Source organism: Cibotium barometz, chromosome 23 (genome assembly GCF_041138505.1).
Source record: "Cibotium barometz isolate CiBa-2024 chromosome 23, ASM4113850v1, whole genome shotgun sequence".
NCBI lineage: Eukaryota > Viridiplantae > Streptophyta > Polypodiopsida > Cyatheales > Cibotiaceae > Cibotium > Cibotium barometz.
The window spans coordinates 17,511,130-17,573,043 of NC_141068.1; the positions used below are offsets into that span (position 1 = coordinate 17,511,130).

At 41.7% G+C, this 61,914-nt stretch overlaps 2 protein-coding genes across 4 annotated transcripts; both read right to left on the reverse strand.

Annotated features, from left to right (window-relative positions):
* Positions 1–7,149: 7,149 nt before the first annotated feature.
* On the reverse strand, positions 7,150–27,475 carry LOC147625683 (small COPII coat GTPase SAR1A-like). Its single transcript, XM_086817718.1, has 5 exons — positions 27,316–27,475; positions 27,140–27,197; positions 8,226–8,271; positions 7,564–7,678; positions 7,150–7,469 (listed from the first exon to the last, which is right to left on the reverse strand). The coding sequence occupies exons 1-5, from the start codon at positions 27,473–27,475 to the stop codon at positions 7,150–7,152; spliced, it is 699 nt and encodes a 232-aa protein (XP_086673844.1).
* Positions 26,015–32,887, reverse strand: LOC147625684 (pentatricopeptide repeat-containing protein At3g03580-like). 3 transcript variants are annotated; one of them, XM_086817192.1, is made up of 3 exons: positions 32,674–32,887; positions 31,708–31,767; positions 26,015–31,600 (listed from the first exon to the last, which is right to left on the reverse strand). In XM_086817192.1, exons 1-3 carry the CDS (start codon positions 32,831–32,833, stop codon positions 27,720–27,722), a joined length of 4,101 nt encoding a protein of 1,366 aa, XP_086673318.1. In that variant the 5' UTR covers positions 32,834–32,887; the 3' UTR covers positions 26,015–27,719. The 3 variants fall into 3 exon arrangements, with proteins under 3 accessions (XP_086673318.1, XP_086673319.1, XP_086673320.1); XM_086817193.1 differs by having other exon boundaries at positions 31,721–31,767; positions 32,674–32,765; XM_086817194.1 differs by lacking the exons at positions 31,708–31,767; positions 32,674–32,887 and having other exon boundaries at positions 26,015–31,330; positions 31,423–31,545.
* Positions 32,888–61,914: the final 29,027 nt, after the last annotated feature.

Below are 61,914 nucleotides of genomic sequence, written 5' to 3' on the forward strand. Positions count from 1 at the left end.
TAGTATGTACCAGCCTTCTTGTGCTTCCTACATCAGAGCACTACCAATGGCAAAATTAGAGGCATCAACAAATACATGAAATACTAGGTCATAGTTTGGCTGTTAGAGAATGGGTGCTGCCGACAGTATTTGCTTGAGATTCTGGAATTCCTCCTGACAGGATCTGAACCACTCATATTCTACATCTTTCATCATCAAACTGTACAAGGGCACTGCCACATTCACCAGGAACCTCATAAATTTGCTATGCCACTTGATTAGCCCTAGGAATCTTGTAAGTTCTTTGGCATTCTTGGGCTTGCCACTTTACAATGATTTCAACCTTGGCATGTCACCTTGTAGTTCATGTATGGAAGAGAGAGAGAGAGATGTCACGAGAGTTATTTCATGAAAAAGTATTACAAAAGTAAGGTGTGTGAGTGTAGTAAATGAAGGTTTATTTTCTATAACAAAAGAAGGGTGTGTGGGTGAAATAATGTTAGTAACTAACCTAGATTAAAGGTGTATATATGTCAAAGAAGGGTGTGTGAGTGTAGAAAATGAAGCTTTATTTTCTACATCGAAAGAAGGTTTTGTGGGTAAAACTAACCTAGATTAAAGGTGTATATTATTGAAATCCCATTTGGTTATCAATTAAATCCCAAATGATATCAAGAATTGAAGTACACACAATTGAACTAAGGTCCGATGCCCAATGGAATGAATAAGGAAGATTTGGTTGAAGAAATCAACGAGTTTGGTGAGGTTGTCCCCACTTGTCAAGTTAAGAGATTAGAGTCTAGGGTATGACCCACTTTGGATTTTAGATCCTCTGGTTGGGCATAGGCGAGGTTGGAGGCTTAATCGGTGCTAAGTCTTGTTGGTGAGAGGCCCTTAGGCGAATTGGCCACTAGGTGCGAGGCTTGTTGGTTGGGTTGACCCTGACTCTCAAGTGTTATGGTGTAAGAATTGAGAGAAAGTGTGGTGGTGAGAGGCCCTTAGGTGAATTGGCCACTAGGTGCGAGGCTTGTTGGTTGGGTTGACCCTGACTCTCAAGTGTTATGGTGTAAGAATTGAGAGAAAGTGTGGTGGCCCAAAGAACAGGTGGGTAGTTGACTTAAACAATAACTATAGAAATATTCTACATCCTCTAAAAAGTGAATAGGGTCTTATTTAATCCAAATGTCACAATATTAGAGAAAATACCCCCCATTCTATGTGACAAAAACCTTTTTCTCTTTATCTTCTGTAGTCATCCAAACCTGATTGTAAATCACTGGAGCCATCCAGGAATGAATACATCTCATGTCCAGCACCAACTAAATCTAGAAGGAATTTGTAAAGGGTAGTGAGAAGGGATCTGTAACTGTTGCTGCTATCACCACAAGGTGGAAATCACCAAAGAAGATTGGGTTTAATTTTTTTACGAGCTTTTTTGGCATCTGTGAGGATTTTGTGAGCTTTTTCATGACCATAAGCTTATAAGCTTATGAATTATAAAACCTCAAAGCTACCAACCTCCATATTCATGTACATACAACCCACAATGTCCTTATATATTCATGTAATATAGCAGCCCACCAAAATGACTAATAAAAAATTAAGCTATGCATATATACATGAAGCACCAAATCGAAAAAATGAAATATCCATGTATCCCCAAAAAAAAAAGGAAAACCATAAGCACATCACACCAAATCCAAACCATAAGAAAGCTTGTGCATACTACCAAAATGAGAACCATAAGCTCATAGGAAGCTTATGCATATCACACCAAATCTAAACCATAAGCTTATAAGCTTATGAATCACAAAACTAAAGCTACTAACCATGTACATACAACCCACAATATCCTTATATATTCATGAAATATCCAAATATACATGATGCACATAACACCAAAATGAGGTCCACAAGCTCATAGGATGCTTATGCATATCTCACCAAATCGAAACAATGAGCTATCTATATATACACACATAACACCAAAATGAAAACCACAAGCACATCACACCAAATCTGAACCATAAGCAAGCTTGTGCATACTACAAAAATGAGAACCATAAGCTCGTAGGAAGCTTATGCATATCACACCAAATCCAAACCATAAGCTTATAAGCTTATGAATCACAAAACTAAAGCTACTAACCATGTACATACAACCCATAATATCCTTATATATTCATGTAATATCCAAATATACATGATGCACATAACACTAAAATGAGGTCCACAAGCTTATAGGATGCTTATGCATATCTCACCAAATCGAAATAATAAGCTATCCATATATACACACATAACTCCAAAATGAAAACCATAAGCACATAGAAATCTTTTGCATATCACACCAAATCCAAACCATAAGCAACCTTGTGCTTAATTCCAAATGAGAATCACAAGCTCAGCTCATAGGAAGCCACCAAATCCAAACCATAAGCTTATAAGCTTATGAATTATGTAAGATTCCTCCTCAACCTGAATAATGAATAAGCTTTTACCTCAATCCCCTGTAATCATTCCCTATTTGAGAATACAAGAAAATATTATTTTTTCTTGTTTTTACCTAGAGAGAAGAAGAATTCTAGAGAGAGATAATTCAATATTGAGATATTTTTTGATATAAAAATTCTCCTAATATTAAAAATATATTTCCTTGAAACAGAAGTTCAAAATAAATTCTCTAAAGTGCATTAGGAATCAATTAAAATGATATAAGGGACCTTAGCCTAAGGGTCTAGATTTTTAAAAATTTCTAGATTATGGTCCAATTAAGGTTCCTATGGGCCAATAGGATTAATCCAAGTGTTGGGATGAGATAAATCCAAAGAATGAAAGAAAATATCCAAAAATGAGTAGATGCTCACATAAGATGAAGAGTTGACTGAGTACAAGATTTATTAGTAAAAAATTAAGAGATGTATATCTCTCTCTCCAAAAAGAATAGTCATTCCTATGGCTAATTCTTTAGCAAAAGAATGCTTCTCATTGATAAATTCTTAATTCAAAACCAAACTCTAAGTTTGTTAAGCTAGAGGATAAGAAAATGGTATTTTTATGCTTTTATGTTAATAAAATAATGGTAAATTCTTTTAGAATATTTATAAATAGTTAAAAAGTACTTTAATTGATTCTAAATGGGAAAGAGATAATCCTATCAATTTAGGAAAAGAGAAATAATGGAAATAGCTTAATCTAGTAGAATAATCATAATTAATTTTATGATTATGGTTAAAATTATGATTTAAATTCATAGTTTAGATTTAAGTTTAAGAATAGATCTTCTATCATATTTGCATTACAATGTTTTATTATTTTAAGAAAAAATAAAAATTATCAGTAATAGCAGCGAAGCTATGGTAAAATTTTCAGAAAATAATACATATCTTATTTTTATGCATAATCTAAAAGAGGACTTTCTACCATATTCTAGGATTGGACATCCTATGCAAAAAGAATGATTTTCATCTTATTCATGTGAAATAAATTTTAGTATTTATGCATAAATATGTAATTAAAAGAAAAGAGAAATTTTAGATAAATTTATTTTATGCATAAGAAATTTTTAAATGATAAAATAGGAATTACCATGACATTTGGAATTCAATCATTTAAATACAAAAAGAGAAATTTTTAGAATATTTGAAATAATGGATATTTTTATTTAATTTTTAAAAAAAATCGAGAGAAATTTTAGATAAATTTATTTTATGATAAAAAAGGAATTCCCATGACATTTGGAATTCGATCATTTAAATGCAAGAAGAGGAATTTTAAGCATATTAAAAAAATAGATATTTATATTTAATTTGAAAGAAGAATTTTTATGATATTTTAAGTAGAGAAAGGTTTAAATTAAAATTTGGTGACAAAAGAGGAATTTTCACCATAATTCCACCTAGAAACTTAGGGTTGATAATTAAATTGTTAGAAAGAATATTTTTAGATATTTTAGGTGGATAAATCACCAAATTGATATTTACCCAAATTTAGATTAATGGAAGAAGAGTATTTTTATAAAAACCCGATATTCTCATATAGAACCAATTCTTAATCTATTATGGAATGAAATTCATAAAGTTGGAATTTCCTTACGGTTAGAAGTTTAGTAGATGTTTATCTAAAGAAAATCCTTGGAATCAAAGTTAGAAGTAAGCCGAATAATTTTGGTTAGACCACGACTGTAAGAGGGGCGGCTAGTAAACTGCTTGCCCATCTCTCGAATCTGAATCAAGAAAAAACCTCGTGATCGCTTCTAATTCTTGACATAAAGAATAGACTAGCATTGAATTAGCATAGTTTTCCCTTAACCGAAATCACCAAGAATCTAGTTGGAAATTTAGTCAAAAGATGGGTAGATTACCCTGATGAGAGATCATTGATTCTCATTAAGAAAATCTGGATTAAGGCAAAAGGGTTTTGTGGAAAATTTGGATTAAGGCAAAAGGGTTTTGTGGAACCAATCTCGAACCGAGAATTTCACTTGCATAGAACCTATGTTTTCTAAAGGACTGTTTTACGCCAGAATGTTGGAGGAAGCATTTGGTATGTGAAAACTAAGGAGAGACTCGTTGCAACAGCTGTGGCGAGGAGTCGTCAAGGGACGTCGCTCGCGGTAAAGCCTGTCGAGGTCTTGACCAGCCTCGGTATGGTTAAAATGGTACGCTTCCCCGGTACGATGGGTAAGGACCGATGAAGCGGTCCCTGAGTGAAGTGCTAGGACACCTAAGTATGATCCTAGAGGGTTCTGACCAGGTGATGCACGGGCTCACGTTTGCTAGGACACCCATGCGTACGTCGAGGAAGATTTGTATGAACTGAAAAGAATGACCTTTGTGAACTGAATTTTGATATTGGATCTCGTTGGTTGACCAACTGGTCTTCAACGGAGAGTCCGGATGATATATTTTGTAAAACAATGGACTCAATATTTTGGGGGTTTATGATCAGTAATACTATGATTTCATTGAAAGATTGTTTTAAAACCCGAATCTGTTAAAATGGCAATTTCATATTGGGTGTGTATGTGGTATGACTACCTTGAATTTTGCTTGAAACGCCGGCTAGGGGGCCTGGGTACCCGGGCAAAACATAACCAAATTTTTATAAAGGAATCCCACCAATACAGTGGTTGGGCGGTTGGCTAACCCATGGGCTGAAGCTGGATTGGGGGATTCCTGCGATACAAATAGTTATGATTAAGTTACGTTAGTTAGATTAAGTCCTAGCAAGACCCTTGTTCTGTGGGAGGGAATCAGCGGATGTGCCTCGTTAAAGGAGGAAAAAAGTGGTGATTCTATGGACCAAGTGCAAGTCTCTTCTTTGATCTGACCATGTGACTTTCGGGTTCGGTCGGATTAGTTTGGATAGTTAAGACTTTAACTCGTTAGATGATTTCCTTGGTGGAATCGCCTGTGCCTTCCGGGTGAGGGAAGTTTTTCCGAGTTTTCGGAGGAACTGCCGGGCTAGTCTCTTGTCCGGAGATCCATGAGCAAGGCCCCGAGTGTGGATCCCTACCCCGCGCGAGAGGCTGATGCTGCTTCCACCGCCAGTGCCCTCCTCGGAGGGGGCATCGCGGAGGGGGCGGGGGTTTCACAAATTACAAAAACTCACAGGTATTAACCATGTACATACAACCCACAATATCCTTATATATTCATGTAATAGGAAGCCCACCAAAATGACTAATCAAAAATTGAGCTATCCATATATATATGATGCACATAGCACCAAAATGAGGTCCAGAGCCTCATAGGATGCTTATGAGATGCAAAGTATCCATGTATCAAAAAATCCTTATATATCCATGTATACATGATCACTAAACTTGACTAATCACAAATTGAGCTATCCATATATACACGATCACTAAACTTGACTAATCACAAATTGAGCTATCCATATATACATGATATGTATAACACCAAAATGAAAACCACAAGCTCATAGGAAGCTTATGCATATCATACCAAATTCAAACCATGAGCTATCCATATACACAATGTGCATAACATGAAAACGAGAACCATAAGCTCATATAGGAAGCATATGGATATCACACCAAATCCAAACCATAAGCTTATAAGCTTATGTAAAACAAAAAACATCCATGTAATATAGTTGTATGTTAAAATAGGATAAAGTTCACTTAACTTCTGGATCACATGGAAGATCCATGAGGACATTGTGTGCAAGATATGTGTCTCCCTCAATGCAAAGACAATGGCGATGCAAGTCCTTGCATTGGCATCCCAACTCTCCACATCCAGCAAAGACATCAATAACACTATCTCCACGAACCATGAAGGTACTCACAAGCCACCTATCAACCATAAAGATCATTTCTTTCATCAATCCTATAAAAGACCATTGGTTTATATTCAAATAGATTGGTTTTGGACTTACTTGTAGAAATGCTCCATTCTTTCTGTACCCCCATGTATGTAAGAACCCCCCACCTTTGTTCATTCAAAGGAGAGTCGATGTGGTGTGACTCATGCAACATACTACTTTTGGCATTAAATAGTGTCTTTGATATCTTCTCACCCACCTCCCGATCCATCTTTGGGAGTGCATGCTTGCCTCGCCAAAAGACCCCCATCAATAAGGTTCGCACCTAGAAGAAGCACCACACCATACAAAATTTTGTAGTAATAATACGTGAGAATATGTGATAGAGACAATGCATATATATTAAATAGGTGTAGGCTCTATTGTTTACCTCTTCTCCACACTCCAATAAGTAACCATACTCCACAAGAACTGTGTATGTGCGATGTAGAGTGAATCCTCCCTTCTTTGCATGTAGGAATACGGTAGGGAAATGATCTGCCAAGCTGCAAGTCACATACCATCCTTCATCAGCTGTGAAGGATGCAACAAACTATGTTACTGTGGCAAACAAGTCCCTAGAGAACACATTCCAATTTGGGCAACCTAGATCTTGAAATAGCTCAATTTCCAAGCTTGTGTGGGAAAGTCAACCCAAACCAATCGGGCCACCTCTACACACGGAGCACCATGATGTGAGAGGTCCTTAGCATTAACCTTGCCCAAAAAAGCATCAATCCTGTAACCAACAATACGTAACACAGAGAGACTCATATCTGTAATAAATAATAATTGTTTTAGCTTCACCTTTACTTATAAAGGAACACAGTGCCAACAACATCACTTTATGTATTGTGATAGCCACTTGAAACCATCACCATACCCCATCTTCCTAACAATACTGCACATGAAAACTTCAATAGGTTGGATATTTGTGTCACCAAGATTTACCTTCCCTTTGCTTGTTGTGTAATTGGAAAGCCCCAAGTAATACCTTAACTCATCCTCTGAAGGTGAAATAGGTATGTCTATCTTGTTCCCTAAGATTAAGAAAGGAACACGAGCTAAAGAATCATCGGAAAGGAGACCATCAAGTTCTTTCTTGGATTCAACAAATCTCTCTTTGTCAGCAGCATCGACCAGATAGACTATGCCATTAAAAAAACATGTTCATTTTGCAGCCAACTCTTGGTGCAATTGAATTTGCATAAAAAATTTAATTTCCCATCCTAAAATCTCTCTCGATGTAAATTACCTTAGCATAATAGTCTTTGCAAACATGGCGAGCAATCTGGTGATCTCCCAAATCAAAAGCTTTGAACTTGATATTCCCAATGCTTAGTTCTTCTAACGTAGGGTATTGTGTTGGGGCTGATGCTGAGCCAATTTCTGCAAGAGATTGCACTTGGTGGCTAACATCCATTTGCGCCCTAAGTTTACAGTTCCCTCCATGGTACGAGCAGGCATAACCAAAAAGCTTTGAACCACAGTCCCCTTGTCATAAGCAACAGGAGTGTGCAGAATTTTCAAGACAGTGGTTTTCTTCTTATTGATACCCTTAACTTGGATGGTACTCTTGGATAAGGGTGGTTTTCCAAGTTGACACCACACTCCATATGACAGCAAATTGTGTTGAGTTCCCGTATCCAATAATGCATTATATAGCACCTTCCCGTAAGGACTCTGTAGCTCAATTGGGTATCGTAGAGGTGGGTCAGATTCTAGTGAATCCTCCTTTGCGTCCTCAAAAAATGCTTGCGTAATCCCCAAGTTGGCCTCTCGTTGGCACCTAACACGCTGCTGATGTTCTTTAGCTTCAACAACTCTCGCTTGTATCTTCTTAAGCTTGTATCTTCTTTAGCTTCAACTCTCGCTTGTATCTTCTTAAGCTCAGCCTGTTCTTTAGCTACCTTCTTCTGATGGATTGCATGTAATCCCTCTTGGCTTAGGGGGTCATAGTATCTTTTGAATTTACTCCCATTGAGGAATCCAACGGTTTCAACTCCGTCGAGAGTCTCCACTCGGATGGTACCTTGCGGGGTAATTTCACATATTCTGTACCGTCCCTTACCAGCATATTTTAGCTTCTTCTTTTCGTTACGCACTCCATACATCATGACTTTATCCCCAACTTTCATGTCCTTGTTTTTCAGGTGGTGATCAAACCATTTCTTCCTTCTATCCTTCTCTACAAGGGCATTGTACACCGCCAATTGTCTTTCTTCGTCTAACCGCTCAAGGATATACAAACGCTCTACTAAGGGATTACCATCCTAGCCCTCTTGAGTAGCAGCACGAAGACTAGGAATGACAAATTCCCACGGCATGACTGCTTCTTGGCCATTTACCATCTTGAATGGTGTGCAATTAATAGCCACTTTGTACACAGTATGATAGGCCCATAAAGCTGGCATAAGCTTTAGATCCCAATCCGTGTGATGAGCATCAACTGTCTTTGTTAGAATAGAGATTAAGGTCTTGTTGGTACTCTCAACTTGGCCATTTGCTTGTGGATAATAAGGAGTAGATTTATAATGGGATATCATGAAATTTGTTGTGTGAGCTCCTTAATCGCTTCATTTATTGTTGGTACTCTCAACTTGGCCATTTGCTTGTGGATAATAAGGAGTAGATTTATAATGGGATATCATGAAATTTGTTGTGTGAGCTCCTTAATCACTTCATTTATAAAATGCGTACCATTGTCACTCACAAGTTCAAAAGGACAACCAAAGCATGTGATTATATTTTCAAAGAGGAACTTGGCTGTTGTCCTCGCATCTGCCTTACGTGTCGCTTTCACTTCAGCCCATTTGGTCACATAGTCAGTTGGTCACAATAATATAGCGAGATTGTGTGTTACAGGGGCCGCTCGGCTAATTGGACCTACAAAGTCTAAACCCCACTTTTCAAACGGTTGGTTTACTTTAATTGGATGTAGGGACATCTAATCTTTCCGCTGGGGTTTCTTGTAGCGTTGGCATCCATCACAACCCTTCACAAAAAGTGATGCATCTTGGAACATAGTGGGCCACCAATACCCTGATTACAATATCTTTCGCGCAGTTAAGTCTCCTGAAAAGCCCATATGTACCTCTTGCAAAATATATAGATACTCATCCTCTCGAGCACAACGCCTAAGAACGTCATCCTTTCCTCTTTTATAAAGAGTCTCGGCCATTAGGCAATAGGGTTTGCATTCCTTGACCAGCTTTCGAGCTAGATCTTTACGAAGCTCTTTGGGTGGAAAACCATTAACCAAGAAGTTAACAATCTTCTCACTCCATTCACGCATTGTCTCCACCATGAACAAGGAAGTGTCAGGTAAGTCATCATCAACTCCCGTAGGAGCTTCACCATTAGGTATCCGAGACAAATGATCAGCCATGACATATTTTTTGCCAGGTCTCATAATAACAGTGAAATCGAACTCAAGAAGAATCAACAACTATCGTGTGATTCTTCCTGTGGAGCATGGTTTGTTATCACCAGATACAACAATGCTTGATGATCCACATAGAAAACAAACTTGGTGGGTGGCAACAAGAAGGTAATAACGAAATTTCTTTACTGCATATATCATTGCCAACCCTTCTCGCTCCATAGTGGTGTAGTTCATTTCAGCATCGTTCAACCGGCGGCGGCGACTGGCAAAGCTAATGGGGTAGTCTAGTTTATGTTCTCTAGGTTGAGTTAGTACACACCCAATAGCAAAGTTTGATGCATCAATATGCACATGGAAGATTAAATCCCAGTCAGGCATTCGCAAGATTGGAGCACTCGTCGTCAGGGCCTTCTTTAATAACTCATATGCACGGTCACAATCTTCGGTCCAAATAAACTCGATGAGAAGCTTGTACAATGGTCGAGCTATCTCACCGAAGAATAAAATAAACCTTCGATAATAACCAACATGGCCCATAAAGCGCTGGACTCCCTTATAGTTGGTGGGTGGGGGCAATTCCAAAATGACCTTGATTTTACTTTCGTAGATGGAAATCCCATTTTTGGACACTATATGCCCTAGAATAACTCCGTGTTTAACTCAGAATTGGCATTTGAAAGGATTCAATGAGATGAGATATAATCTACACCTTTCAAATACTTTTCGTAAACACATCAAGTGCTCGTCCCAAGAGGAATGAACACAAAGATCATCTAAGAAGGCTTCACAAAAGTCCCTTAGATATTCCTTAAAGGCTGTGTTTATCAATTGTTGGAATGTTGCAGGTGTATTGGTTAAGCCAAAGGCCATGATGCGAAAGGCAAACACTCCAAACTCTGTTATAAAAGCTGTTTTAGCTTGGTCCTCAACTGCAATTGTGATTTGATTATAACCAGAGTACCCATCTAAAAAGCTATAAGCCTCCTTGCCTACAACTCTTTCAAGCACATGTTTCGAATACGGCAAGGGGTAATGATCTCTTCTGGTGGCTGCATTAACCTTTTTGAGATCAACGCACACTCTGAGTTTTCCATTCTTCTTTGGTATGTACAATGACTATCGGAGAAACCCATTCTCAATAGGGTATATGAATCCACATTTTATAAGCTTTTCAATTTCCTCTTGTACAATCTTTGCATACTTAGGATTCATTGGGTAGGGACGTTGTTGGACTGGTTTAGCAGTGCTAATTATTGGAATTGTGTGTTGCACCACATTGGGTGGAACACCCTTCATATCATGGTATGTCCAAGCAAATATGTCCTTGAATTCTTTAAGAAGCATCTTAAGTGTAGCTTCTTCCATCTTGGTGAGGTCTTGAGCAATAAAAACTGGTTTAGACTCCTCACCTGGATCTGCTAGTTCACCGGGCCATCGTAGACACCGCTACTCCCATTGGTAGGCGTTCGTTGGGCTTTTGTGTAGATGACTTTACATTCCCCCGTGGTAGAAGATTTGAAATGCTCGAGTGCGGGGTGTAAGTCTACCGGTTCTTGTTGTGCCATGCTTTTTTCTTTAAATTCCGCTTCCTTTTGTTGCTGAGCTAACTCTCGATTTTGATACCTTCTCATAGTACGACTTAGTTTTGGCTTCTCTTCGATTTCTAATTGGGCGATGTCATGAGGTTGCGGACTACACCACATGAGGTATTCTCCCCAATTATCCACTAACTTCCGCCGATGAGCGTTATATGCTCCTACATAACTAAGCCATTCTGCAGTGGATCTCTCTTTGTTTATTCTAGCTCATACATTAGCTCGATAGCATTGTCGCTTATGTCTCGTGACTACATTTGTGGGTACAACAGGTGTGGATTCTAGTGCCTCATTGGTGACCTCAACCAAATTCAATGGCGTAATCTTGGGTGCACTTGGATTATGTGGACATTGAGCAATCAAACTATCTATGCCACAACGATTACGTGTAAGTACTGGCATTCTCGATGTGCTCCCTTGATTTGGTTGCATTTGAGTAGCGATCTTCTGTAGCCTATTAGGGCACTCCGCTACACGATGCGGTCCACCACAATCGTAGCATTGAAGAGGTGGTCTCCTGGCAAAGGTATTAAGGTTTTGCCCTCTTGTGGGGCAAGAGCAGCCGCTTAATATACAGGCTTAACTTGCTCGAAATGATCCTCCATGTAATACTGGGGAGTCATTTCAAACGTATCAATCCCATATGGAACAGTGGGGTCTATATCCTCTTCATAATCCCCACACGCACTATGTGACTCACAACCCATCTGGTTTATAGGGGTAACCCTCAGATGCGGAGGTTGTGGTCCTAGCACTGGCGGTGTGGTAACAGCAGAGACTGGACTAAATTTGGGTTCCTTGGAACTATGTGTTGTGACGGTTGCTCGAAGGTGGTGCAGGCATCAGTGCGGGTACTTGAGGTGTGTTTGAGGTGGTGCAGGCATCAGTGTAGGTACTTGAGGTGTGTTTGACCAAGCTAGTGGTGCCTGATTTGCTAACATACACTTAAGTACTAGGCAATCCTTAGATTGATGGCCATACTTACCACATGTATTGCTAGTCCCATTGAATTTATCTCTGAATGTGGGACATTCACTAGTGCTATGTGGTCCTAAGAAAACCGAACATCATTGTTGCTCTCTTCTTGCTCGGTACATATGGCTATTTTGAGGAGCTTGATTACCCCTACAGTATTCTTGGAGAGCCTTAGTAAGGTCAGCTATAGACATTTCGGATATCTTGGGCTCCTTGGCAATAGGTTTTACAGTCATTGGCTCGTGCCCAGATACTTGCGAACTAACAGACTTTGTCTCCGAAGACACCTCTTTACCTGTAATCATCAAGTTGTCTTCTAGCTGGATTGCATTGGCAGTGACTGCTTCCCACGTCGTAAGACCTCTGATAACTAGGCCATTGTATATGTCCTCGTGGCGCAATCCTTGGATGAATCTATCAAGAAGTTGGTTGTTATTGAAGTGCTCATCGAGAGTATAACGAGAATTTAGATGCTTTAGTCGACTAATAAAGTCTCTCACTGACTCTCCTTCCTCTCGCATTCAGCTTTTTGAAGTTGAGATGCTACTCCCCAAAGCACATAGTGAGTACGCTCTTCAACCCTTAAAGTTCGATACCAATCTCTGGCTTTTCCACTCAAGGTTAAGCCTAAGGCTTTACACTTATGTAGCTCATTGTGCTCTTCCAAGGAATCACACACGTGTTCAAAAACTTCAATGTGCTTCCTAACATCTTCGTTTTACACTGAAGTTCTGAGTGAGCTTGGCAACTTGTACCGCCGTGCTTCTAGGCTCTCTCTCAGGTATCTCAGGTATGCCACGCATGTTTTCCACAATAGATCGTCCGATCATTTGAGCAAATGCTACTAGATCACCTGAGTGAGCAGGCATAGCTAGTGGAGGTACTTCTGGGATGGCCTGGTTGACAGGAGTTGGCATTGGTCTTGGTATGTATGCAACTGACGTAGGATATGATATGTGACTAGGCATATCTCCTCTTGGATAAGGGTTCTGATAAGGCATTTGTGGAGCATACGCCATTGGCATAACAGGAGGTGTGGGAGCTACATGAGCATGAGTAGCGATAGGTACATATGGTCGATATGCACTGGTACGCATTGATGTAGGTACTGTACCACTAGGTAGTGGTGTTGTACTAACTACAGTGGTAACGGGTGCACTTTCCGTCATGCTCATCATCGGAGTAGGCATTGTGGATTCCCTAATGGGGAAAGTTGAGCCAAAGTTGGAAAGCTAAAGTTACTGCTCGTGGGCTCAACCTGCATTGAGACTCCAGGTAAAACAACATACGAAGGAACTACGGGACTCACAGAGGGAGTCCAATTGCGACAGGGTTGGTTGTTTAGCCTTGCCCATATCCAAAAATCTCATAGGGCTAGTTGAAACTAGGTTCACTCCCCTATTTTGCCTCTCGAATTGGATAATTCTATGGATAACTCCACATATCATTTGTTATTGTTCATCTAGATTGGTGGCACTAGATGTAGATCGTATGACTTCTAACCAACCTACATGGTATGTGTAACCCATGTATAGGTCAGTCGTATAGGTCAGTCAGAGTCTCCGTGTGTAGGTCATATTTCCAATTTTCATTGAGAAATATCCCATCTAAACTTGGCATGCCAAAAGGTTCTCTCAAAGTGGACGCAATGTCACTTCTTGTGGTTTGACTTCTAGGGGCCTCTACTTTAGGAAGAGCGTCAGAAGGTGGTAGCTCAGTAGAGCCTTCATTAAATGAAGTGGGTAGAATATCCACATGGACACTATTTGGGAGGGCAGAGTGTACAACATGAAATGTGAATGGTGAATCTACTTCCCCACCTCCTTCATTTACCTCACTTGTCGTCGTAAGCTCAAAGCGCGTAGCTCTACTAAAAGTCTCTATTAGATGACTAAACATGCTAGATCCGGGTTGTGGGGCCCAAACTGGCACGTTTTGGCTTGCTTCCTCAGAGTTTTGGGTAGGATGCCATTCCATGACTTCAAAGTCAGAGGACGAGTCACTAGCATCTATTCGTGGATCTTGGGTTGCACTTCCTTGGGTTCCAACTGAAGGCCAAGATGCTAATGTGGAGGGATAGTGTGAGCCTGCTTAAACTGAAACGCTTTCTAGTTGCTCAGACTCTAGCACCCAACCAGAGCGTAGATGCATGTGACGTGGGTATCCTACGGGCGTTGGTAACTACCCTTGAAGCCCACACAAGTGGTTTCTCAAGTGTTTCGCACCCCGTTTTTACTTGTTTTCAACCTGTTTTTACCCCCTTACTTATGGTCGAAACTAGACTAAGGCATGTGATAGCTCAAGAGATGAGCGTATCGTTCAAGGGGTCCTAGCATGCTTTAGAGCACAGTGTTTGCCTATCCGGAGCTCCCGTGGCCCTCAGAACACTCTATTTGTGCCTAGGTGTGAGGCTTAAATTAGAAAGTCCAAGGGTGCCTGTGGGGGGAAGGTGAAGGCTTTGTCCCACATGCCCACTCCCAGTCCTTGGGGGGGTAGACTATATATAGAGCTTCCCTCCCCTTAAGCTTTCACTTGAGAAAAAGCTATGGAGGCTCACTCTCCTATATATATATATATATATATCAAAAGACCGAGGTCGAGGTCGGGGTCGATTGGGGGTTTTTTCTTTTTCAATTTTTTTTCTCAATAAAAAATTTCTTTCCACGCAGGTTGGGTTGATTTTTTTTTTCTTATATTTTTAGAGAAAAATAGCTCATGCGCACCTAGGGCTGGCCACTTGCCGCCGCGGCGCCCTCTGCGGGAGTGCCAACATAGCAGCACAATGCACAGCAGCTCTTCTACCCTCTGTCTCTACACGCGTGCATGCACACCCTAACAGCTACAACAGAACTGAAATGTGCAGAAAATGAAGAAAACAGAACTAAAAAATGACTGAAGAACAGCAGCAAACACACACACAGCTCCACAAACCTGCACACAGCAGCATACACACAAACACGCCTCTCTTTGCCTTTCCTGCAAGATAAAATAGACTTCAAACAACAGCCCGAGCTGCATCTGAAGCTTGGTGCAGGGCAATTCCTCGACAGCAGCGCCAAAAATGTGCGCTCTTGCCGCATGTGTCAGAGCTAGGGACTTGCCAAGCACCATGTGCGAGCCACGAATGGCTGCAAGCACACAACCAGGAAACCAGCAAGGAGCAACAGTGTGTCACTCACCGCTCAGACCACCATTGTGAAGGATTCTCGCGCCGCGATGAAGAAGGAGCCGCCACCACCTTGCCGCCGCCGTGCTGCCACGCAATGCTCGATCGCTACTCTCTCTCTCTCTCTCTCTCTCTCTCTCTCTCTCTCTCTCTCTCTCTCTCTCTCTCTCTCTCTCTCTCTCACACACACACACACACACACACGCGCGCGCACTAGAGAAGGAGATGGAGAAGATGAAGCAAGAGCACTCCTTGTATTCAACACTCAGAGAATGAGAGGTTTTAGGTTACATTTGACTTTTATATGTGACCTGGCCGTTCACACATGGGCGCCCACACATGGCCGGCCGATCCTAACCCTTATCCTGATGAAATTCGAGGTGCGCCTCTCATCCAATCCCCTTACCCTTTACATGTGGTGTGCCGACAAGCCTGGCCCATAACTCTGAATACGTAAAATAATTATATGATGTAAAAAGTAATACGTCTCAATGTCCGCCATAGGTTAACAGAAGGCCTAAATTACTTGGAAAAGGTAGAAGATGACGAGGAAGAGCAGATCCTAAAAGAAAATCCAGATCTGTTGTCACTCTTTAAGGTGGACATTGAGTGGATTGTACAGAGATATGATCCAGAAGTCCTAATCACTCATCCTGAGGTGCTCATGAATGAATAAAGCACAAAGGAAGGTAAGGAGAGGGTAAGGAGTCCACTCATGACAGTATAGCAGAAATACATGCCGATCAGGAGGAGGCCATGGTTTCTCGCAAGCAAGAGGAAGAAAAATTGAGGAGGTAGAACATCCAAGTCTAGGAAGATGAGCTTGAGGAAGTAAACCTGGGAGATGATCAAGAACCTAGAACAGTCAAAGTTTGTGCAAAACTGAATCACAAATTCATAGGAAGTCTCCTAGAGCTGTTGAGATCCTACAAGAATGTGTTTGCATGGAACTATTCTGACATGAATGGAATTGATCCTAGCTTTTACCAGCACAAGATCAACCTAAAGGAGGATGCAATTCCCATCAGGCAGAGCAAGTATAGAAAGAACCCTAACTATGCCAAGCAGGTCAAAGAGGAGATTAATATGCTATTGAGAGTGGCGTTCATCTATCCAATAGATAGAGAAGAATGGCTATCACCCATAGTCATTGTCCTGAAGAAGAATGGGAAGCTCAGAGTCTGTATAGACTCGCAAATTGAATACCTCCACCATATCGGATCCATTCCCGCTACCATTTATAGATTCTCTACTAGATGCGGTTGCAGGACATGAGACATACTCATTTCTAGATGGGTTCAATGGGCATAACCAGGTGCGGATGGCTTCTGAGGAGGATAAGGAGAAAACAGCCTTTGTGAGACAAAATGGGGAGCCTTTACCTCCAATGTGATGACTTTTGGGCTAAATAATGCTCCAACCACATTTCAGAGGATGGCTCAAGAAATATTCTATGAATATTTAACCACCTTCATGACAGTCTTCGTGGATGATTTCAATGTGTTTATAAAGGAAGAAGACCACATAAAGCACCTCATGATGTGCTTGGAGAAATGTTAAAAAGCCAGGTTGAGCCTCAATCTAGCCAAGTGCGCCTTCACTATCCGAGCAGATCTCTATTGGGACACATAGTATCTGTAGAAGGACTGGCAGTAGATCCAGACAAGGTCAAGATTATTGTAAAATTGCAGTTGCCCAAGAATGCCAACAAAGAACTTATGATCAAATGGCATAGAAGATTTATGAGGTTCCTGCCAAATGTGGCAATACCCCTATACAATCTGACCGTAAAAGATTCAAATATGTCTAGTCAGGATCCTATCAAGAGGCATTCCGGAATCGGTATTTGGAGATGCTTCTAATTTTTCCATTAAAAGTGCTTTGATGTAGGAGTTGCAAAATAAGAGGACTGGTTCCGACCAATTTACTATGCAAGAAGAAGGTTGTCAAAGACAGAAAGGAACTACTCCACTATAGAAAAGGAATCATTGGGGATGATCTACTCAATCAAGTAATCCAGGCATTATCTATTTGATAATGTGTTTGAATTTCATGTGGACCACAAAGCACTCTTGTACCTGGTAAACAAACCAAACCTGGCAGGAAAATTAGCCAGATGGATGCTGTTGTTACAAGAGTTTGAGTTCACTATCAAGCACACCCCAGGAAACAAGCATGCAGTAGTAGGTTTCTTGTCTGGAGAAAATCCAAAAGGGGTGGAAGATGACTTCCCATATGCTCAGCTCTTTATATAGATGGAGAAAAACCTAGCTAATATGATGAGATGGTGCAGTTCCTCTTCAACTTGTCCTTTCCAAAGTATATGTCCAAAGATCAGAGAAAAAAGTTGACTCTCCAGAGCAAGTCATTTATGGTCTCTTGTGTAGAGGTCCATATCTACTCACCTACCATTTCACACTATAGCTATATGCTATTGGATTGTGTTATACCTCTTGATGGTATGGAACATCAAGGTAGAGGTATGATGTATTTCATTTATGATTCATGTGTGCATCCCTTGGGCTCGGGGGTGGTTGGGTGGTTGAGTTTATGCCTGATTTATGCATGTTTAAGCATAACAATTATCTAGAGAGATCTTAGGGTTTTAACAGGTGGGCTACATATAGAGCTACATATAGAGATCTTAGGGTTTTAACAGGTGGGCTACATATAGAGCTCCACGTCCCTTAAGCTCTCACTTGAAAGAAAGCTATGGATGCTCACTCTCCTATATATATAAATCAAAAGATCGAGGCCGGGGTCGATTGGGGGTTTTTTCTTTTCAAAATTTTTTTCTCCAAATAAAAATTCTTTCCTCTCAACACGTTTGTTTTTTTTAATAAAAAATTTTAAAATTTTCTTGATTTTATATATATATATATTTTTAAAGGTTTTCTAGGGTTTGGACTTGGCCGCGGCGCTGCTCGCACGCAGCGCAGGCCTAGGGATTCGGAAATCCCCTCGTGCGTCTTCTCGCGCACAGCGCAGAAAGCCAGACAACAGGACGCAGAACAAGAAAATAACCAGGAAAACCAAAATTGCTGAAACAAATTGCATAACACAGAAAACGCCGAACACAAATACACAATCGCCTTTCCTGCAGTGTAAATTTCACTTCACGCAGCAGTCCAAGCTGCAAACTGGAGCTTGGTGCAAGCCATTTCCCCGGCAACGGTGCCAAAAATGTGCGCTTTTACCGCACGAGTCGGAGCTGGGGACTTGCCGCCGAACACCGTATGCGAGCCACGAATGGTTGCAAGCATACAACCAAGAAAGCAAGCTCAAACAGAAAGCAAAGGTGTGTCACTCACCGCTCAAACCGCCGCCGTGAAGGATTCCCGCGTCGCAGTGAAGAAGGAGCCGCCGTCGCCGCTCTATCGCCTCGCCGTCGTCGTTGTGCCGCCACACAGTGCTCGATCGCTCTCTCACTCACTCACTCACTCTCTCTCTCTCTCTCTCTCTCACGCAGGAGAAGGAAACCAAGAAGATAAGGCAAGAGCACTCTTGTATTCAACACATTGAGAATGAGGGTTTTAGGGTTACATTTGACTCTTATAGGTGACTTGGTCGTTCACACATGGGCGCCCATACATGGCCGGCCGATCCTAACCCTTATCCTACAGATATTCACGGTGCGCCTCTCATCGGCGATCACCCAATCCCTTTATCCTTTGCATATGGTGCCGACAAGCCCGGCCCATGACTCAGAATACTTAAATTAATTACATGATGTAAAACATAGTACGTCTCAATGTCCTAGGTAGGTTAACAGGCCACGAGCTCATTTTGAAGATGGATTTCACGTTTTTTAACTCTCTTGAGGTCAACTTTGATCTTGGCATTCTTCTCATATGTAGCTTGAAGCAATTGTTGGGAGTGGCTTAAGATTCTAGTGCTCTCGTGGATATATTCATCTTAGCACTCGAGCTCTTGTTTGTTGTTGGAGTATGTGGCGCTTGTTGGAAGTCTCGGCGGCGTGGCAACATGGCTGATAAGCTTGACACATTGGTGAGTGTCAATTTCTGAGGGGGAGTTGAAAGTCATGGGTCAGGTTTGGTGGAATGAGATAGCCCGTGAGAGACCATATGGAATCCTTGAGTGTCTCGTGGAGGTGGGTATCAGATGGCCCCAAGTGTAGAAGGATGATCGAAATGGATGTGGCAGAGGTTGGATGATGTAGGAGTGGGTGATAGATTTAGGGAGGGTCGGGGAATCCTACTCATGGATCATTGGGCTGTTTGATGGTGGGAATCTTTGGCTTGGGCTCCACGCACCTTACATAGATGTGGGCCTGGTGTGTGAGTAAGTACTAGGGATCAAACATATCACTTGCGAAGCTGAGAGAAGCTTCACTCATCATTGAGTGGATTGGGGAGCGGGAATTGTGGTTATGGGAGGTTGATCTGGTGCTAATGGCGTGTGCACGGTTGAAGGTTCCTCCATGGCTCGCCGTAGGGAAGAAACAAATGGTTGCGAGATGTCTCCTATTTGTTCTTCTTTGGGGGAGGTTGGGGCTTGGGCTTGTTGATGAGATGTTGTGCCTTAAGCTAGGAATGGACTGGGTGAGGCACAAGGGGGTGGAAGCTCTTTGCCAATGGCATGACAAATGATCGTTTAGAACAAAGTATGCCAATTGGGAAAACAATCTAAGTAGGCATTTCCACATGATATAAATATGAGTTAAAGACCATTGGAGGTGTTGCATTTTAATGTTTGGGGACTAACAAAAACATCCTTAAACAAAGGATGTCACTATTATGTATCATTCATTAATAACTGTGAGCTATGGGGGCTTTCGTATCACAGCCATGGTGATGGTGATGAAGAGAGAGAGAGAGAGAGAGAGAGAGAGAGAGAACAAGACATTACAATTTTGGCTCAAATGCACCAGCTTGCTTGATTGAGAAAACAAGTACAATGATGTCCTTTTTATGGATTGAAGTTGCAACCTGCTCTTTGAGCTTATTTAATGCATGCTTATCCACCCCCCCTAAGAAGTGGTTCACATGGTTTACACACATACAAGCTCCAGCTTATCCCAACAATCCCCCCTTCGGAGCGAAGGTGGTGAAGACCCAAATGCAAAAGAAAGATACTACCTTCTAATATCGTGTCGGAGTCAACTTATCATGCTAGGTAGGGAACCTAACATTAGAGAACTTGTCAATTGCAGTGGTTGATAGAGCCATAATGTTGTTGCAGGGGCTTTAATGTGGATGTAGAGGGATGTAGAGGGATGATTTTTACAAAAGACCTAATTTTTCTATCTGTTGAGGCTTCAATTAGGACAATTTTTGTGATTTTTAGCGAAACCCCCAATTTCATTTTCACCAATTTTGTTGAAAATAAAAAATGTTCCAATTTTTTTTTGCTTCAATTAGATGATTTTGCCCAAATTTAAGAAAAGCCCCAAAATTATTACGACTGTAGAAGCATTAATTGGACCTTTTTCACTTAATTTATGAAAAAAACCTTTTTTTTTGGGGGGGGGGGGGGGGGGGGGGGGGTATCGTGAAACTTCTACAAGTGCGCTGTGTAAGCTGAAGTGGAGCATGACGGCTAGCATCAGGCGCGACAGGGTAAGCGAATACAAAAAAAAAATTCGAACGAGGAGATTGGGCTAGCGAACACGGTTGGGGATGACGAAGGGGCAGCGTGTAGGTCGGCACCAAGATGGTCGAGGCTGAGCAAATGGGTTAATACCAAGCTTTGATACCATTTGTGAGCTAGGGGGCTTTTGTATCATAGCCATGGTGATGATGATGATGTGTGTGTGTGTGTGTGTGTGAGAGAGAGAGAGAGAGAGAGAGAGTACAATTTCGGCTCAATAGGTTGCTTCATTGAGAAAACAGTACAATGAAGTGCTGAAGTCCTCTTTAATGCATGCTTAGTTGGGTAGTTTTCCAATAGAATTAACTGAAAACTTTACAATAGGTAAGTAGATCTATCGGCAACCTTACTCTAAAGGATTAGGCCAGCGGCTGTGCCTCGCGTAGATAAGGAAAAAAGCATTGTTTCTAGGAATCAACAATAGAGGTTGCCCAAGTTAAAGTTAATCATTCTATGGGTGATTTGATTTTAAGAGTTATTTAGGAGACCACGCTTCCCCTACGGGATAGAACTAGGTCCTACCTATTAGGCGTATCTTTGCATCTTTACATGGTCGAGGTGTCGACAAGTAGGAAATTTTTCTCTTGTTAGATCTAGTAGACTATCTTAAGGTTTCCCCTATTTAGGATGGGGGAGACCTTACAATTGGTATCATGCTTATCCATTTTCTAAGAGGTGGTACACACGCAACTACACACAAACACACTAATAACCTTTTATGGGGCTACTCACACATGGTTAACACACATATAAGCTCCGACTTATCCCAACAATGACCACACTAGGAAAGTGTGTGTTTACTTCTTCATGAAAGACATAAGTGTTTACACACTTTTTAGAGCTTCAAGGGAATGATTGAGACAAAGACATGTACATAAAATGCCTAAGATCAGATGGTGGGGGAGAATATTTCTTTAATGAATTTAGTGATTATGTAAGAGAGCATGGGATAATGAGGTAATTCACATGCTGGTACACCCCACAACAAAATGGGGTTGTAGAAAGGAAGAACATGCATATTGTAAAAGTTTCTTGTGCATTGACGATTGGATGAGAAAGGGATGCCTCATTATTTTTGGGATGAAGCAGTAGCAAACTGCATTTTATATTATGAATAGAATCCCCATAGTAGTTCATGACATGATGCCACTACTTGTGAGATGTGAGTGAGCAAGGATGTTGTTTTGATGAGATGAGTACATGGTATACACTAGATTTCATAGAGGCCAATGAAAATAACAATGTGAATGGAGAGCAACAACAATATGTGCTTAGTGGACGTGGAGAGTCCTCTAGCAATGGGTCTATTGTTAGACCTTGGTTAGGTTGAGGCAGATAGCAGGAATTTTGACACATCATTTGGTGGTATTATAGGTGCTAAGAATTTAACAAATTCACATGTATCATGAAAGGAAAAAGAAAAGGTGGATCACCCTTTCATAATGCATGATGTTTTAGCAGGTCATTCATTTGTTGATGGAAAAAGTGGCTCAAAATAGAGTCTTGTTCTCATTTGTGGAGATGACATTCTTAGAGAAAATGTGTCCAAGGATGATAATGTGTTTAATCCAAAATTGGCATTTGAGTGGGTTTAATGAGATGCCGTAGAGTCTTCATCTTTCAAAGACTAACTGAAGATGAGCAAGATGCTCCTTCCACTTTGAGTGTACGTATAAGTCATTAATGACTATTTAAAGGATCTTTTGAAGGAGATACTTGAAGGCTGTACACATCAAGGGTTGAAAGGTGGCAGGGGCATTGGTCAAGTTGTATTGCATGAGAGGCGTACATGTAGGTTTCCTATTCTGTAGTAAATGATGTCTTATATTGATTGGCTACATCTATCGTCACTTGGTTGTAGCCTAAGAAGCCATCCAAGAAGCTATAAGTGTCTCCTTTGGCGACTCTTTCTAACATATGCTCAGTGTAAGGCAAGGGATAGTAATCGCGAATTGTGGTGGCATTAACTTTTTTGATGTTAACATGCACTCCAAGATTTACGTTTTTTTTATTTTTTTGGAAATGATCACCATCGGTGACGACATTTATCTATGTGGCCCAATGCTAAGCTACCAATGTTGATGTACATATTCTCCTTTGAGGAAGAGAAGATTTCCATTTGCTGATTTCTAAAAGAGGCATATCATGTTTTAGTACCATGCTTTGAGGGGCTATTTGAGCCAGAAGAGTGCATAATAGAATCCTCCTTATCCAAACTACTTCACATGAAGCAAAGCAACCTGCTTTGTTCTTAGAAAATGCAAGTTATTTTTTACTAGTCCAAGATATAACTCTTAATCTAAGAGAAACAATAAGCTATTTAGTGACTGCCTATCGCTATATTCCCCTACCTATTTTGAGTCACAACATCTAGTCAAGGTTTGCCCAAGTGTAGGTGATGCCAAACTTTTTACTCGTGTGTATCTTTGATGTATTTCAACAGGTTATTCTAGGTCTAAAACCTACTCAACACACCAATTGTAGAGCTAATGTCATAGTATTGCATTGCACAAGAAGATAACACTTCCCACAAGTCTCTCGTATTATTTCACATCCACAGGGGAGAAGCATCTTTTTGCATCTCTAGCTATACAAAATGCCTATAGTATCTCCCCAACATACATCCGTAGACATATGAAAATGTTCCCGCTCTATAAGAATTTTTTTTTCTACTTCCCCATCAAGATGAGGCTATCCACATAAAGGACGATGATCATATACAAGCTCATCTATGAGGATTGTGGCCACCCCTTATTGTTTTATGGGCCATTGAAGAAGAGCTTGGATTTTGTAGGGTTGCTTTCGTGGACTTTGAAAGGAAATCTATCTCTTAGTAGCCATGGATTATAGGGCTAAAGCAAAAGCAACCACCAATGCAAAGGCCAAAACGGTTGTGAACTTTCTTCTAAAATGTGTATGTTATAGATTTGACACTCCGTTAGAAATTGCCATTGACCAAGGCCTAGGGTTTTGCAGTAATGCATTGTTGGATAGCCTCTTAATGAAGCACATAAAGTCTTTCCCATACTACCAATAATGTATTGTGTGTGTGGAGAACACTAGTGGCATCGTATGTGGCATAGTTTCAAAGTTGGTTCCAATAGATTATCATTACTCATGGGATAAGTGGCTCCCTTCAGACTTGTGGACTTACCGCACTACTCACAAGGGGTATGGTGTGAAGTATATTGTGCCAATAGAGCTAGAATTTATTTAATTGATAGAGAGGACGTATTAGCACTCTTGAAGATCATGCCACTAAAATGAATACTAGATTCACTAAGCAACACAAGAAGCACACGATCATAAAAGGAGACTCCGCGTCAGAATATGATTATCCAACCAACAAAATGTTCTTGATACATTGGGAGGGCCTATTTGTGGTCCACAAAACAAATACCAATGGCTCTTATTGCTCAAAGGATCTTGACGGTCCAATCCACCATCGCCGTATCACTGGTTCAAGCTTTACATCAAGCATGAGGAGTAAAGTAGTTAGCTTTAGGAGCGCACACATACTGTCAATTGATGGGGGCCAAGATGTATCAATGAATGGCTCCTATGTCACATAGCTCTCTTTGTTGCATTTAAGTGAAAGATATGAATAATGTATTCATAAGCTCAATAGGCTTGTCAGCTTGTAAATCGGAGCTCGTATGCACACTCGAGGCAATTTCTAGCTTGGTCATGTGAACAAGCTTTTGCACAATCCTAAGGTTCAAGAGTTGATAAATAAATGGCTTAAACTCAACCATGCTCCTTCGGGTTGGGAAGTGTACTTGAGTTGTAGAACCTAGTTTGTATTGTGTGCATGCATGTTGGCTAACCACAACCAAGGAATGGTGTAGGCTTCCATGCACTTGAGGAGAGGGTGCCTAACTAGTCATTACTTCAGTTCTCTTGCTTAAGCGGGTCCTTAAGATTTGTAGTGGTGGTTGAGAGAAGTACATGCTAAGGCATGGTAAGGAGGTTGGCTAACCACAACTAAGGAATGGTGTAGGCTCCAGTCAAGCTTTAGAGAAGCACATGCTTATATTCTACCCAGCTAGTTTCCAGCTGGTTATAACGCGCTAGTCTCTTCAATTTTGTTCGATTACATTGATGTGGAGGGAAAGTGCCATCAAAACATATGGGATACATGAGGATTAGTCTCCATTCTGATCTAGTCGCCATTCTTAAGAAATGAAAGTGGAAGTCACGGGTTCCATGCCTTGTTAGACACGCAGATCTAATGGGATGTGCAGATGTTTCAACCCATGGACTTTGAGTCTACACTCTCGCACAGAATGCTTAGATGAAACACTACAGCAGAAAGCCCAAGAGTGTTCAGCCCATGGCACCCAAGGCATTGGCATACCCAGACCCACATGGGGGCAACCTCAGGCCAGGCTTCCGGATGCTTGGGCTCTAAGCCGGCCAGGAACACTCCAAATCTCATCCCTGACCAGAAAGCCCAAGCGGAAACAGGGATTGGACACTTAGACCAGACCGAAAAGGCTCAATATCAACACAAGGGTCATCGTTTTGGAAGCCCCACAGTGGGGTATACCTCACTGACTTGCCCCAAGAAACTCCCAACCACGACCCAGTGGTTAGTACAATTATAGTGGGGAGGGTAAGATCAGACCCACGGGAGGGAAACCTGAGCCTCTGTATATGCCTGAACCCATCATTAGCATGGTAGCTAGCAATATACCTTAGGGTTTGTTGGGGCCATGAGCTGTAGACAGCCCATTGGCCAGGCTAAAGGGCAGAAGGCCGGCCATACGGGGTGTCCATGCATAGGCGCCTATCTCAGAAGAGGCCACACAAGTGAAATGCAACATATATGTGAATATTTGACCTCTTTTGCAAGTTCGCCAGACCAGATGCCCAATGGGCTGTGGACAGCCCATTGGCCAGGCCAAAGGGCAGAAAGCTGGCCATACAGGGTGCCCATGCATAGGCGCCTATCTCACAAGAGGCCACACAAGTGAAACACAACATATATCTGAATATTTGTCCCCAGACCATATGCCCAATGGGCCAGTAGAACAGCCCCATATTCATTATATAAGAGTGCTCCCGAGCCTTGTCTTCTCATCTCTTGCTTGTGCACATGCCCTGGGCAGTCCAAGGTAAGGTAAAAGGCAAGGGAAAGGTGTTGAAAACAGAAGCGAGCTGTTGTAGAAGGAAAACGCAGCCTGTAGAGATCATCAGGAGGATTAACGCAAGCATCAGGAGCTGTTCAGACTGCACACCAGAAGGTGGCCTATTTGATTCCTTCACTGCAGATCCTACATTGTTGGTTTTGGTGCTGATTTGCAGCCAACAGTTTATCCATTACTCATTTAGCGATACAAGCAAATACACCTTCATGGTGGGGGCCCTTCAGAGCGTTACTTGGGACCCAATACGGTGTACTCTCTCCTGCTGCTCTCTCTTTCATGTGCATTGCAAATCATCAAGTTTAAGTGCTGAATTTCTGATCTAATCAAGTTAACAATTCATCTATAAGCCTTCCACATGCAACACTCAGCCTGTGATTGCAGATCGTTTTCCAACGCTCGGCCTTGTGGAGAATCGATGAGGAACTGAATTACCAAACTCCCCTTATATAGGGGTTTGGGAGGGAAGGGGAAGGGGGGGGGGGGGGGGGGGGGGGGGGGGGGGGGGGGGGCAGGGGCGCGGTGTGACCTAGTCAGCCAGTTTGCCATAGTTGGCCTGCTCCACGACTTGCTTCATGTTCACATGTGTTAATGCTGCTGACCATCCCTGCCTACTGCCCATGCGCTGCCTGGTATGCTGCCTGGCACCTCAGATGGGCCACCACCCAAGCTATGGCCAGCCTGGTGTGTCACAACTCCCCATGAAGGGTGGAGTCTGGTCTTCAGGAAGGACACACGATTGAGCTTGTTCTCCTGGAGAATTGGTCTCACAGAGGGAGGGGTGATAAAACACACTAGCCAGCTTTCCCTTGAGGGGATTGGCCACCTCCATCAGAGTTTGAAATTTGACCAGCACCAAAAGTTTGTGTCGATGACCCTCCCAAAATTTTGGCATTAGTTGTGAACCCATTTGAATGTGTGTGCCCAGTTCAAACCTTTAAGGCACCCCAACCTCTTCTGTTGTTCCATTTGCTGTCCATGTTCTTCTGCCCAAGAGCAATAAATCAGAACTGATACATTTAAATCCGTTATCATTAGTCTCAAGCACAAAGCCAGCTTGTGAGAAACATCACTGACAAGGCTTGTAAAGTTGCACGCATAAAGTAGGCTTCATTCCTTTTATTTCACCCCAATCAACCCTGCCAGTCATGCCATGTGGTTTGTCTTGCACTCTGAAACTGCTCGAGCACAAAGCCGGCTTGTGAGAAACATCACTGAAGAGGCTTGTAAAGTTGCACACATAAAGCAGGCTTAATTCCATTTCACCCCAATCAAACCTGACAGTCATGCCAAGTGGTTTGTCTTGCACTCTGAAACTGACCAGTGATGATGAAGAGGCCACTTCTTAGGTGTAGGTTGTGACAGCAGGCTCCATCCTTAAACTAGTGCAGACACGCATATATTGAGAATGGGCTTATAAAATCCGTTCATGAACCATAACAAGGACGCCACATTTTGATTCACATGGATGCCTATGTGGTTTACCATTCATTCTGACAATAGTAAAGGATGGCCTTCTAACATGTCAGTTACTAACTGTAACCCTCGCAACAGCAGACTCCGTCCTTGAATTGATGAATGCACTTAGTATCTGCTATAATTATCTCTCGGCTTTCAATCTCGGATATTGTCTTGGCAGCATTATGGCAGTCTGTGCAGACTCGAAGGTTCTTTGCTACACGAATGGTTGTGCCTTGAGGCAAACATACAAGTCCTAAAGCAACAGCCAATTTCTCACAATGTCCACATAAAGCTACTTCTTTCTCCTCATCCAAGACAGAGTCTTGGGTCAAGTCCAAGTATCCATCATTTCTTCTCTGCAGGTTTAAAATCTTCAGTTTTGCATGTATATCATTAGTCCGTGGGTGACTATTATCTCCCACTGTGAACTCATGCACCTGACTGTCTATCTCAATGAAGGCCTTTCCTGGTTTTTTCCACATCTTTTCATGCCTTCTTAGAAGTTCCATATTCTCCGAATCTTCCTGCATGCCGAACTGGGCATAGATATTTGACATGAAAACATACCCAGCAGCACTTTTGCTCTTCATGGAAACAGCATGGTTAAAACATTGTTTTCCAATGGTTAAATTGCTGTGCTTTTTGCAGGATCCAAGCAAAGAAGTCCAAGCCACAATATCAGATTGGAATGGTAAAGTTTCAAGTAAGTCTTGGGCTTCATTTATGCAGCCGTTCCGGCCTAGAAGGTCAATGATACAATTATAATGTTCAATTGTAGGTACAATGCCATGTTTCTCTATCATTTTTCTAAAGTGAAGACACCCTTCGTCTACAAGGCCAGCATTATTGCAAGCTGAAAAAATGGACAGATATGTCACATTATCTGGTGTTAAGCCTTGTTGCTGCATGTTCTCAAAACAATGTAAAGCTAAAACATAGTTATTGTGCTCAGCATACCCTGATATCATTGCACTCCATGTCACAACATCTCGCTCTGGCAGCCTGCAAAACAAAATGTTTGCCTCCTCAAGGCTTCCGCAGCCAGCATACATGTCAATGAGAGTATTTCCCACGCATATCTCCGACTCTAAACCACTTTCTATTATGAGGGAATGGATTTGCTTGCCCTGTTCCAGGGCAGTCATGCTAGAGCATATTTTCAAGGTCAAAATGAATGTGAACTTGTCTGGCTCAATAACTTCCTGTTGCATTTGTTTGAACAATTGCAGGGCCTCCTTAGGATGTCCACTGTGGAGATGACTTGATATCAGTGCACTCCACAAGAGCACATCCCGTTTGTGAAACTGGTCAAATACTATAGCTGCATCATTAAGGTGCCCACATTTTCCATACATATCAATAAGACTACTACCTAAAACAAAATCCAGCAACCCGCTTTCAATGATGTGGGCATGGACCCTTCTACCCTCATCTAAGGACTCTAGGCTAAAGAATACGTGCAGGATGGAAAGGAATGTGACACTGGTTGCCTCCACGCCTGTATGTTGCATTTGCTGGAGCAGTTGAAGAGCCTCCTGAGCATGCCCCTGCTGGGCATACCCGGCAATTAGCACATTCCAGACAATGGCATTTTTCTTAGGCAGGCTTTTGAATACCTTATGTGCATCCTTAGGACTCCGGCACTTAGCATACATGTCAATAAGGGTGCTGCCAATAAACAAGTCTGTATCATAACCTTTTTCAATTACCTTACTATGTATCTGCCTGCCCTCGTCCAAGCCTGTTACATTGGAACATGCTTGCAGCACAGACGCAAAAGTGATCTGATTTGGCTCAAAGCACTCCATTTGCATCTGGTGAAACATATGTATAGCCTCTCGTGCAAACCCCTCCTGAGCAGCAACTCCAATCAGCACATTCCATGACACTGTATCTCGTTTTGGCAATCTGGAAAACATGAATACTGCATCCACAATGCTACTGCACTTAGCATACATATCAATCAATGTGTTGGAGGCTAACAAATCCAGATCCAATCCACGCTTGATCATTTGTATGTGGATCTTCTGTCCAAGATCTAAGGCTGCTAAATCGGAGCATGCTTGCAGCATGCAAACAAACGTAACCTGATCAGAATCTAGACCCTCTTCTTGCATCTGCTGAGACAGATGGAAAGCCTCCTCACAATGTCCATGCTGGACGAAACCTGCAATCAGTGCATTCCATGTGACCACATCTCGTGTTGACAAACTGCCAAACACCATGTATGCATCATGAAGGCTCCCACATTTGGCATACATGTTGATGAGGGTGTTGGCTACAAAGATGTCTAACTCAAAGCCAAACTTAATGATGTGAGTGTGAATTTGCATTCCACAAACCAAAGCTCCTATGCTGGAGCACACTCCTAAAAGGAAAACAAATGTAAACTTGTCAAGCTCCACAACCTCCTGTACCATTTGATCAAAAAGTTGAAGGACTTCGTGTGTATGCCCTTGTTGCGCATATCCTTCCATTAATGCACTCCATGATGCTGCATTTCGATTTGGCACTCTGTTAAACACCAGACATGCATCCTCAAGTTTGTCCCATCTAACATACATATCAATCAGAGAATTCCCCACACATGTATCCAGCCCCAACCCACTTTCAATAGTAAAAGCATGAATTTGCATGGCTTGCCCTAAATCTTCCATGCTGCTACATGCTTTCACAAGGCAAATAGACGCAGTTTTGGTCAGCTCAATGCCATCTTGCTGCATTTGCCAAAAAAACTGGACAGCTTCCTGAACCTCCCCGTGTTGGGCAAAACATGTGATCAATGCATTCCATGTTACCACACTCTGCTGCGGTAATCTACAGAACACCGTGTAAGTGTCTTCAATACTCCCACATCTGGCATACATGCTAATGACAGCACTGCCAATATCAAAATCTGATTCACATCCTTCTCTTACAATGTGAGTGTGAATCCAGACACCTTGCTCCAGCAAGGCTACGCTGGAACAGGCTTGAAGAGTGGATATGAACGTGGCACAATTCGGTTCCACTTCCAAATTTTGCATTTTCTCAAAAAGCTGGAAAGCCTCATGAGCATACCCATGCCGAGAATACCCCGAAATTAATGCATTCCATGTGACCACATCTCGGAATGGCAATGTATGAAACACGGTACAGGCATCCTCAAGCCTCCCACATTTTGAATACATGAGAACAAGGGTGTTCCCCACATAGACATTTGACCCAAAACCATTCTCAATGACGTGATTGTGAGCAACCTCACCAACTTCTATGGCTTCAATACTTGAACATGCTTGCAGGATAGAAACAAGCGTGGTTTCATCCGGTTTCATGTCCTGTTTTTGCATCTGTTGGAAAAGCTGAAGAGCCTCCTCTCCATCCCCATGTTGGGCATACCCTGCAATTAGCACATTCCATGCAACTACATCTCGAAACTGTAACTTTCGGAATACCAAGCAAGCATCCTCAAGGCTTCCGCATTTTGCATACATGTCAGTGAGGGAGTTGCCTATCAAGATATCTGAATCTAACCCCCTGTCCACTACATAAAAATGAATCTGTTTGCCTTGCGCTAAGGCTCCTGTAATGCAGCATGCTTTCATCAAGCAAATACAAGTTACCTGGTTTGGCTCGATGCCCTCCTGCTGCATTCTCTGAAAAAGTTGGAAAGCCTCTCTAGAGAGCCCATGCAGGGCATGTCCTGCAATCACTGCACTCCATGTAACCACATCTTGTAGTGGCAATCTGTTAAAAACCATGCATGCATACTCCACATTTCCACATTTGGCATACATGTCAATAAGGGTGCTGCCAAGGAAAGCATCCGACCCGAGTCCTTGTTCAATAATGTAGGCATGGATATGATTGCAATGTGCTACACTGGAACAACATTTCAAGAGATTGACAAATGTGTGATGATCTGGCTCAAGAGCTTCTTGGTGCATATGTTGAACTCCCTCCCAAGCGTGCCCTACAAGTAATAAGCTCCGCCATGGTGTTTGCTGAGTCATTCAATGATGATAATGACATACAAACATAGAAATTGTGCTTTTAGACACATCAGGAACAGACAATCACCTTGTTGACTTACTTGTTTTGTTGTCTTATCGGGCCATTTGTTCCACAACCATAAATTCTCTGTATTCCAGGAGCAAATGAAGATCACTATGCCAAATACATCCTAAAAAGATAAATACTATTTTATATGGCAAGGACACCTTAAGATTATTACCCTAATCACATCCTAACTACATGCTTAACCCAACCAAAAAAAAAAACAAGTCTCTGCATGCTAGAAATAACTGAGGATAATCATGGCCAAGAACAACCTAACAGCCATCCTAAGAAAAAGGAACAAATCTCTTCACGTAAAGAGAATTGAAGCTAATTCTGTGGCATACGTGCTTATCCCAACCAGAAAAAGATGGAACAATGCTCTGTGTGACATCACAACCTGAAGACATACTTATTGGATAACTATCACATCATGAAAAGAGATACAATGTGAACTTATGCTAATTACACACTTTCAATAGGGCAGACCTGAGGGCATACTAATGGCATCCTAAAAACAAAGAAAGGAAAATTATGCTAACCTTGTACTAATCACATTGTAAAGGCATACAATTCACACGATGGAATATTGTGCTAATCGCATACTAAACACATCCTGAGGGCATCCTCAAGACACAACATGAAAAGAGTTCCAATGGAAAACTATGTTAATAAATGCATACTAATCACATCCTGAGGGCATACTAATCATGGGCTGAGGGCATAATTAATGGCACCTTAAAGACATACTGATGGCATCAGAGAGACGATATGCTAATGACATAATCATCACATCTTAGGGGCATATTAATCACATCCTAAGGGCATCGTATTGGCATCCTAAAGACGTACTAATAGCATCCCAGAGACATACAATGGAGAATTATGCCTTAGTCGCACATTAAAGACATGGAATTCACAGGCATACTAATATAGAAGGAGAGATACTGTAGCTACAGATGTTAATCACATGTTTAAAGTTAATCTGACCTTGTGCTGGAGTGCTCTGTTGATGGGCAAGCAGGAAGCATGCTGGGGATTTCCATTGCCGAAAGCAGACGAAGACGGTCACTTTGGGGAGGTACGCAAAACGAGCTTCATCGCCCCTTGGGCACCAGCAGAAAGGTTCTACGCGGGAGTGTGAAAGCATTGCGGCCTGTCTGAAATGCACTCTTCTCAGCTGAAGAGTTGGAAGAAAGAAGAGCTTAACATATCCATTTGTTTTATTTGTACTAAAATATCATTGTTGTCATTATTTTTCTTCTTAATTAATTTTCTTATTAAAATATCATTGTTGTCATTATTTTTCTTCTTAATTATTAAATAATTCTCTGAACTGTCATTTTTCTCTTCTCAATATCTCAACTCAATTGTTGTTGTCACAAATTTTGGCATACCTATCCTAAAAAGGTAACTCTATATTATTTGCCTGTGAAATGACTTTAAAAAAGGAACTCAAAAACAGAAGTAAAAAGGAACACCCTATATTTTCCAATATTTGATAAACGAGTTGTTGTTTTATTTCTGTTAAAGTAGCCTCGAACTATTATTGGTTCATCTTGTGGTATACTTTGTAGTTTTATTGTGTTAAGTTGATTGGTTTTGTTCTTAGTGACAAAATAGAGGATGGTAATTTTGTAGGGAAAGGCCTGTGGAGGTGTCCTCATACATGTCTAGCAATCCATGTAGAGAGGACAAGCAGATTGTGTGATGCTAGGCCGAGTACCAAGCTTATGCAAGGAAGTACCAATCGAGAAGTGCACATGTAGGTGTGGCAGCATAGCACACAGAATTCGAATTTCGTAAGGTCAATTTATTAGTTGGGTCTCATGTGTAGCATATTTGTTGTGAGGTCTCACGTGCTTTGTATGTGCCTCTCTACACAAGACAAGATATCTGTATAGGAGACCTCACAGCATATTTGCTACTATGAGGTCTCACGTGCCTTGTTTGTGCCTCTCTACACAGGATAGGGTATTTGCACAAGAGACCTCATAGCATATTTGCTATGAGGTCTCATGTGCTCTGTCTGTGCCTCTCTGCACATGACAGGTCAGTGGAGGAGGAACAAGTCGGTGGAGAGGAAGGAGAAGCCTACACCCGGCCTAGACAGGGGTCTTGATTGTAGGCCATAGGGGATGGAGATTTTTTTAATTTTTTTTCACGAAATAGCAAGTGTTTGTTTGTTTCTAATTTTTTAAATGTTTGTTAATGTTACCATATTTGTTTATGTTTGGTAATGTTGCCATATTTAAAGATTATATGAGAAACTTCTCATTTTAGGTAAGGTTATTTATGTGCTTTCATTTTGTTGTGATGTATAAATGATATGATTCTTTTGAGACTAGCTAGCATAAGTTATTAGGGTCAATTTATATGTGTCAAGGGACCCTTTTTGTACTTCTTGAAGAATTAAATAAATTCTCATAAAATACATCAATTATTAAAACAAAGACTTGAATTTAAATTAAAATCAAATAACGTAACATATCATTAAACAAAGGAAATAAAATAACATCATCATCATCAAAAGATAAGATAGAGAGTACCACACAACCCAAGTAGTCACTGCCTCGCCTGATACTATTCCCAAGGTTATGGTGTTGGCTCATGACAGTGAGTTCTTTGAGGATTTTGTGTTACTTTTGGGACGTAATGGACCCTTAAAGCAACATATGGAGATGTCAAGTAGACCTGACCGGTGTCGGGTTTGTCACCAGATGGGCCACTTTGCATAGGATTGCCCTAGGGCTACGGGTTGTAGGATGTAGCACCCCAAGTGACAGCTTAATGCTCCGCGTTCGTGGCCAGCCTTTCGCTAGGAGTGGCGAGTTATCTCTCATGACCCTCTAGGTGGGAACGTTGGGACACAGGATGATGCCTCTCCCAAAGACAATGTACACAGTGAAGATGTATTGGGTTAGAGTGATGAATTTATAGAGTCATCCTCATAGAAGGATGTTGTATCACGAGACGAAATGACTATGTTGAGTCCTCCTTGCTTGGGATGGACAATATGTAGGATGAACTTGGTATGGATGCATAGGACATTGCCATCTTATAAGGCCTTGCAAGATGTATAGGGGGGTATATGCCACGATGCCCTGCAAAGCACCCATGCATTGCGCACGTATGCAGACTATGTAGAGTTTGGGATAGAGTCAACATGCTAACAGTGGACTTTGCTCCAAGGATTGCCCCCTCTTACAACATTATGGGAGGTGGGTTCACATTCTGGCCAAGTAGTTGCTCAGGTCCGAAATCAAAACCACTTATTTACCATGAGGATTCTCTCACCGAATGTGTAAGGTCTAGGGAGGCTTCATACCGGGCATGAAAATGTATAGCCATGGAAAGAGAGACTCTCATTGCTACCAAGAAGAGGCCATCCTGGCGACATCGTGAGAGAGAGGGAAGAAGAAGAAGAAGTTTTTCAACCTCCTCAGACACCCACAATCCCACGACTCCCCCAACCACCTTTTTATTATTCTTTTATAAAGTTTTTATTACATTGCTTTTGAACTTTTAAAGTAGTCCTTATTGAAAAGAAATCTAAAACTAAAGTTTTAAAACCTTAGCCAAAGCATGTAAGCATAAGGAAATGTGATTGGCATTTTAGAAATTTTATAGACTTACTATTAATGCCAACACTTACAATTTTCAAAGGATACATCAAGAAGCATAAGACATTGGCATAAATGCCAATAATTTAGCATAAAATATTCAATTTGTAAATGTAGAACCACTTTTTCAATGCTATGTTGGTACCAAAATTGGGTGTCTCATTCCTCCTGCACTTATCTTGCAAAGTGTCCCCATGAGCAAAAGTATCAAAGTAGAACATCCATTATGAAACTACTCCTTCAAAACTTCATCTCCACACTCACAAGGGACCACCTCACTCAATACCAGCCACAATGTACTCCATCACTCTCCACACAAACTCCATTTTTTTCAAAATCTCCACACCCACAAGGGACCACCTCAATCAATACCCGTCCTAATGCACTCCATCAATCTCCACACAAACTCCATTTTTTTCAAAATCTCAATAAAGATAAGGAAGAAACAAACCCCAAAAACTTCACCCTTGAAAACACCAACTCACATCCATGAGAAAGAATGCAAAAACCACCTTTGGCAGCAATGAAAACCCAACATAATATTGCATTCAAACACTCCCTTGCAAATGATAAAACTGGAATGTTCTCCCACCCATTTGGCTCCCAAGCTCTAAAAGTTATGATGGAAATAAAATCTAACACATCCTAATGGCCTCTAAGTTTAGAAAATGCTTGTGGCTGAAGGAGATTCTCCTCTTGGTAGAGATCAAGGCCACCAAATATGCAGAGACAAGATTCAACATATTCTACATGTGAACCTCCTCTTGCACATGATATTCACACCGAGTTTTTTCATTGAGATAAACCTTTTAATTAAGGTTTAAATTGAACCTAATAAATGAAGTGATGTGGCCATTCAGAGAACACCTATAAGAGTCATAGATTACCTTGTTGTCTAGCATGACATCCACATCCATGTACTCAACCACGAAGCGCGTGGAGAGGACAATGTTGTAGGGCTTGATGATGATGTTGGAAATCTGAGGCATTGGTGGGTAGATAGTGTAACCCAGGTTGCTAGATTTCTTGCCATCCACCAAGTAGCACTCCAGTAGGATGCCTGAGCCTACATTGCCACACCCAATGGTGTAATGGCTAATGGCATAAGCCCACCCATGGAACATAATGCAGTTGTCTGCCAACTTCTGACATGGTCCAAACATAGGTCCACAATCTCCTTTCCTTTGCAAAGTTGTTGGTTGCATCCTCTTTGTGACCTCGTACTAAGTTGCCTCAGATGGAAAAGCTGTTATTACACATGCCAGTGCCCACTGCATACCCAATCTCATTGACATCTCCACCCTCTTCTTTGTTGATGTCCGTCGTTAGTCAGCTCCTGAAGAGCGATGACTAATGCAACTGTGCCTAATGCAACTGTTGGCTGCATCCTCTTTGTTGTGACCTCGTACTGAGTTGCCTCAGATGGAAAAGCTGTTATTACACATGCCAGTGCCCACTGCATACCCAATCTCATTGACATCTCCACCCTCTTCTTTGTTGATGTCCGTCGTCAGTAAGAGCGACGACTAATGCAACTGTGCCCAATGCAATAAGCCAATGCTGGCATGCTGAGCTACCCGTCTACCTAATCTGGGGGGAGTTAATTGTGACTGTTAGAGCAGGTTAGTTTCTAGGATCATCATGATTCCAGACAGGAGTACACATCCAGACATGAATGCACTTAACATGGAATGGATGCAGACATACAGAACTATGCAGAGTAGAGTAGAGACAAGTTAGAGACCAACCCTTAACATGGATGCAGACATACAGAACTATGCAGAGTAGAGTAGAGACAAGTTAGAGACCAACCCTTATAACATTCTTCACTATTAGCTTGAACAATAAAATGCAATACATTGGCAAAATCTTAACTCATCAACTCTGTACTCAACTACCCCTTAAATTCCTTATCCTCTAATCCACACATATATGAATAATTCCCCCTTTGCTGCTTACATCCATCTGGGTACTACTTGTTTCCAAGAAACTGTTACAAGTTTGTTACAAAACAAGAAGGCCCAAACCATAATAGTTTGTTGCACAATGGGTGTTTGGGCGGCGACCTAGGTGACGGCGAAATGGGCTAGTTTTGGCTAGCAACACATGGTGATCACGGTGGATGCTGTGTGCCAGGCGAACCCCACAGTTCTTGTTCTGAAAGAATTTTTCATCTGGATTACCTCTGACTCCGGAACCTACAGTCCAGATGCTTATGGCTTGTTCCATCCGCCTTCTTCTGGTTCTGCTTTTGTTGATGCCTCCTGATACAAACTTGATTGGGCGGTGGGCATACCTCGGCTCATAGGCCCTTCTCCTGCTCCTCACCCATGCATGTCCCAATCCTGTCCTCTCATCCACCTGTCTGAACTACATGTCTATGAGATGCGCCTTTGGGTACTTTGCCTTGGCCCTTTTCATTGTGTCTATGCCAGCCGTAAAGGCGTGGGGCTCTATTTTTTCTGGGGTGATGGAATTGTCTTAAAAAATTGTTTGTCCTGGCTCTCTTAGCCCTCTTCTCCCGCCGTGACTCCATTTCCACCCATAGCGTGGTATGCCTGATGGTTTTGACTTTGGCACCCTCTTTTCTCTATCTACTAGGTGACTCCACTGGTGAGGGGCACTAGCAGTGTTGCTCTTTGAGTGAGCTATCACCTCCTCACCTAAATCCACGAGTCATAAGAGCCCATTGCTTCCCCGCACAACTCTGGATTCGGGGGAGGGACTTCATCCTTGTCTAGTTGTTACTGCCGCCTCTGGGAGCTGCTCTAGCCTAGTCCTGGTGCCTTAGGCACTTCCAACTGGCTCATGAATTTAGCAATGTCGTCCCAGGTGGAACGCCTCATGGCACCCACTTGTTGTGTTGTCTAGACCAAATTCTGCCATACACCTAAGGGCCATCTCCTTCCAAAAACTTAGGCTTTTTTGGCCCATTTCTTCTTGTACTTTTCTCTGCATGTCATCCCTTGCCCTTTTTTCTCTTTCAGCCCAACTTTGGAAGTCTTGAAGCATTTTTTCCTTGGACTGCACTTCCTCAGCATGTGCTTTCTTAATAGCCTCCATCTGAATTAATTTCTTAATAGCCTCCATCTGAATTGATTTCTTCTTAAGGTTAGTATTAGCTGTCGTCAAAGCGATGTTCAACTCGTTTAAGGTCATCTTCCCACCTTGCCTCAGGTCACTCTTGTAGGTGTAGCTGCCTCCACTTCCTTTTTCAGGGCCTTGATGGTCTTACCATCTTGTTTCTGATGTTCTTTGAATTCCTCGATAAGTGCCTCCAGCTCTTCTATCTAGACTTTGAGTGCAACCTCATCATTCTCTTTCTCTTCTAGCTTTGTGACTGCCCATGCATGCTCTTTTAATTAATTATCGAGGATGAGACCCATTGTTGATCCTTTCCATAAAATTATCTCTTCCCCCTTCCCTTCTAATTGCACGGCCAACTTTTTCCCTTCACCATTCAAAACAGTAAATCTCTTTTTCCAAATATCAATTTCTTACGAGCTGCTCGTTTTCCTTGTGCAGCTCTTCTTCTCTGCTGGCGCCTCCTCTACTCTGTTGTGCCAACTTCTTTGCTCACTTTGCTGGTTGAACTTTTCTGGGTGAGGTCCCACGAGAATAGGAGTACCGTGTCTCCTTCTTCAAAGATATTGAACTTTGTGTTTCTGTCCGCCTAGAGATCTCCTTCAATCCATAAATACCATAGTTGATCATAAAAATCAATGTATACGATCTAATGGACATAAATCATGCCAAAAGAAGCATTAAAATTGGTGGCCAACTCATCAATCCGGAGTACATGAATGTTGTGTTGTTCAAATAAAACTCCAAAGTAAGAAAGTGAAACATATATGTGTAGCACTCAATAAGAAACCCCTAGACATAAGTGATCTAGGCAGAACCTGATGAGTCCATATAAAACTTGGAAAACATCCAATAAAAATCCACCAAAACAAACCGATCAACTAACCCATGATAGAGGCTTAAGAAATTAAGCACAAATCACACTTAAATAGGTGCAAAATAAATTATCATGGAAAAGTGTCAAAGGTGAAACACACTTTGAACGTAAATTATAGCCATCAAAAGAAAATAAGGAACATGTCCAAAAAGAATGGCTAAACAATGGTAAAAAATCATGAATACATCGTTTAGAATTAATCCAAACATAAATATCCATTAATACGAGGAATAATCGTACTAATAATATGCAAATAACCCGCATCAATCTAATGTCAGCACGAGAAAACGTACTTCAACATTAAATAACCCTCAAAAATATTAAATTCTCGAGAAAAAGAATTATCATGATTTTTTCTAAATTTTTCCTAATTTTATAGGGCCTCAAAATATAATAATTTTGAATTCCACGAAACCTATCTCATGGCATTCCAAACCTATATTTTTTCAAAAAAATTTTAGCAATTAAATTTGCCAAAATACCATTGATATTTAAAAAATACCAATTATTAGGATTTCTAAAAATAATTTTAGAATATTCCTAATTTTTCCTGAGAATCCCATCGTTCACGAAATTTCCAATTCCGCCCGACAATTCTCAAATCCAATGAAAATTTACAATTTTAATGGATTTTTCTAATTTTTTGGATTAAAAATATATTTTTAAAGGAATTTGAATGGTCACGGGCGCCCGAATGGACACATCACATGCCAAACACCAACCCCATATTTTTTCAAAATTTAAAATAACCTTTGTCTAATTTTTCACTAATTTTCAGGAATTTTTTAAAATTTTTAAATTACCCCGAACGCATTTAGAATACGAACGGTCAAAAAAATTTCAGAATTCCAACGGTTTTCCCGGAATACGGAAAGTCAAAAGTTTTGGGAAAATGAAAAGACAAAAAAAAATCGGAATGTGAAAGGTCAAAGGTTTCCAGAATACGGAAGGTCAAAAGTTTTTCCGGAATTCGGAAAGCCAAAAGGTTTCGGGAAAACGGAAAGCCAAAGGTTTTCCGGAAGATGAAAAACCAAAATTTTTCAATAAGAAATTTCCAGGAATTTTTCAGAGATTTTTAAACCTTAAATTGCAATTTTACTGAAATTTTTTAGGCTTTTTCTAAGCTTTTTTTTCTGAAATATTATCAAAAAGCCTTTTTTTAAATAAAAAACTTATTTTTTAAAAAATAATAAAAATAAGCTTAATTAAGCTATTAAGCTTTTGATTTTTTCATGGGGGGGGCGTTTTTTTTCGCCCGACTGCAGCGCACCTCCCCCCCCCCCCCCCCGATCGCCTGCGCGTAGGACTGAGAGAGAGAGAGAGTGACTCTCTCTTCTCCCCTCTCTCCTCCCTTTCCTCTCCATTTCCATCTCTCCTCCAATCTCCTCTCTCTCTCTCTCTCTCTCAATCAGAGAGATTAGCTTGAGATTAACTTAATCTTTGATTAAGATTTTTTAATTAAACTCATAATCATAATTAGACATTAATTATGATTAATGTTTAATTTAAAAAATTCATTTTTAAGAGAAATTTCACGAAAAAAATGAAGGAAATATCAGATTTGAGAGACGGAGAGGACCCCACGCACACGGGAGAGCAATTTATGCATCAACACGCTGTCTCCTTACTGAATTTCAGTAGCAAATTGATAGAAATTTGATCGCATTCCCGCGGAAAAAACCCGCAAAAAATGTATTAAAAATACATTTTAAATCATAAAAATGCTCAAAAAATTCCTAAAAAATTAGGAAGAAAATCCTAAAAACTCTAGAAATTCAGGGAATCCATTCTACAAAAATATCCACCATAAATTTTATGGTATTTTTGTAAAAAATTCCATTAATGCTTGATTTTAACCATAAAAAATAGGGAAAAATAGCATTAACTCACGGAATTTCCCCGCAACGTCGATTCATCCATTGAATTGTAGTTACACACGTTCCAATCACCATATCGATGATCCACGTGCAATTCATCAACATAAATCAATAAAAAATAACATTTTATTAGTAAATATTAAAATTTACTTTAAAAAATCAACAATTAAATAGAGATTGCTCTGATACCACTGTTAAAACCCTAAGATCTCTCTAGATAATTGTTATGCTTAAACATGCATAAATCAGGCATAAACTCAACCACCCAACCACCCCCGAGCCCAAGGGATGCACACATGAATCATAAATGAAATACATCATACCTCTACCTTGATGTCCCATACCATCAAGAGGTATAACACAATCCAATAGCATATAGCTATAGTGTGAAATGGTAGGTGAGTAGATATGGACCTCTACACAAGAGACCATAGCATAAGCCTCCAAGCCTCCAAGCTTCCAAGCCCCCTTGAGTGTGCCCCATGCCCCTATTATATAGGAGGGCCCTAAAGTGACTCTTGACTTTCCATTCCTCATGTGTGACCCTTGGATGCCTGACCCTAACCTTAACCATTAAGGTTAGTCCTAACCCATGCTCCACTAGAGCTTGTTCCCATGCTCCCATGCTCACAAGCCTAATGTGGGTTAGCCTCCTAGTATATGCACACATAATGTGTATATAACATAGCACACATAATGTACATATAACACCACCCCCCAAGGAGTGAAGTGAGCATGTGGGATAAAGCCTTCACCCTTCCCTCCACAAGCAAATAGGCCTTCACCCTTCCCCCACAAGGAAACAGACTGTTTTGAGGACCACAGGAGCTCTGGATAGGCGAACACAGTGCTGTAAAGCACGCTAGGACCCTTTAAACGATATGCTCGTCTCGAGCTATCACATGCCCTAGTTCAAGTTCGACCATAAGTAAGGGGGTTAAAAACGGGTTAAAAACAATATACAAAAACAAGTAAAAACGGGGTGTGAAACACCTAAGAAACCACTTGTGTGGAAAGGGTAGTTACCAACGCCCGTAGGGTACCCATGTCACATGCATCTACGCTCTGGTCGGGTGCTAGAGTCTGAGCCACTAGAAAGCGTTTCAGTTTACGCAGGCTCACACCATCCCTCCACGTTAGCATCTTGGCCTTTGGCTGGAACCCAAGGGAGTGCAACCCAAGATCCATGAATAGTGGATAGTGATTCGTCCTCTGACTCAGAAGCCATGGAGGGGCACCCTACCAAGAACCTTGAGGAGGCGAGCCAAAACATGCCAGTTTGGGCCCCACAACCCGGATCTAGCATGTTTAGTCGTCTAATAAAGACCTTTAGTAGAGCTACACGCTCTGAACATGCGACAAGCAAAGTAAATGAAGAAGGAGGGGTAGTGGATTCGCCATTCACATCTCATGTAGACCCTACCCTCCCAAAGAGTGTCCATATTGATATTCTACCCACTTCGTTTAATGAGGGCCCTACTGAGCTACCACCTTTCGACGCCCTTCCTAAAGTAGAGGTCCCTAGAAGTCAATCCATAAGAAGTGACATTGTGTCCACTTCAAGAGAACCGTTTGGCACACCAAGTCTGGATGGGATATTCCTCAATGAAAATTGGGAATATGATCTACATACAGAGACTCTGACTGACCTATACACGGGTTACACATACCATGTAGGTTGGTTAGAAGTCATACGATCTACATCTAGTGCCACTAATCTAGAGGAGCAACAACAAATGATATGTGAGGTTATTCATAGAATTATCCAATTTGAGAAGCAAAATAGGGGAGTGAACCTAGTTTCCACTGGCCCTATGAGGTTTTTGGATACGGGCAAGGCCAAACAACCAACCCTATCACAATTGGAGACTCCCTCGGTGAGTCCCATAGACCCTTCGTATGTTGTTTCGCCTGGAGTCTCAATGCAGGTTGAGCCCACGAGCAGTAACTTTAGCTTTCCAACCTTGGCTCAACTTTCCATTAAGGAATCCACAATGCCTACCTGCCTACCCCAATGATGAGCATGGCGGAAAGTGCACCTGTTAAACCGCTGTAGTTAGTACGACGCCGCTACCTAGTGGAACAGTACCTACAACAGTGCGTGCCAGTGCCTATCGACCATATGTACCTATCGCTACTCATGCTCATGTAGCTCCTACGCCTCTTAGTATGCCAATGGCATATGCTCCACGACCGCCTTATCACAACCCTTATCCAAGAGGAGCTAGGCCTAGTCACATATCATATCCTACATCAGCTGCCTACATACCCAAACCAACGCCAACTCCTATCAACCGGGCTATCCCAGAAGTACCTACATATCCAGACCAACGCCAACTCCTATCAACCAGGCTATCCCAGAAGTGCCTCCACCAGCTATGCCTGCTCACCTAGGTGATCTCGCAGCGTTTGCTCAGACGATCGGACGATCTATTGCGGAAAACATGCGAGGCATGCCTGAGAGAGAACCCAGAAGCAAGGCGGTACAAGTGGCTAATCTCACTCCTCAGAACTTTAGTGGTAACGAGGATGTTAGGAAGCACATTGAAGTTTTTGAACACGTGTGATTCCTTGGAAGAGCACAATAGCTACATAAATGTAAAGCCTTAGGCTTAACCTTGAGTGGAACAGCCAGAGATTGGTATCGAACCTTAAGGGTTGAAGAGCGTACTCACTATCCCACTCTCAAGAGATTATTCTTGAAAGAATACATACGTGAGGGTGTGCTTTGGTGGAGGGAGTAGCATCTCAGCTCCAAAAAGCTGAACGCGAGGAAGGGGAGTCAGTCAGAGACTTTATTACTCGATTGAAGCATCTAAATTCTCGTTGCACTCTCGATGAGCGCTTAAATAACAACCAACTGCTCGATAGATTCATCCGAGGATTGCGCCACGAGGATATATACAATGGCTTAGTCATTAGAGGTCTTACAACGTGGGAAGCAGTCACTGCCAATGCAATCCAGTTAGAAGACAACTTGATGATTGCAGGTAAAAAGGTGTCTTCGGAGACAAAATCCGTTAGTTCGCAAGTATCTGGGCATGAGCCAATGACGGTAAAACCTATTGCCAAGGAGCCCAAGATATCCGAAATGTCTGTGACCGACCTTACTAAGGCTCTCCAAGAATACTTAGGGGTAATCGAGCTCCTCAAAACAGCCATATGTACCCAAGAAGAGAGCAACAATGGTGTTCGGTTTGCTTAGGACCACATAGCACGAGTGAATGTCCCACATTCAAAGTTGAATTCAATGGAAATTGCAATGCATGTGGTAAATATGGCCATCAATCTAAGGATTGCCTAGTACTTAAGCATATGTTGACAAATCAGGCACCACTAGCCTGGTCAAACACACCTCAAGTACCCGCGCTGATGCCTGCACAACCTGTCGAGCAACTGTCACAGCACATAGTTCCAAGGAACCCGAATGTAGTCCAGTCTGTGCCGTTACCACCGCCAGTGCTAGGACCACAACCTGCACATCCAAGGATTACCCCAATAAACCAAATGGGTTGTGAGTCACATAGTGCATGTGGGGATTATGAAGAAGAGATAGACCCCACTCCTCCATATGGGATTGATACGTTTGAAATGACTCCCCAGTACTACATGGAGGATCATTTTGGGCAAGTCAAGCCTGTATATCAAGCGGCTGCTCTCGCCACAAGAGGGCAAAACCTTAATACTTTGGCAAGGAGACCACCTCTTCAATGCTACGATTGTGGTGGACCGCATCGTGTAGCGGAGTGCCCTAATAGGCTACAGAAGATCACTACTCAAATGCAACCAAATCAAGGGAGCACATCAAGAATGCCGGTACTTACATGTAATCGATGTGGCATAGATCATTTGATCGCTCAATGTCCACATAATCCTAGTGCACCCAAGATTACGCCATTGAATTTGGTTGAGGTCACCAACCAGGCACGAGGAACCACACTCGTTGTACCAGCGAATGTAGTTACACGGTCAATGCTTCAAAATAAAAACTACATTCTTGAAGAGAGGGATACTGCATCAATTGCTCGAGCAAAGAAAAAGAAAACGCGGCAGAAGAGATCACTTAATGCCACGAGCTCCAAGCCTAGTTCAAAGACTAACATAGGAACAGGAGACGACCCTGTGTATATGAATGATCCTGAAGATGATTCTGATTCAATAGAAACCATGGGGACCAAAGCCACTACCTTAAGGGAGGAACCCACTAAGGAGCTCAACGAAGGAGAATCAAAAGCGAATACATAAATCAGGGGAAACAGAAGGAAACTTCCTCGGCCCCACAACCAAGTCAGCTAAGGCCCTCTCGGACACCCAAACTGACTGAGACTCCCCAAGACAAGCCACGTGGGTTAAAAAACCCTCAAGAAAAAGATTGGAACCTACCCAAACCTAGTTGAGGAAATTGAACAAGTGCAACACTTAAGGGGTTTGGTGGAAGAAACACAAAGAGAACTGGAGCCAAACCCGAGAAAAATCAAAATTCCAGACACAATGTTTCCTACACAAGTTCAGCCTCACAGGAGCCATAAACCGTTAGCTATACCTAGTATCATTCGGGAGGAAAGTGAGGATAGGACATCAGGAAGTGGGCAAACACCCTTCTTGCTTGAAAGAATGTTTAGTGAGGGAATGCCTGACCCCATCGAGGAGGAAGTGATCCCATCTTCACCAGTCCCTAGTCAAGGGGCGATGTCTCGAAAAGTATCGTTGAATGTGTCCAAGCTAATGGATTTCATGTCCTCTGAATTCAGAACCATGATCATATCCAAGTTATACGGAGATCCTGAGCTATTCTTAGCTCTTCGGGCATTTCTCAATGGAGAACTAAAGGCGGGGTTACCACAATTTGCAAATATGGATAGACCCGACACGCTTCAAGATGAAGGGGAACATTGGGATCTACAACCCAACCCAGATGAAGACTAGGTCGTTGAAATAGCTGTTAACAAGTTGGGACAGTACTTTAAAGGTGACGAATCTAATGCAACCCTCCCCATTGCTACCAAGGGATTAACTCTAAAGGGAATCCTTGATGGTGGTGCTGGAGTGAGCATTGTGACTAAAAACTGTTAGGAATCTATGGGGAGACCTCACCTCGAAGTCACAAACATAGTGGTTAAGATGGCAAACGGAACCATAGCTAAACCTGTTGGAATGTTAAGGGACCTTAAGATCAAGGTCCTGGGATACAAGGTAAAACATACCTTCATTGTAATGGATTTCTCCAAGCATCCTATGTCATATCAAATGATCTTAGGACGTCCTTTCATGAGGGAAGCACAAATGGTGCATGACTGGTCGAAAAAACATGTCTACCTACAGTTCCAGGACTCTGTCATTCGAGTTGATCTTGAGAATGGTCGCGCATCCTTTAGGAAGCAAGGTTATCATCGATAATCGATTGGATACCACTATTCACTCAGCCCCATTAAGGTATTGCTATACATGCAAAAAAGAGACTGATGATGAAAAAGATTCTCCTTATATGGATGTCCTACTGGGTATGACTGAGTCGGATAACGTGGATTGGGTACACCTAGCGGCAACCATAGACACATGGGGAAATAGAGGCACAAGTTGGGTAACACCTGAGGGGCAAGGTATGCCACCGTTAGTGCCAATAAACATGATAGGTGTTATGCACTTGACTCCTGATGGCGAGAAAGTGGCAAACTCCCTTGACACACTGACAGTAGCGAAGATTCTGACCAATGCAACTCTGAGTCGTCTGAATCTCAAGAAGAAACTGACTCTGAGCCTAATGGGGGGGATAAATCAAATATTCACCCAAGTGTGGAAGCAAGGTGCTCAAGGCCTAGAACATTGACCCCCTGTAGTTCATCCGAGAGTGAGGGGAACACAAGTGAAGATCGACCAAGTGAGTTCGAATCTGATAGAAACAAAAATCAAAAACTTGGTAAGAAGAAAGCAAGACATAAGCGACAAAGCTATCGAGCTAATGTACGAACTGCAATAAACAAGGAGAGATCCACTGCAGAATGGCTTAGTTATGTAGGAGCTATTGACGCTCATCGGAAGTTAGATAATTGGGGACAATACCTCCAAAGTTTCATGTGGTGTATTCTGCAACCTCATGACATCGCCCAATTAGAAATCAAAGAGAAGCCAAAACTAAGTCGTACTGCCAGAAGGCGGCAAAACCAAGAGTTAGCTCAGCAACAAAAGGATGCGAAATTAAAAGAAAAAAACCTGGCACAACAAGAACCAGTAGACTTACACCCCGCACCCGAGCATTTCAAATCATTTACCACAGGGGAACGTAAAGTGGTCTACACAAAAGCCCAATGAACGCCTACCAATGGGAGTAGCGGTGTCTACGATGGCCCTGCGGGGGCGGTAGTTAAGGAGATAGACTTAGCAAATCCGGGTGAGGAGTCTAAACCAGTTTTTATTGCTCAAGACCTCACCAAGACGGAAGAAGGTGCACTTAAGAAGCTTCTTAAAGAATTCAAGGACATATTTTCTTGGACATATCATGATATGAAGGGTGTTCCACCCTCTGTGGTGCCACATATGATTTCAATGATTAGCACTGCTAAACCAGTCCAGCAACGTCCCTACCCAATGAATCCTAAGTACGCAAAGATTATACAAGAGGAAATTGAAAAGCTTGTAAAATGTGGATTCATATACCCTATTGAGCACTCAGAATGGGTTTCTCCGATAGTCATCGTACCAAAGAAGAATGGGAAACTCAGAGTGTGCGTTGATCTCAAAAAGGTTAATGCAGCCACCAGAAGGGATCATTACCCCTTGCCGTATTTTGAACATGTGCTTGAAAGAGTGGCAGGCAAGGAGGCATATAGCTTTTTAGATGGGTACTCGGGTTACAATCAGATCACAATTGCAGTAGAGGACCAAGCTAAAACAGCATTTATCACGGAGTTTGGAGTGTTTGCATTTCGCGTCATGGCTTTTGGCTTGACCAATGCACCTGCAACATTCCAACGATTGATAAACACGGCCTTTAAGGAATATCTAAGGGACTTTTGTGAAGCTTTCTTAGATGATCTTTATGTTCATTCCTCTTGGGACGAGCACTTGATGTATTTGCGAAAAATATTTGAAAGGTGTAGATTATATCGCATCTCATTAAATCCTTTCAAATGCCAATTTTGGGTTAAACACGGAGTTATTCTAGGGCATATAGTGTCCAAAAATGGGATTTCCACCAACGAGAGTAAAATCAAGGTCATTCTGGAATTGCCCCCACCTACCAACTATAAGGAAGTCCAACGCTTTATGGGCCATGTTGGTTATTATCGAAGGTTTATTCTATTCTTCGCCGAGATAGCTCGACCATTGTATAAGCTTCTCATCGAGTTTATTTGGACCGAAGAATGTGACCGTGCCTATGAGCTATTAAAGAAGGCCTTGGCGAGTGCTCCAATCTTGAGAATGCCTAACTGGGATTTACTCTTCCATGTGCATATTGATGCATCAAACTTTGCTATTGGGTGTGTGTTAACTCAACCTGGAGAACACAAACTAGACTACCCCATTAGCTTCGTCTCGCCAGTTGAACGATGCTGAGATGAACTACACCACTACGGAGCGAGAAGGGTTGGCAATGATATATGCAGTAAGGAAATTTCGTTATTACCTCCTTGCCACCAAATTTGTTTTCTATGTGGATCATCAAGCATTGTTGTATCTTGTAAACAGACCATGCTCCAAAGGAAGAATCACACGATGGTTATTGATTCTTCTTGAGTTTGATTTCACTGTTGTTGTGAGACCTGGCAAAAAACATGTCATGGCTGATCATTTGTCTCACATACCTAATGGTGAGGCTCCTACGGGAGTTGATGATGACTTACTTGATACTTCCCTGTTCATGGTGGAGACAATGCCTGAATGGAGTGAGAAGATTGTTAACTTTTTGGTTAATGGCTTCCCACCCAAGGAGCTTCGTAAGGATCTAGCTCGAAAGCTAATCAAGGAATGCGAACCTTATTGCCTGATAGCCGGGACTCTTTATAAAAGAGAAAAGGATGACGTTCTTAGGCATTGTGCTCGAGAGGATGAGTATCTATACATTTTGCAAGAGGCACATATGGGTGTAGCCGGTGGTCACTTCTCAGGAGACTTGACTGCGCGAAAGATCTTACAATCAGGGTATTGGTGGCCCACTATGTTCCAAGATGCATCACTTTTTGTGAAGGGTTGCAATGAATGCCAACGATACAAGAAACCCCAGTGGAAAGATCAGATGCCCCTACATCCAATCAAAGTAAACCAACCATTTGAAAAGTGGGGTTTAGACTTTGTAGGTCCGATTAGCCCAGCGGCCCCCGCAACACACAATCTCGTTATATTATTTTGACCACTGGCTATATGACCAAATGGGCTGAAGCAAAAGCGACACGTAAGGCAGATGCGAGGATAACAGCCAAGTTCCTCTTTGAAAATATAATCACACGCTTCGGTTGTCCTTTTGAACTTGTGAGCGACAATGGTACGCATTTTATAAATGAATTAAGGAGCTCACAACAAATTTCATGATATCCCATCATAAATCTACTCCTTATTATCCACAAGCAATTAGCCAAGCCGAGAGTATCAATAAGACCTTAATCTCTGTTTTGACAAAGACAGTTGAAGCTCATCGCACGGATTGGGATCTAAAGCTTACAACAGCTTTATGGGCCTATCGTACTGCGTACAAAGTGGCTATTAATTGCACACCATTCAAAATGGTATATGGCCAAGAAGCAGTCATGCCGTGGGAATTTGTCATTCCTAGTCTTCATGTTGCTACTCAAGAGGGTTGGAATGGTAACCCCTTAGTAGAGCGTCTATATATCCTTGAGTGGCTAAATGAAGAAAGACAATTGGCTGTGTATAATGCCCTTGTGGAGAAGGATAGAAGGAAAAAATGGTTTGATCGCCACTTGAAAGACAAGGACATCAAGGTTGGGGATAAAGTCCTGATGTATGGAGTGCGTAATGAAAAGAAGAAGCTCAAATATGCTGGTAAGGGACCGTATAGAGTATGTGAAATCACCCCGCAAAAGGTACCATCAGAGTGGAGACTCTCGACGGAGTTGAAACCATTGGATTCCTTAATGGGAGTAAATTCAAAAGATACTATGACCCCCTAAGCCAAGAGGAGTTACATGCAATCCATCAGAAGAAGGTAGCTAAAGAACAAGCTGAGCTTAAGAAGATACAAGCAAGAATTGAAGCCAAAGAACGTCAACAGCGTGCTAGGCACCAACGAGAAGCCAACTTGGGAATTACGCAAGTATTTTTCGAGGAGGCAGAGGAGGATTCACTAGAATCTGACCTGCCTCTAAGATACCCAATTGAGTTACAGAGTCCTTACGGGGAGGTGCTGTATAATGCATTATTGGATACAGGAGCTCAACACAATTTGCTATCATATGGTGTGTGGTGTCAACTTGGAAAACCACCTTTATCCAAGAGTACTATCCAAGTTAAAGGAATCAACAAGAAAAAAACCCCTGTCTCAGGAATTCTGCACACTCCGGTTGCCTATGACAAGGGGACCGTAATTTAAAGCTTTTTGGTTATGCCTGCTAGTACAATGGAAGGGACTGTAAACTTAGGGCGCAAATGGATGTTGGCCACCAAGTGCAATATCGATTGGGCAACCAGACGAGTCACAACGCAAGAACCAACACTCAGTATGACCGCTCAAAATCCCCCTCCTAAGCCATCGACTCTGGACAAAATGCTGGATAACGAAAAATCACAAAGTCCAGTGGCAAAACCATCTTTGATTGTTTGCCACCCCTCTAACGCTTCAACAGCAAGAGTGGAAACAGGCAGTGTGGTCTCCAAGGTTCCGCTTACTATGCCAAAGAGTACATACAAATGGGTCCCAAAAGCTTCATTAACAGCTACTTCCCCTGCTCAATCTCGTTCAGACAAGAAGCCTCGTAGAAGGAAAGCAGCTACCCAACCGAGAAAGGGCAATGTAACATCACGATAGATCCCTAAAAAATTATTAGTAGCCCAAGGGTATTACGAAGGGAATGACCAGATTTGGGTCCCTAAGCATAAGCTGAATCCCTCTACATCACCTGTAAAACCTTGCAAACCAAATGTTCAAGACCGTGGTAAAGGAAAGGTAACAGAGTGCTCCGCACCACTTCTTCCAGAGCTAGTTTTGGATTCCCAAACGATATCGATCAATACCACCTAGCTCAGGAAGGGGGGAGCCACATGAAGCTTCTAGCTCCTCAGGCACACATTGATATAGAAGTTTCTTCATGCTCTACACCTACTCTTGTCAACACCCAACAAGAGACCAATGAGTCTATGTCTCCCTTTGTAAAAGTATCGTTGGAAACCATTTCCTCCATTCGTCAATGGGAGCGTACAATACCATCTCTGCAATTTGATGTGGCCACAAGGGTCATAAAAAGCTATCTGCCCACATCACCACCTATGACTCGCTGGACAAATTGGTTCCAAGAGGCTGCAACATCATTGCAAAAAATATGATCTACCCAAGGAAAGGGGGAGCATGTACTCACGCTCGCATTCTAATGCTTCCTCCCTAACCTTCTCCCCCGACCATGTAATTGCCAAATTCAAGGGGATGTATATATATAGCTTCATACACAGAAAAGAAAAGCAAAGCAAAAAATAGTAAAAAGAGCAAGAGCACATTAAGAGAAGAAATATCCGTATATAATCAAGAACTAGATTGACCTGTCATAAACCTACTGATGCTATATCTGTGTTTGCAGATATGGCAGATGCACGATCGTCACAAACTTCATCTACTCCCACCTTTAATGAGAGGTATCATCTGTACCTTTCTCAGATATTTCACATGTGCTATCCTGTAATTGAAACTGAATGGGATCATATAGATGTACTAGCCAGAGAGGAAAATGTTGAGGAATTAGAATGGCTAATTCACCTATTAACCATGACTGACCCCTACTCCGTAGAGGACATATCCCCGATAGCCCAATGCTTTCCTTTTCCACAAGATGACTATCCTCGCATGGTTACATTCTTGATGAGTTTATGTGGATGGGAAAACAAAAAGGAAATATCTGACAATGATGAATGGACGGATGAAACTCATGGCACTACCGAGGTTGACTTTATTTATTTGGATGATGTGGATAGAGGCTTAGCCTTAGGGTTAGAGCCAGGACTCTACAACATCCTCTTACCGTATCCTCAGTAGTAGTGTGGTGACTGGTAGTAGGTAGGTTAGTGTTTTCAACTTTTTTCTAGTTTGGATTCCTTAAACAAGTCTTTAATTTTTCACACTCATGTGCCTCTCGAGGTATAGTGCTTGTTAGTTGGTTGTACAGGTTGAGAAGTTTGAGGTGGGTTCGCTTTCAAGTCGTGAGATAGCCGCAACGCTCATACATAAATATCTCATCAAAATTGCGGGCATTTCTCTCATCGAATCAAGGAGATCTCGAAAATACAGGTGTAATTCTTCCATACCCACTCTCTTTCATTTTTACTGTTCAATTAACTGCATGAACTGAAGACATGACCACATGGAACTTGTCAAAGTACTACTTAGTTTTTGAAGTTGCCTGATGTGCTAGTGTAAATCATTAAAATGAGCTTAACCTTATTGGCTATATTCTTGAGAATGCATGAAGTCTTTAGTTAACCTGGAATATGGTTGTCTTAAGTCTAGGGTTATAACCATCTTAATGTTTGAACAACCTGGCTGTGTGTGTGTTGACCTCTAGGACATAGCTTTTACCCCTTTGTCGATAGGATGCAAGAACACATTATAGTTCAGGAGTGAAGATCAAAAGAAATAATTTTTTTTTAAGCCTACAATAAATAACAATGCAAGTCTTTTATGTGCTCTAATGTTGGCCTGTCACCTTATTGACACTTGGTAGGCGAGGAGTATTCTACTCCAGACCGATGCCTTGGTTGGTATGGGATAGCCTTGCCTAAGGTGAACTAATAGATTCCTGGATAATGCTTTGTGTTAAACATGGTACCAGGATCGATGTTAGTTTTGCCTTAGGGAGGTCGCCATTGTGTGTAAAAATTGTCACGTGCATAAAGAAATAAAGGCAAAAGGCTCCTGTAACTCTGATGTTTCTTGTGTCCCTAGGCTCGTGGTATTAACTTTTCTTAGAGTAGACACATTGTGGTCATCTGTTTATTTATTAAGCTTGGTTATTTTCCTTGACTTAGGCTAGTTATAAACCTTGATTAACCTTTGACACCTTGCTAACTCTTGATTTACTTTCAATAATTTTAAACTCCTGTTAATTGGCTACACTAGCTCATTCATGTGACCCCTTAAACTAAGTTCTCATAGCAACATCCATTGTGGTCTAACATGCTTGAATTTATTACACTTTATATCTTTTGAATTCCAGGCATACTTTCACTCTACTTCCCTGTTTTGCAGACGGTCTACCACAACAAACCCTATCGAGCTTACCATACCATAGCTTTCGAGGATGGAATCTACATCAGGAAGGGGGGCATGTTAACCTATGATGACGGACATTGAGACGTACTATGTTTTACGTCATGTAATTAATTTAAGTATTCTGAGTCATGGGCCGGGCTTGTCGACACCATCATATGCAAAGGATAAAGGGATTGGGTGATCGCCGATGAGAGGCGCACCTTGAATATCAGTAGGATAAGGGTTAGGATCGGCCGGCCATGTATGGGTGCCCATGTGTGAACGACCAAGTTACCTATAAGAGTCAAATGTAACCCTAAAACCCTCATTCTCAATGTGTTGAATACAAGAGTGCTCTTGCCTTATCTTCTTGGTTTCCTTCTCCTGCGTGTGTGTGTGAGAGAGAGAGAGAGAGTGAGTGAGAGAGCGATCGAGCACTATGTGGCGGCACGGCGAGACAGCGAGACGGTAGAGCGGCGACGGCGGCTCCTTCTTCATTGCGACGCGGGAATCCTTCACGGCGACGGTTTGAGCGGTGAGTGACACACCTTTGCTTTTTGTTTGAGCTTGCTTTCCTGGTTGTATGCTTGCAGCCATTCGTGGCTCGCATACGGTGTTCGGCAAGTCCCCAGCTCTGACTCGTGCGGTAAAAGCGCACATGGCCACCAAAGCCACCCAAGAGGAGCTAGCCAAACACACAAGCAAGACATGGATGCCCTCCAGCTTCAACACGAAGCACTAGAGGCCTCCAAGATTGCAATAGCCCAAGCCCATGAAGCCCAATGAGACCAACTCCTAGTAGCTGAGCTCAAGCAAGCTAAAGCCAAAGAACCCAAGCAGACTGTGCGACCACCAACTCCTAGTAGTTGAGCTCAAGCAAGCTAAAGCCAAAGAACCCAAGCAGTCTGTGCGACCACCAACCAATTTGTAAAGGAGTGTGACACTACCCTAGCTGCAAAGCCAATGATACAACCAAAGCCCTCACCACTTTTCATGAGGATTATAATCAAGCCATGGCCAAAGGGGCCGCTCAAGAAATCCAACCTACCAAGACCTCCTCCACCACAAAGAAGCCTTAATCACACAAGTACATGCCAAAATCCATAAGTTGGAAACCCTGGTGTCAAATGATACCCCACTCTTGAAAGGTGCAACCAAAGGAAGCTAGACATGCTTCTCTCATGGGCCGCTGACCTCAACACCTTTCCAAACTATGAGCTGATCTCTTGTGGATACCCGTACCCTCATCAACCAAACCTTGGCCCTTCACTTGCTTCAATTAAATATCTTTTTATCAAACCCTATCTCAACCCCTACCTTCCACACCATCGTAGCCCACATAATAATCATAGCATGGCAACCCATCCTCGCCTCCCTTTTCCTCTTTGATCAAGTCATCTCCTTCTTAGAACACCACACTCTTCGATCAAGCCATCTCCTTCTCAGACACACCATACTCTTATACTCTATCATCCAATTGTGTCCAACCTTGCCATATTGTGCCACCTATTTGTAAATTTCACACTCTTAACCAAGGAAGATCACTTCCTTGACCTCACAATACCACCTCAACTCCCCCATCCATGAACACACTTCATCATGATAGCCATGAAGATCCTTGTTTATGACTAAGCACTGAAGTCTACTTATTGATAGCTTTGTAACATGCCCAACAACCAATACAACGTGTTGGGAATCCTTTGGCTATATCACAAGTCTACACTTACCTTGAGCAAGCCCGCATCCATACTGGAGAGGTCAGCATTCATACCATCCATGTGGCTTCCCTACACAAGACATCTAGATCCCACGACGAGGCACACGAGGCCTTTACCTTTTTCCAAATCCACAAGCATGAAGATGAAGAGGAAAATCTTGATGAATCCTCAGAAGGAAACTAGGGCACCAGTCTTCCAGAAGAAGCACTTCAAAAAAGCTAACCAGGATCCCTCTTCGGATTATTGTTGGGCAACAAAGCAAATACCCAAGAGCCAAACCTAATCCCAGAGCACTTCCACAACCCTCTGCTCCAACCGGCATACCTCTACACTCCACCCATAAACCTCTTGTCAATCTATCTACACTATCCTTGGGATCCCTTACTTCATCCACTATTCTCAACCCTAAATCCTAGAGCTTCTCCCCCAACTCAACCACCTCATTAACCACATCCAGGAGCCCCCCATCCTTGAATCATTCCATGTGGGTCCAAATCTCATTGAGGTAACACTGCCAACTACTAAAAAAAAAGCCAATAAAGATGATGGGAAGGACCCAATAACTCACACACCCACCCACTGTGTGAGATCTCACATGTCCAAGGCAACTTCTAGGAATAATGGAGGGGAGAGGGTGAGCCTGAGCTCCTTACAAGCAAACATACACACGAGTAGACAAGCACAAAAGAGAGATGGATGGCTAAATTTTCTTATATTCTCTTCTCTTCTCTCCACAACCATAATAATATAAACAAAAGAGTACATACTATAAGGAAAGTACTCTCCTACTATAACATACAAGGTTGATCCTATAGAGTGAACCCAACTATATGAGCTGGCACTATAACTATATGAACTGGCACTACAAGGTTGATCCTATAGAGTGAACCCAACTATATGAGCTGGCACTATAACTATGCCATAACTCCAACCAAAGTGGCTATCACCCATAATCTCACCAATCATGCCACCGACATAACTATAGAGCTATCATCTTTGCGTGTCACCCATATCCACACTAGTTGAGCTCAATATCTCAACACGCTCCCCTTAATCTCAACTCCATTGCACTCTAAACTTCTGGAGCTTCTCTGTAGCTAATGCCTTTGGGAAGATGTTAGCTTCTTGATCCTCTATGCTAACACATACTAAATCCACATCACCTATTGCTAGAACATTATCCCTAATAAAGTGATACAGCACCTCAATATGCTTTGTCCTAGCATGATACACTGGTTTACTTGCCAACTATATGATTCTCTTGTTGTCACAATAATTGCCAATAGCCCTATCCATGGGCTCACCCATATCTACAAGTAGCTTCTATAACTAAGCTACCCACATGTTGCCATAGCACCACCCTGTATTACTCTGCCTCTCTAGTCGTCAAAGAAATCATTGGTTTGCTTCTTGCTACTCTAATAAGAAGAAATCGTGGTGGTTGCACTGCTCTAGTAGCTAACAAAATGACACTCCTAAAAGAAAACATAATATTGCTGTGGATCTCATATCTAAGATGCTACCAGCCCAATTTACATCTGTATATCCATGCACATATACCTATACTCCAAAAAATTCCATACTGTACTATGGATTCCTCGAGGCCTATGCATAAACTTGCCCGCCAATCCAACAACATAGCTCAAATCTATCTTGGTGATAACCATGTAGATCAAACTCCCTACAATGTTCATGTACATAGTAGGGTCCTCAATGTTCATGTACATAGTAGGGTCCTCCAATAGTCATGTAGATCAAACTCCCTACAATGTTCCTCTACATATCTAAAGTGAATTTTGTGTTTTAATCCAATGGCACTGAGATTGGCTTACAACCTATCATTTCTTCATATTTGGACATAGCAGGCCCAAACCATATTACCTTTGTAAAAGCCAAATCCCATCATGCATGTGATCTAATCACCTCTATACATAAGAAGTATCACAGCGCACCCAAATATCCTTCATTTCAAACTTTTTCTTAAGAATTATCTCCACCTCATGAATGTCAACATCCCCTGTGATAATCAAGTCATCAATATAGATGACTACTAGAGCAATGCCCTTTTACCATCCTTCACATCTAGTAGTCATCAATATAGATGATGACTAGAGTAATGCCCTTTTACCATCCTTCACATATAGTGAAAAATATTCTATAGATACATGAAATCTAATAGTGACAAACTACTCTTATATCTTGTCTAGCCATGCTCTAGGTGCCTGTTTCAAGCCATACAAGGCTTTACACAATCTTTGCAAACAAACTATGGGTGTGCATGTTCCTTATATCCTAGTGGATGTTGCACCATGTAGACCTCCTCTTGTATATCTCTATATAAAAAAGAATTATTTACATCTATTTGATTTAAAGACCATCCCTTACCTATAGCCACAACAATGACTTCTCTCACGGTTTCCATCCTAGCAACAAGGCTAAAATTCTCCTCATAGTCAATGCCATAGATATGTGCTTATCCCATGGTTACCAATCTTTCCTTGTACTTTCCCATAGCCCCAGCTAAATTCTCATTTACTTTGTAGACCCACTTGCATCAAATTGCCTTCTTCTCCTTAGGCAAAGGCACCAACTCCCATGTCTCATTTTCATCTCTTCATCTATGGTATCTTCCCAATGCTTATGTCCACTAACAATTGCCTCCTCAAAATCTGTGGGCTCTATCTCTTGTATTTCTTTGACCATATATTCATAATGATGGGCTATATACCCATTATATCTCAAATTTTCCATTGGATATATGACCCTGTAGTAGACCTACTTTAGCTCCTTGTACATAAGGTGTAACAATAGCCAGGATCCTAAAGTCCTTATCAAGGCTCCATTCTTTTGAGCCACTATCAAATGAATGACCTACTAAAAAATCGGGCATTATGAAAGGTTGATCCACTTTCTCTTTTCCCTTTCATGATACAAGTGAATTTGCTAATTTTTTTAGCACCTGTAGTACCACGAAATGATGTGTCAGAATTCCTAGCATTCTCAACCTTCCTGACCAAGGTCTAACAATAGACCCAGTCCTAAGCACATGTGATTGTTATTCTCCATTCATCACTACAACTACATTGTTTTTTACATCAACCTCTATGGAATTCTTCATTGGTTTATACCATCTACTCATTAAAAAAAGCATCCTTGTTGGTATATACCAACTACTCTCATCTCATCAAAAACAACATCCTTCACTGGTGTATACTAGCTATTCATCTCATAAAAAAAAGAATCCCTGCTCTCCCATCTCACGCTTAGCAGATTTATAACATCCATAACCTTTCTACTCAAGGGAATATCCAATAAATCATGCTTAGATTACATGCTTAGTCTATTTTCCCAATTAGTATGCTACACATACTTGCTACACATACTTTGTGAAGCATACCAATTGAAAATACATGTGGAAATACATGCTTAGACTGTTTTCTCAATTTGTATGCTTCACATACTTTGTGAATTCCATCCACTGTGATCTTTCGCAAAACTATAACAATACTTTGGGACTACATATTTTTTAGTCTCTGAATATTGATATGACAATGTGTTTATGCCAAATATCAATGTTTGTAATCACACAAGAACCATGTGAAAATATTATAGCCTTCACTACAAGCATGTTTACATCCAATGTAAACATTCTGCCATTCTATTCCCCTTTGCAATCACGCAACACTTGTTATTGAAATCTTCTACATAAGGTCCATGATGAGGGTTAAACCTCACTTCAAGCATTGAATATTGAAACCTTTTACATAGCATCCATGAGTACATCCAACGTATGTTGGAAATCATTGGAGGCTCATAGGTGACAAGGAAACTCATGATTTACCATAATGAAGAATGGTATTAGGGCTAAACCTATATGATTAGATTAATCATACATGATAGCAAGAAGCTAAGCATAATTGCACATAATCACATCATAATAGAGAGAAAGAAAGCGTATTCCATTCATGAGAAAAGGCCTCTTAAATAGGCTGAGTACAAAGTATCAAATATGTCATATATGATGCCAGTTAGCTCCTCAATCAATTCCTATGTTCCCTCTAATGGTTTCCCTAGAATCTCTCACCAAAAAGTCATCATAGGTGGCCTTATAAATGCTTGGAGGTAGGTGCTTGATTCTAGGTGAATATGAGGCTCTTTTACTTGAGTAAAACCAAGATGGTAAGCACCCCAAAAAACCTTAGACCATTGGCATGGATCTTGGGTGTATTCTCCACAAATTCTCCCTCAACCAATATTCATGACAATGCTAAATCTCCCCTAGCCATGATGACACTTATAGACCTCATTAGACTTACTAGTTATGCTTACAAAGTTGTGCCCGTAGGTCTTAGCAATTATGATGGCAATGCTAGATGGTCATGTGAGAGAATCTACTGATGTTTACAAAGCTTCAAGGTTGCGTAGTTATGTTTAGAAATGGTGGAGTCTTAACATAGTAGGGGTTGTTATGGGCTACCACACCTCCAAGAAGGAACTCTATGCATTCACCTTTGGAAGAAGAAATAGAACACACTTCTCGTAGGGAACTTACTAATTCTTCGAGCTCGTGTCCCTTGGGATCTCAAAGCTCACTTGAGAAGCTCCAATTCTCCAAGGTTCACCTCCACACTGTCACCATAGAGTCACTCACACCACCACACAAGGAAATCTCTCACCCAAGCATACAAGCATACAAGTATAGAGAAGGCACATGTGCTAGAGTAGTATCTCATACTCTTTCTCAAAGACAAAAGAAAGAACTTTCATAGCACAAAGGGAGATTTTGTCTCTTCATTATGAGAAAATACCTTATATACAATTGGCCCTTATTCAGACTTGGGCGCCCAAAACTTACTAACTAGGGCCTTGGGTGGCCAATCTCTCATAATGTTACAACCTTTATAGTGCCTTTACATGACACTTATTAATGTCCTCAAATGGAGGAGCATAATTGTTAATCCTAACTGGGATTAGCATACCCCCCTACCTGATGTAGGTTATGTCCTCAGAACCTATCACCGAGGCCTAAAGACCTGGTCACCGAACTCATAGAGGACGATGGAAGTTATGGTATGATTGAAGCTTTTTCAGGGTTCTTCTGAATGCAAAGTGTGATCTCCATAACCTGGTGTCTACCATATCTTCAAATGTGACATGCATATATGTTGGTAAACACCTTAGGCGATGATAATATAACATCATGCCTCTATCAGTAGGGCCTTGATTCATGTTGAATTGTAGTTGATTAGCATCAAATCCATCATATGTCTCTTTAGGTTGATCAATCAACCACAATCAACTTTAGAAATTAGACACTGGCTACACAATAGCAGGGTCCGAGATTCGACGCCATGCATGTATCCACCGAGATTCGATGCCATGCATGTACCCAAGTCAACAATTGCTTCCTTTCTTGTCCTATATCTAAAAATGTTGCTAGTAAGAACAAAGGAAAGTTGTAGCAGCCATGTGAATCTCTTTGCTTGGCCTCATGGAATTCCAATGGTGTCCATCTTCTTTTCATTGGAATATACAAAGGGTTCACTCTCTGTGTGGGCAGAGCACACATATACTGATGACTATATTCTAGAATAGTCAGGTACTCCTACTGCCATGCGGCTGTATACCAAAATCTTTCAAGTTTGGGGTTGGCATCATCTGTGACAATGGTTGTATATCCCCCTTGTGTATGGACTGGATTCACCTTTCTCCACCTCTGGAAGCAGTAGTTGATCATGTGAATGTAACAATTCTGATGTCAAGTAAATCTGCCAAGTGCGGGTTAGCTAGCTTCGTATGATGCATCACATTTGACCATAAGGTGCCCTTTCCAGCCAAGGTCAATAATTCTTCTAATTATGGCTTTGGTGCTCAGAGAGGGTATGGTACATATGGCTGGTTTGTGGAAGTAACATCAGAATATGCCTCTGGCAGGATCTGTCGGGTAGGTTCAAAAGGTGTTATTTGCATTAACACTTTGAATATTAACTTTGCCTTTAAGAGAGGATTCTAAAACCGTGAGATGGGTTGGATCCATGAAATGGCTAAAACCGTGAGATGCGTTGGATCCGTGAAATGGCTAAAACCGTGAGATGTGTTGGATCCGTGAAGTGGCTAAAACCGTGAAATGGGTTGGATCTGTGAAATGGCTAAAAGTGTGAAAGTGTAGGGTATGAAACCCAAGAGACATTGAAACTGTGAAAGTGCAGGGTACCCATACTTTTTACATTTTTTAGAGTCAATTGGTGAGTTTAGGTTTATGTCTTGTGTGTGTAGAGCAAGGAATCAATCATGCGCATTCATCAATCACAATTCGTGAAACGGTTAGAACCGTGAGTGCAAGGTACTAAACTCGTGAGATAGCAGGTGCACGCACCCAGTTCTGTTTTATTTTTTGATGAGTTACATTGTGATTGCAAGGTTTCGTGAAAATTTGATTATTTTGTTCCACTGCGCAACAGTGGTATCAAACTTATGGCAACGCTCCACAATAAAAATAGAGTCATATTGCTTTTCTTTTTCCTTCTCATAGCTATTTTAGAGCACCTGACATGGAGCACGGTTTTGACCTAGTAAACTACCAAATGAGATTTCAACTTCTTCAATAAAGTTGTAGAGAACCATCTTTTAAGCGGAACTATCAAGT

What these genes read in the sequence shown, in the direction of transcription:
- LOC147625683 (XM_086817718.1), bottom strand. Translation starts at nt 27,475, where the DNA reads ATGACTGTCAGGTTTGATTGGGGTGAAATGGAATTAAGCCTGCTTTAT. An exon ending in GACTGGCAGGGTTGATTGGG is followed by an intron (nt 27,198 to 27,315) that starts GTGAAATAAAAG and finishes TAAATGTATCAG; the next exon opens with TTCTGATTTATTGCTCTTGG. An exon ending in CAAATGGAACAACAGAAGAG is followed by an intron (nt 8,272 to 27,139) that starts GTTGGGGTGCCT and finishes TAAATTCAAAAG; the next exon opens with ATACTATGACCCCCTAAGCC.
- LOC147625684 (XM_086817192.1), bottom strand. Translation starts at nt 32,833, where the DNA reads ATGCTTTCACACTCCCGCGTAGAACCTTTCTGCTGGTGCCCAAGGGGC. An exon ending in ACAGAGCACTCCAGCACAAG is followed by an intron (nt 31,768 to 32,673) that starts GTCAGATTAACT and finishes CCTGGAATACAG; the next exon opens with AGAATTTATGGTTGTGGAAC. An exon ending in AAAACAAGTAAGTCAACAAG is followed by an intron (nt 31,601 to 31,707) that starts GTGATTGTCTGT and finishes TATTACTTGTAG; the next exon opens with GGCACGCTTGGGAGGGAGTT.